At 39.4% G+C, this 72089-nt stretch overlaps 1 protein-coding gene across 1 annotated transcript; it reads right to left on the bottom strand.

Moving 5' to 3' along the window:
* Positions 1–17150: 17150 nt before the first annotated feature.
* On the bottom strand, positions 17151–40347 carry TMEM47 (transmembrane protein 47). The gene is made up of 3 exons (XM_061453363.1): positions 39952–40347; positions 26074–26214; positions 17151–18408 (listed from the first exon to the last, which is right to left on the bottom strand). The coding sequence occupies exons 1-3, from the start codon at positions 40175–40177 to the stop codon at positions 18230–18232; spliced, it is 546 nt and encodes a 181-aa protein (XP_061309347.1). The 5' UTR covers positions 40178–40347; the 3' UTR covers positions 17151–18229.
* Positions 40348–72089: the final 31742 nt, after the last annotated feature.

Genomic DNA, 72089 nt, shown 5'->3' on the forward strand with positions numbered 1-72089 from the left:
ACAAGACAGCAGAAAAGCTATGGGATAAAGATTTGAAACAGTGCACAAAGCAGCAAAAGCTATAAAATCCTAGTTAATATACATGAAAAAATAATTAGTATGCATTGAAGCCTTGGGAAGAAAGCAGATGCACAAGAATTTTTACTGTAGATAAATTCAATGTTCCTGCTGCTGAATGTAAGATACAGAAGAAACTTTTTTCTTCTTATTTTTCGTCATGCTTGATGATCTTGCAGCAGTTTGGATGGTAATTGAGTAGTGAACGCATGGAAATTAATGTTTTACCTAGTCCGTTAAATCTCATTTCCAGAATGCGGCTGTATGGAGTAGTATCCCTTTGGTATCCCTGTTTTCTGAAAGACACTATTTCTGTATGTTGAGAAAAGATGCAGATGTAATGATTCTCCACATTTATGATATGAAAAAATTGTGGGAAAGGTGTAGAGAGGTTCTTTATTAAGACCATTAACTAGCTCTGGCAGTCACCATGATTACAAAAAGTAATAATACTACTTTCCTTTGCTTTCCCTGCTTTCCTTGCCTATCCTGCTCCATTGTGCACACTGTTCATTAGCACCCTTTTGAGGGTGGTTCAAGAGCTCATAGTCTTCTAGCCTTTGGAAGAAAAGTGACTAAATCACTCTAGCACCATAAATGTCTTTGGAGAAGACATTTTCCTTTCCCATTCCCAGAAAATTAATGTGCAGACTGCACCAGGAATAGATTTTCTGAGCAGCTGCTGATATCTTGGTATTTGAGCTTACTATAGATATTGGGAGTCAAATACAATCTTTCCCACTTCTCTTGATTGTAACTATTGGACCTATAACTAAAAAAGGGTTAAGCCATACTAGCTTTCTTCTCATCTGGCACTTACAGAACATGCCAAGCAGAAGTAGGATTTGGCTTGTTTCAAGATCTGAAGTGCAAGAAATCCATTGTGTGCAGTAGTAGTGGGAAATTTTAGAAGTAGATACAGATCCAAAAATGCACCACATGACATAAGGAAATATTCAAGAACTACTTAAAGATGACTTTTCTGAGACATAGCATAAAAGGGAAAAAAGGTTTGATCTATTCTTTGTCATAGTTGAAGAGATACTAAAGAGAAAGCCAATTTAGAGCCAGACTCTAGCCTACACTGACAATTGCAATGATTGATTTTATATCATTTGCAAGTCTTTCTGTTTGAACCCCAAATTAAGCCTTGAGGTGAGGGCTTTCATCAACTCTCTTCTTCTGATGAGGCTGTCCAGCATCTAGCACACCAAGAGCTCAACTTTCCCCCTGCATGACTAATGACAGCGTGATGGAAGAAAGGTGCAAGTCAGCAGAGAAAAAGGGCTCCCATGTAGAGAAAAGTGACGAAATGCAGTTCCATGGCAGGCTCTATAAGTCTGACCATATTTCTAATTTCTTAGCAGCTCTGGCAAAGGGAGCAGCATCACAATCTGAATAAAGGGTATTATCCAGTCTTCCTGTGAAAAGCTTTGCCAGTGCCACCCACAGTCCCACTGAAAACCGGCTATGAAACGCAGTCACTCATCTTGCCAAAAGCATCTTTTCTCTGCTGTATTCCAAACCTTCCTTTTCTCTCTCCTTGTCATTAAGTGAACATTACAAGCCCATTCAACACTTCCTATTGTTCCCAGAAGTGCATTTCTATTACTGAGTTATACAGCAAGAGTACAAGTAGCCACATGTTCATCAACCATCTTAATTTACACTCCCTCCAAAAACAGCACATATCTGAAACCTCCTCAGTTCCTAAAACAAATTACACCTCACTCTGACTTATACCAAAATTGAAGCAAAGCTCAGCAGGACTCATCAATTCTCAGCAAAGACTAAGTAGAATAGTCAGAAATTTCTAATGTCTGTTTAAAGGTTTTTTTTTAAATATGCATATGGCTGCTTTTAACCAGCATATTTCATCATGAGTAACTAAAGGCAAACTGCAGTTGTCAAAATCAAAGGACAAGGACTGTCTTTGTGATATATTAATATGTTATGTAAATTTGTCACTAACACACAACATATTATATCTATCTTATCTTTCTGATATTTGAGGACATATAGGAGCTGAACTCCACTGTCATTCTTTGTGCCCCTTCAAGTATCAGGAGAAATGTCCTGCTGCTTTGGGGTTCAAAGAATTTTCCAGTACCTTGAAATGAAAATGAAAGAAGGGGAAAGAGGAAAAGAGCTATTTCATGGTCTTTGTGTATGTATTGCAAAGAAGAGTCTTCAAGTTTGATTCAAGTTACTGCCTGTCAGAATCAGATGCAACTGGAAGTGAAGTTCAGTAGCTCTTCCAAACATTACCTAGTCTGCAGATGCTCTTTGAAGTAAAAGACTATCTTTAAATAACAATTGAGCAAAAAGATATAGAGTGCACATACTTAAAATCAGTGTCTCTGTGAGTCATCATCCATGTACTTTGATATGGGAGGTCTCTATTTTCCGTCAGTTTTAGAGTTACCTTTAGAGTCTTCAAACAAACACTGATGGAGGAGGCTGAAAAGAAGAAATTTGTGCCTGTTGGAGATGTTCCAACCAGACTCAGTACAGGGACAAAGGATATCTCTTCTGATGTTTCTTATCTATTTCCCAGCACCTGGTGCTTGGTCTCCTTTGCTCTTCAACAATACTTCTGAGTGTTGCTACTCCAAAGCACAACCCATTGGGCAATTTGGATTAGCATTTAAGGTTACAGTTATTTTAGGGTTGTCTTTTATTTGTGAAGGGTTGTTCTAAGATGGCGGACAAAATTCCCATTTAGCATCTAACTATTTCTGGCCAAAATTTTTTTTTTAGGCCCATATTCTATAGGCAGCCCAGAAAGTTTGTGTGCAGTTCTGGTGTCCTCAACATAAAAAGGACACGGAACTGTTGGAACAAGTCCAGAGGAGGTCCACGAGGATGATCAGGGGATTGGAGCACCTCCTGTATGAAGATAGGCTGAGAAAGCTGGGGCTGTTCAGCCTGGAGAAGAGAAGGCTGCATGGAGACCTCAGAGCAGCCTTCCAGTATCTGAAGAGGGGCTATAAGGATGTGGGGAGGGACTCTTCATTAGAGACTGTAGTGATAGGACAAGGGGTAATGGGTTCAAACTTAAACAGAGGAACTGAAGGTTAGATACAAGGAAGAAGTTCGTTACTGTGAGGGTGGTGAGACACTGGAACAGGTCGCCCAAGGAAGATGCAAATGCTCCATCCCTGGAAGTGTTCAAGGCCAGGTTGGATGGAGTTTTGGTGTCCATGGTTTAGTGTGTGTTGTTAGCGTAGGAACAGACACATAACCAACAGTATGGTTATATGAGGTGCTTTATTGCAGTGCTGGGAAACCAGGGGCACGCACCCAAATCTGGTTCCAACCTCATCACATCGCGTTTGCAGTTTATACACATTTAGCACAGATTACAACATTAGCTAATGCATATGCATTAAGGATTGCCACATCAGAAATGTTACGGCATCAGACTCTTCTACGCTTGCGCAGCCCCCTCTGGTGGTCGTCTGTGGTCGTTCCGACGAAGTAAGGAGTCTTCCTCAGATGAAGTAAGGAGTCTTCCTCAGATGAAGGAAGAAGTCTTCCTCAGGTTGTCCTCTTCACCTTTTCCTTACTTGGACCTATCCCAACCCTTGTGTGGATGCTAGCATTTTCTTATCAGCTTCTGGTATGCTCTTCTGGCTACCTCATGCATAGGTTCTACTTGGGTATCGTCTCCAGTACATACCTTTCTAAATCCACCCATACACTTTTCACCATATATGGTTATGTTAGGTTTTTGCTATTAAGACTATCATTGCAACAGTGGTTACAGAACAGCCGTGATACAAAATTGCAAAGGTACAACATTTTCTAATATACAAAACCCCGCTATTGATTTATAAATTTCTTAAATATAATAATTTCTACTATTTATATAATTGTTTTTCATTTCTACTATTTATATAATCGTTTTATCATAAAGACTTTGCCCTTTTCCAACATTTCCCTGCCCATGGCAGGGGGGTTGGAACTCGATGATCTTAAGGTCCTTTCCAACACAAACTATTCTGTGATTCTATGATTTTAAGTTAAGGTGGGAGGATACATGCATGCATGTGTCCCTATGGGCACATCTGGACTGCACATAACCTCTCCTATCTGAGATGATCTGATAAATTAAAGATTGTAGCTTTTTCTCTGTGATTAGGTGTGAGAGACTGATCTGAAATCAGACTCCACTGTCCATTGTCTTAAAGATTGCTCTGAGAAGCTGAGATGGAAATCCACCTATCTTTTGTCTCAGAGATGGGTGGGAGGAGTTGAGATAAAACTCCACCATCCATCTCCTGAGGCATGAGTGGGAAAGAGCTGACTCTTCTGTCCATCACCTTCAGGACTGGTGTGACGAATTGCTACCCATTATCCCAAGAATTGCTGCAGACACATGTGAGTGCAGACATGTGCAGTTGAAGAGCTGGCTGCGAGACCAGGGAAACTGGTCTACCAGGAACGTGGAATACATCACATGAAGAACAGAGGTACTCCTCCCAACTCATTATAAAAATGGTAAAAGGTAATCACCAAAGACACATCGCCAGGAAGCCATGCTACGAGGATGACTCCAGAAGGACACCTCCATGAGGACACTCTCTACCGATGACTACTATGGACCCTGAGGGACACCCTCCACAAGACATCACCATGAGGGCAACTCCAACAGACACACTCCACGGTGTACGTTCAAGGGGATGACTCCAGAAGGATGCCTCCAAAAGGACACCCACCTCTGACAATTACTACGGACTCCTGGGACACACTGCTCTGATACCAGCTACAAACCCTGAAGAACTCCCACCACTGATGATGACAGTGGATGCCTGGGACACCACTGGATCCACGGTGGTGACTCTCCCTTTCTCTCTGTCTGCACCCCACGTCCTTGCTTCATTTTCTGCCTTTTTTCCAATCTGTCCTATCCCTACCCCCTTTATTGCAATAATTTCCCTTTTTTACAGTAACTGTCTTTTTGTAATAACCAAACTGTCTGATTATGGTACTTGACCTTGTTTGTGTCTTAATTTCACTCTTGGGATCATGAACTGAAACAGATTCTGGCACTGGGGTTTTTCTCCAATCGGACCCTGACATTAGATTCATAGAAGAAAAGGCTAGGAAGTAGCTAGGTTCATTTGTACATGTGTGTGTGGAGAAATCTCAAAACCAGACAGAGAATATTTTTCACTTTGGTCCAGGACTGTGTAACCAGTTTGCATTGATTATGCAACTTATACTTCACAGATGTAAGCTGCTCTAAACCCCCTGAAATCAAAAGAAATCTTTCAATTGACTTTAGTGGCTTTGAATCAGTTCATGTTCTACAGTACAATTTGTATTTCCCACTCGGATCAATAAAAAGCAAAACAAAATATTCACTATGTAGTGTAATCCATCCCGCTCCAGCTCTGTAGCAGACAAATGAGACGCCCTTTATTGAAGCTCACAGTGAATAAATGAGACTTTCTGCAAGTTTTATATGTTCATCAATGTTCATTACTTCTGAATTGATTTTCTAAGGTCTGAAATATTCTTCCTCATACATTTAATATATGTCCTTACTTTAGTTTCCTTGACTGCAGTTGAAAGTCTCCTGGCTCTGATTTCAGGCTGAAAATTTCCTATTTTTTATGACTATAAGGTGAAATAGTGCTAATTGCATCCTTCACTAAAGGTTGGATAGCTTATTACTCATCAAAAATTTGTAGACCAATGAATGAGTTTACTGAATTGAATATCTCTAGCACTGAAAAATTTCAATTTAATATTGCAGAATATTCACAAAAAAACACCAACTTTGAATTCAACCATACAGCTGCGTTTTAGAAAACCCTTTCTATGAATTATGTGCATTGAATCAGGGAATGAAAATGACAGCACTATGAATCACATAGATAATTTAAATTATCTTGAAATTTAAAAAGCCAACTATTCAGGTTGGCCAACTTGCACTTTTGAGACCAATACATAGCCTCAAGGATTTTTAAATAATTATTTTGAAAGATAAGCTAGTTTCCACATCTTCATCCACTGTACAGTTTGTGGAGGCCACTGATGCAGTAGGGTATCAGTAAGGAAAATTACAGGTTTCCATGGGAAGTATGTAAAACTTTCAGAAAAGTACGTAGTGGCCTGTGGACAGTTAAGACAGGCATGACAGGTCCATAAACATGTGGCTCACACAGCCATTCCTGCCACAAGCTGAAATACCTTCAGGCACCTTACAAACTTCAAATGCAGTTGCTTTCCAAGGATTGTATTTCAGCCACTCATCCAACTGGGAAACAGATTTCACCTGAGAGAACTACTTGCAAACCACCAGGCTCCTCACCCAGATGTACCCTCCCACTCCTGGTCCTCCTTTTGTTTGGCTGTAACAAAGCTCAAACCTTTAAGATACTTGGGATGTGGTTTCACACTGACTCCAGGCTTTGCCTTATCCGAGGTAAGAGCCTTGCTGAAATCTCATGACTGTGGGTTTCATCCTTTCTGGTATTAGCTGTTGCAATCTCCCAGGTGCATAGTGGCATGTATGAGAAAACATGGGCACACAAGAAGATGACTGAACACATGGCTATTGCTCAATGGGAACTGATTCTTTGACAGCAAATGAAGATGTAAGCTGATCATGAGACAAGCAAGGATGACATTATAAGGTTGAGCCAAAGCCACTGGGAGCAGTGCAGAGGCTGGAGGTACTGCTCAGAGAGAATTCAAGCACATGCTGCAGAAACTATTGGGGAAGCCTCCTGTGCCTGTTGGGAGCCAGACTGTGGCTGAATACTCTCTGATTTTTGATTTTTAACACTTTCCAGGGCTTTTGATTCATCTGACCTGGAAAGCAGATATTATTTGGGAGTGGGAACAGCAGCAATGAAGAGAATATCTGTTCTCTTAAGTAAGGGGTTGCAAAACAGAGACTGAGGGTATGAGAATGTGGTGCATTGCCTGCAGTAGTGTAGCTGGTACCAGTTGTTCCCTGCCCACTTGCTGGTGCTCACCTTTGCTCTTGTGTTGCTGAAATGGTCTGGGCTAAGAACACTTATTTCCCAATGGCTTCATGATGTAGCTGATCACTTCAGTGACTCAAATCAATCATGCAATCCTGGAAAAAATACTATATCAGACTGATGAAGGTTGTGGACATGGGTATGGTGAGAAGGAGCCAAAAGTCAGAAGGGAGAACTGCATACCATTAGACCCTTGGAAACAAAATCTGCTTCAAGAAATCAAGGAAGGTCAGGGCCCATTTTGTATATTTTCTCTTTCAGCCTGAATTTTTCTCTCCAGATGGTAACTAACTAATACCAAGTAAATGTCAATAAAGGTAGCTAAAATTCTTTCTGGAGCAGCCAATCCACACGTAAGTCACCCTTTTCATCCAGCTCTGGTCTACTTAGAGAGCAAATCTCACTGCAATCTTAATTATGAAGCTTTGACTGGAAAATCCACAATATAGAGGGACTGGAAATTTTCAGACGCTTGCCTTTGGTGTTGGCTCAGTGCTTAGCACACTGGAGTCCTAGTCTCAGTTGAAATTCCTAGCTATGATGAATATATAAGTAACTATAAAAATATGTCAGTAATAATAGCACCCTTATTCTCATTGACCTCAATCCAAGAATATAAGTCCCAAAGATACCAGAGGAAAATTTAAACACTCTTTTTTAAACAGTGCTGTTTTGTCCTGAAAATAGACTCACAGAGATGCTAAAAATACATTCAGCATGAGGCTGTGGCATAACGGTCAACAGTTTCTAGCACTGTTTTCCAAACAATTTTAGCTATGCTGCTGACTCCTAAAAGGGAAATCAAATTAATTCTAATACTTAATTTTAATTGGAAAGGTTTTTCAATATAAAGTTTGGGATTTTTCTTTTTTTTTAAAAAAAAAAAAAAAAAACAAACAACCCAACAACAAAAAAAAAGCAAATAAACAACAATAAAAACCCAACCCACTGCTGTTTCAGGTTTTGCTGGCAAATAGTGCTGAACTCATTCAGTCTCTTTGCCAGAGTTAAGGTCACAGCAGCTTTAGTTTTACAAAGAACACCATTTTTCTGTTTCTCTGTTAATCTTGGCCTGAAAAGACCACACATTACTCTTCCCAATTGAACAGTTTAGCCTTTGTTCCTTTGTTTGGGTTACACTATTAATCTGCTAGGTCGATAGCAAAAATGTGTGAACTGCTAGTGTGCCAGATGATTGACAGGCAATTAACAGCTTCTAGAGAACTATGCTTTGAATTTTGCAGATATGTGACTGCACTGGGAGGCAGAGGCTGCTGATCTGACTGTTTTGTAAACTTTTGCTGCAATACTAAAAATGGGGTCTTTGAAAGAACAATTGTAACTATTCTCAGAAGCTTCAGCTGCAGAAGACCTACAAAATTGAACCAGAGGTGTGAAGAGCTTTACTGTAAGAGAATAATTAACCTGTATCTATTCAGACCTCTCAGAAAATAAGGTTAGCAAAGAAGCATTAGCTTTAAACTTTACCTGATGAGCAAGAAAATGTCCTCATTAAAATACTAATTTGAGAAAACATCCTTCTCCAATTGTCAGTTTTTGTGGGAAAAAGGAATATCCCACAAATAATGAAACTTTCACGCATGCTATTTTTTGTGAGCCTCTATTTTTCTTCTCCCTGTTCTTAACTTCTTACCAAGATGGCCACCTACTACTCCTGTTAAGCTCTGCTAAAAAAGTAATAGTGTGAAGAGCATCCTAGAATAGTGTCCCTATACTCTCCATTGGTACATACCCTGGTATTTTAAGTTTATACATTGTAAGCACGTATGTGTGTTTGATGGTATTCCGCTTCTCTGCATATAGAATTAGTCTAGGCTATGAAAGTTACATATCCTTCCCTGCCAACATTATATTTTATTTCCTGAGAATGTTAGTAATAGGTGAAATTGTGTGTTGAAACAATAATACAAAGAGAAAAGATGATTATATTTGAAAATCTGTTAATCAGTGGAGGGGTTTTATGTATTAGGAAAGTTTAAGAACAAGCTGAAATTCTTGTATTGTGTATCTTAGTTACTTTATAACTAAGCATTACAATGGTAGCTATAACGATAAGCAACTAACATAGCCATATATGGGAAAGGATATATGGGTGGATTTAGGGGAGTATTGTGAAACTCTACCGAAGCAGAACTCATGAAAGTACCAGGAGTAGTCAAGTGAAAATAAGAGAATGCTGGCGTCCACACAATGGCTGGGACATGTCCAAGGAACAGAAAGGTGAACAGGACAAGCTGAGGAAGACTTCTTACTTCATCCGAGGAAGACTCCTTACTTCACCAGGACGACCACCAGAGGGGGCTGCGCAAGCGCAGAAGAGGCTGATGTCGTAATAGACTGATGGGGCAATTTTTGATGCATATGTATTAGTCGATGTAATCTGTGTTGAATTTGTATTAGTTACGACATTTTTAGTGTATAAATTGTGAACGCGATGTGACGAGGATGAAGCCAGATTTGGGCACGTGCCCCTGGTTTCCCAGCGCTGCAATAAAGCACTTCATATAACCATTCCGGTGGTTATGTGTCAGTTCTTACGCTAACAAGAAGATTCTACCTGTGCAAAAAGCTTCATCGTCTTCAGTGTGTGAGTACAGGTCATTTATTAGACACACATGTGCACTGCCCACTTAGTGACTATTTCGACCTTTGTTAAAGAGGTGGGGACTTGGTCAACCACACCATCATAATAGCCTGTTGCACCTTTATTTATTCAGATCTTATGCACAGCAATCTTTGCTGACTCAAGCAGGGAAAAATCAGTTCACAGCTGAAGCCCCTGAGTAGCAGCAGTGTGCTTGACTGCACACCCCTCCAATTTGGAGAGTTGTTGCCCACAGACTTGCACAGGTGTGAGTATTAACTGCAGAGAAAGAGAATTTGTAAGAAAAATGAAATGGCTCCCTCCCAACCCCCTTCCCACTTCTGCCACAAAGCCTTCTTTTGTGTAGACACAGAACAGTCAAAATCTTAGGGAGTTAGCTTTTGTCCACGAGCCTTGAGAACCACAAGCTGCAAACAGCATCAAATGCGCCTTGCCAGGATGAAAGCATGAGCTGAGTGTAGTCTGGATTTGCACCTTTGGTTCCCAAGAGAACTGGCATTTTAAAACCTGAGACCTAAACCACCATGTTGCCACACTCTTACAGCTTTAAAAAGATCCATAAAAATAAGCATGTTAGAATTACAAGATGTTTGGTACGAAGAGCTATAAAAATAAGCATGCTAGAATTGCAAGATGTTTGGTACGGAGTATAACGGCATTGCACTTCAGTCAGGTACTGGTTGTTTTCAAACAAATGGAGTGTAATCTGTTCACACTTACACTTCTCAGTATCTTTGCCTGTTCCTTTTGCAAGTTGCATGATCTTTTATGTTAAAATGTCCATGTGTTAGAAAATTCAGAATAATTCCGCAGTTTTTCCTTTAATACAACAGTTGCAAAGATTTTCAGATGTTACACTGTGAAAATTATTTTTTCCAGCTAGGAATCCCTATTTCATTACATGAACCCCTTTTGGCTTCCCTTCAACCAAATTTCATTGATGTAATAATTTAAGTTGCTAGCAATTAGGCCTTGGAAATTAGGTATTCTAAACATTTACATTAGAAATTCTTGATATTAGTTTAACAATTACTTTGTTATACAACTTTATAGCAGGCATACTTACTTTGAAAAATGATAACCACTACAAATCCTGAAACATATTTCTTTGCTTGTAGCATCAAGGAAAAAAGTGGGAATACAGAGAAACAAAGGGTGTGTGTAGAAAGGGGTGGGCAGGGGTGTGTGTCACATTTCTCAGTTTGCATTCATTTCACTTTTTCACAGACATTTTCATTACTGAGCTATCTGTTGATAGAGTTGAAATTAGTACCCCTGCCATCCTGTTATTCCAAGATAAGTATAATGTTGAGCCTTGCTTTCCTACTTTCTTACTTCCAAGTGACTCAAATAGTTTAGCTTTCTTATTTCAATTGATGAGAAAAATAGATAAGCAGTTAAAAGGGAAAAAAAGAAACCGAAACCTAAAACAGATGTAGCAGCTAAGAAACTATTTTAAAAGAGTTGAATCTTCACCAGCTGAATACATTTTAAATAACTAATATTGTAAAATTCTCTGAGCAAAAAAACTTGACTTGCTCTCAATGGAAACAATTTAAGACAATGTCTCTGATTCAGCCTCCTACGATAGCTGTTAGAACAGCAACCTGGAGTAAAATACATAGGCCCACAGCAGCTCTGAGTCAGAAAATATTCCTCTTATTTAGGAAGGCATTTATGAATCCATTCATCATGGTTATATATCAAGGTTTGTCTGCTGCTGCAGAAGTTCTGTATCCTACTGTACCATTACTATTTATCACAGTTACTGCTAGTTTCATCTTCATCCAGAGACAGCTGTTTGCATCTAATCTGGAAATGTGGCAGGACTGAGGACCATCCAAAAAAACACCATGTCCTGCCCAACTTAGCTTTGCACAGTGGGCCACATCTCCCTCCAGGACAGGATTTTAGTTAGGGTGCACAGTACAGCACAGCTCAGAAGGTATGTAGTGATCAAAGGCATCTACAAGGGCAAAAGCGTCACAGGAAGCTTACATTCAGTGGGAACGTGTTCAGGGTTTGAGCTCCAGCACCTCTCAGGGAACTGAAACTAAACTCCAGAGATCTTTTGGGAGTCTGGTAGTATTTGTCACCCTTGAAGCTTGGCTCTGGGTCTGTTTCTTCTGAAGACAGGAAGGTCACTTACTTCTCCCAGATGTTTATCACCTTGATGTGGGACCATGGGCTGCCTGTTTGTCACCCACTCATGCTCTTGCTTTCTCCTTGTTAACTTTACCCTGAACTCCAAAACCTTATCCAAGTCAAGTGTGACCGGTAGTCCTCAGAGACGTGCAGTCACCTTTCGGAAGAGGATTAGATGCCATGCAGTGTGCAAAAGGCAAACAGACAGCTCTTCTCCCTGCTGCCCTGTTGTGCAACTGCTTCAGTGTGACATAGCATACATGGTACCACTAGAGTAACCATGACCAGATACATAAAACAGTTCTGCTGCCTGTCCCAAAACTCACACTTTAGGTGTTTCAGCCATATTGCTCTTCAGCGTGTTTGACAGAAAGGTGCCAAATTACTACCTTCCCTCTCACATGGGAGGGTGAGGGGGCTGCAAGGCAGAGGATCTGCAAGGCAGTCAGGAACTGAACCCAACTTAGATACCATTCCCAAAACACAGAAGTCACCATTCATCTATTTCCAAGATGAACCCACCATCAGGGATAACATTCCCCCAGATCTTCTCCACCATGAACACCTGCTGTCTAGCTGTACGCATTTAGATATCCTCTTGCAGTGGCAGGCCTATCAAACCTTATACTTCAATAGTATGATATCATGGCTCTGTAAACACAAAAGAAAATGGGCTGAGAAAGGAAAGCAGAAGTAAAATAGGCAATAGTGGATAGCACACTGTTATTTGAGAGCACAAAAGGTATTGTTGAATATACCTTGTGTGATTTTGCTATTACAATTCAAAACTTAGTTGAATACCTGTATTTCACTCACAATTCATACACTCCTCGTGGAATTATGAGCTTCTATATACCAGTCAAACCAGATGCTCTAAGAGTAGGCAATGGCCCACTGGATTGCAGATCCATATAGTTTTATTGCAGGGGAACTACATACAGACCATGATCTTAATGAGACACTGAACCCATTTTCCACCTGGTTGCATGATCCAGCTTTTCTCCTCACAAATCAAAAAAAGTGCAGTAACTCAAAAAAAAAAAAAAAAAATTGTAAAACTCAGCCTTCCTGGAGGTCCCAATGCTTCTTGTGTCAAATTCCAGACACTAATTTTTTGTTTTTGATACCTGGAAGACTTAAAGCTACTGCCTTTTGGAAAAGCTCAGGAGTACTGCTTTCCATCAAGGGAGTGTCAGGAAATTAATAATATAGAAGAAAAAAATCCTCTGTATCTCCAAAAATGTTGACTTAGGAAGTACTCCTCTAAGGTATAGAAACAAACAAGCATTACAACTCTCTATCTACAGACAAAATACCAAAATATCAACTTAAAAGATCTTGTAAAGTCTTAAAGAGTTTTGCTTTAGCCTTGTTTGCTTGAGTTTGTACACTGGAATGCTCAGCATCACTTGTATACCTCAGACCACTTGTTTCCACCAACTGCTCTGTGGCTTGCTCGTGTTCAAAATGCATTTTGTGGGAACAAACTTGAGCTCGTACACCATCTTCCACACATTTTCTCTTGTTCATAACATGTCCTATTTCCAGCCACACTTCATCTGGTTAGCAGCAGAGCACAGGCCTACTTTTATGGTGGATACCAAACACGTTGTGAAGTGCTCAGGACTGTCAAACTGCTGGGACATCTTTGGTACACTCAGGGGAAGGCCAGTTCCTAGCATTCAGCATGTTTGGATAGACAAGGTTTGAGTAAGGCACCGTCACCCTACACTTTGTTACTTCCCCAAGTAAACCAGTGGGCTCCTCTGACCTTGTGCCAACATGTAGACACACAGAAGACCTAAAATTTGAGCACTGAGTCCAGTTCAAACCCTTGGAGAATATGCCCCCTAAAGCCATACATACGACAACCAGTATTTTAATGCAGATTTCAGGAAGTACACCTTCCGTCACCTCTGGCTTGCCTGCCCACTCCCCAGTGGCTGTGGATTCATAGTTTCCCATGAACTTCCTCCCTCCATTGTACTTGCATTTCACAAGAAAACAAATCTTCAGACACCTCCCCATCCTTCTTTACCCTCCCAAACTTGCTGCCTGCTCTGAATTCCTTTTCCATGTGATTTCCACTCTGCGCACTCCACCCTCGTGCCTGTACTTGCTTGTGATAGTCCACCAATGACAAGGTTTCTGCCCTCCATTCTCCTGGTTTTGGCTGGTAGTCTCTTCTTCACACTGCCGCCTGTTCACAAGAGGTCCTCAGTGATACAGAGGATGACAGTAAATTACAAAAAAGTAGAAAAATCACAGTATCATGTCTTTAGTATTTTAAACATGTTTTTCCATTTTTGCAACAATTTGTTTCAGAGTCAAAAAAAGTACTTGTTTTTTGTTTTATTTTTCCCCAGGGTGAAAAGTAACCAAGCTTTCAGAATTAAAATGGGAAGAAAGTATAAGTTATCAGAAATGTGAAAAAGAAACCTGTATATCATGAATAAATTCCCCCATTGGAACAAGGTGCTCAGTATAGATTCCCATTTCAACATATGGCCTTGTTGTTTAGCACATTAAAAGCAATTTGGTTTTCTGATGTAACAATACTTGCATTTTTATAAAGGCAGTATGGGCTCTGTGACACCCAGACACCTACCTTGTGCTATTTGTTCTATGGACAGGTGAGATGAGGGGCAAGATCCTACCGCACTCCCTCTCTAACCCCCCTCGCTAGCCCTTTGCTGTGTATTTTGACATTACTCCTTTATTATAGTAACTGAGTACAGGACATATTCATTACTCTCAGCAGACTGTTCCTTCTCAGCCTGCCTAACAGACAACTATGTCATTTCAGCTGTGTACATATTCTACTTAGAGCAAAACAGGCATGTTTTGGTTTGTGTAACAGTTGTTTTTTTTTTATTTCAGTTACTTTTTCACATAAAACTATGTAAGCTACAAAAATAGTGAAATGCATAAATGGTATTAAAACCGCAAACTTAAAAGTTTTGATAAAAAAACTCATGTGTCTTTTCCTGCTAACAATGACCATTTAAAACAAACCATATTTTGATGGATTAATTTAATAAACATACCATACACTTCTCAAAAATAAATAACATCAGAAAAACCCATACTATCAACAACATGAAGTGTTTAGTTATCTTTTTTTTTTCCTTTAAAGACAGAAATGGAATTTCTAGGCACAGTTTTAGGCATTATAGAGGACACAGAGGCAATAGGTTAGTGTGCACTGCGCTGTACAAAAATACAGTCTGAATAAATTACATTGCTAGCCATAAGATTAGACTTCACTTACCAGTCAGTTCATTGCATGTTTAATAATATACAGTTACATGCTAATCCATATATATATCATTTATATTTTAAACACATAGGTCTCTCTATATTAGTTTTTAAAATTTACAAAAGCTAAATGAAGTTGTGCAAGAAATCCAGAAGAGGTGCTAGGTACTTATGAGCACCGGATGGTATACTTCAAGCTTAAAAAATACAAATAACTAGCCCTGCTTGCAAGTTTGCTATATATTCATATTTATTTGGAAGAAAAACAATGGATTTGTTGTGAGAGAGTCATCCTGCCAATGAGATAAAGCCAAGAAAAATGAAATAATGGTGCCATGACACAAGCACAACATACAAAATGATTTGTCATACATACAATCCAGACACAGATACGTATCTTTTTTGTGGCTAGGAAAAAAAAAAAAAAAAAAATTAGCATAATGTTTATTTTAGTTCAGTGCTGAGAAACGGAACACTTGCCAAAATCGGCAATGGTAAGGAGAGGGGAGGAATGAAACAGCAGTACGAACTTAAGTTAAAGGTAGGTACCTAAACACATATATTAGATGCCCAGACACAAACAACCTGAGGAGCTTGAGAGGTGGGTCCTAATAGACTGCATTATCTTCAAGAGGAAAAGCAAGTGTTGAGACTGAAAATCAGATCTCTGACTCAAATATGAGTGAAGAACCTTGTCTTTAGGCATTCACATTTGTAAATCTTTTGCCTGAATACCTTTCATATTAACACCACATGCCTTTCAGAGTGCATATCATTAATTTACATATGCCTTAGGCTTGACAGGTGTTTTTACTCAAGCTCTACATAAGGAAAAATGAGTTGATAAATTAGTGGGATACGATATGGAGTCAGCACTGTACCTTCTTATTAGATCAGGTGAAGTGCCGCCCAATGTCAGCAAAAAACACCATCCTTCTAGAAAGAAACAGACATCTCGCAGCAAGTTTCTCTATGCTAACCTAAAATCCACGTCAAACTACAACATTCTCCATGCTGCTAAATAAAAGTAGAATTACACAGCTGTTCAGAAAGATACAGACTTAACTATATACTGAATATCCATCTTAAAGTCAGCCTCAGGAAAAAAAAGAAAAGTTGTCTGGTGCCTGTGAAACACGTGGACCTGATTGTTGACCCCATCCTTTTTTGTTCTCTAGACATTGCCATACAATCCCTTCCAAGTCAAGCTGTTATTTTGCTCTGCTCACCACTGGTCCTAGGAAGACTGCTGATATGGAATACTCTGCCATGGTAATAAATATTTAACAGAGAGACCCAGAGTTTTCTAAACCATCTTTGTACATCAGCAATACTTCCACAACAACCTCCTAAAGGCAGCCCTGTGCTCCCACAGTCTTTGCAGAACCTCTATGCCCTGCAAAGAGCAGAACAAGCATTTAAACTGTAGATGTGGTCTTAACATTGAGTAATTCAGCAGTCTTTTCTGTGGAACCAGCAAAATCATTTGTGTAGAGGTCAATGTGCAACCCCAGCATACCTACTTTTGCAGAGGTCCACATAGAATATATTTCAAATTTCTCCATTAAAAAAAAAAATAGGTATTTCTAGAGATTAGAACTGTATAAAAATATGTTCATAATTAATAAAAATATCTAAATAAAAATAAAAGTGATGCAGACTAAATTCATGTGAAAGTTCTCTATTTTATCTTGGGTTTCATTTCATGAGTACAGCCTCTGGATGTTTTAAGTGGGAAACACACTAAGCAAGGAGTAATCAGATTTACATGGTCATCAGCCATTATAAACTCAGCTTTTAAAACCAAGAGATTACCTCCTGAAGTACTAATGTTTTAACATGGACATGACAGGGTCTCAGTTCTATTCTTGATAATCAGAGACACTCACAACCTAACTAGATTTTTTTTAAAATGGCATTTTTTTTTCCTTGAAACACCCTTAGAAAAGAATTTTTAGTAAGTACTAGATGACACATGGAATAGCAAGTAGTTCCTTTGTCCACCTCTACTTTAACTTGATGTGAACTTTTAAGCATTTCCCATAACACAGAGTCTCTACATATACATAAGACAAACCATTTTATGTTTATTTTGTAACACCAACCAAAATTGAGGGTACCAATCCAAGACTTTCAAGAATGTGCATAAAGTTAGTATTTTAACCATTGCATCACAGCTCATGCTACAACTTTAAGACTAATCATCTCTTTCCCTCTGCATTTATATTTGTATTATATATATTTATACTAACGAGTATCTTTCAAAAATATAATTGAACTCGTTCCATGTGCATTCTTTTCATGACAGCATTTGAAAGTTACACAGGTACTTAGGACAACTACAACTCATTCATACACTTTAGACACCTCAGGGACAGATGAGGTCTTTTTTCTACTCCCCCCTTTCTCCACCTTTCCAGCAAAATACTCAGAGCTGAGACTTCTGATTACACAGTCAGAAACACATGTCTCCAGGTTTGGACTCCCTTCAACAATCTGCTACAGCTGGCATAGTGATCTCAATTACCAATTCATGAAATCCTGTGAGGTTGGTGGCTTGTTTGTTTTGGGTTTGGGATTTTTTTTTATTCTTCTCCCAGAAGACCGCTGAATGCAGATATTAGACAAGTCATTAACCAGTTACATTCATTGCCCTCACCACAGTCACTTGCAACTAATTCCTTAAGAGCTTTGTTGAGCATGTAACAAGGGGCCAACACAGCCTATTGTACAAGACGCCATTGCCTGCTTATCAGACATCTGACTCCTCTATGATACAGGGAAACTTCTAAATGGAGCTTATATCAGCTGCTCTCCTGAAGGCAATAGCAGATGCTGGCATTGCATTCTCATTCCAACTAGTTTTTCCACAATGATAGCTGAAACGTAGATCCTTTTGCTTGTTGTCAGAAAAATGAAGCTTATATATCAGCAGCTTGCAGCATCTGCCTATATAAGATCAGCAATCCTAGTGTTTGCAGTTCTTTTAAATGGTTGTAAAAGCTGGTTACAATGTTCACACCCAAAAGGCAAAGGCTACTGTATCAACTGAGCAGACTGGTGCTCCACAAGAGTTCTAAAAAAACTGTGAGTTAGAAAATATGGGGTAATCCTTTTGTTATTTTTCTTTCATTAAATGATTCTAGTAATAGTCTTCATAGTTCTTAGGGTTCAGGCAATAAAGAATGGCACCCCCAAATGAAAATATAGTTGCACCCCAAGCCAGGCCATAGCCCCAGTTGAACTCATGGTATATTTTCAAGCTGACTGTTTCGATGAACTTGATTGGGTAAAGGACTAAGCTGCACACCTGAAGAACAACTGAAAGAGAAAAAAAAACAAATGTCACAAGAAGCCTTCTATTAGTTTCCATAAAATAAACATTACATAACTGAAACTCATATTTTAAATGCTCTTGGTGCATGTTAAGCTTGTAAGTACTGCTCTGTTTGGTAAAAAATATCACCTTCATTTCATTCACAAAGAACACAGCAGTTTCGACATTCCCTCTTTGATGAAAACATTCAGTATGGTGTTAACAATGACCTGTCAGATATCCACAAAATAAACAATGAAACCAATCTTTCCCCAGTTCTTTTCTGTCTCTTAGTGTTTTAGTTTGCAGTCATTATTCCTTCCATAACAACAAAACTAAGATCATTTGTTCTATAGCTATAAGTAAGTCAAAATGAGAATCAAGAATAAATGACTATTGAGAAATATAGCTCAGAATAAAATAATTTACTTAGCCTAGAAATAATTCATTGTAGCAGGCAATGCATATTATACATATTTGTGCTCAGTAGAGACTTACTGAATTACATATTTCACATGCATTACTGCATACTGTAATCAGAATTAATGCTATTGTTAGAACACCAAGGGATCTATACAGTTTGATCAGTCACGAGACTTCCTACTGGCAAAACATTGCCTTGTATAATGAACTTGGAAGTGCTTCTTCTTAGAAGAGCTTTGTGAGGAAAAAATAAAAGAAAAAAAGCTAATAAAACAGATCAAATGCAAGGCAGTAAAAAGCTTAAAAATAGTTATTTCTACAGCACTGTTTCTGAGAGTGCCAGATCTCATGCAGCCTGATCCACACATCTGCACTGGAATTCAGGAAACCTGTTAAATGCTGTGCTACCAAAAAAAACCAAGAAACAACCCACAAAAAAACAAAAAAAACCCCAACCAACACTCAAACCACTAAACCCACCCCCATACAGTAATCTGCAAAGGAAAATACACAGATGAATCCCCCAAATTTTCACAAGATTTTAGTTTCATCGGCACACATTCCCTTTTAAATTCAGGCACACTCAACAGAAAATTGGGACAACAGTTTCTATGGTAAGCAGGGGAAAATTATACTTGAAGACAAGAACAAGCCACATGATGTAGCAAATCCTCATGCCCCTAATTCTGCTTCCCACAAGACTAAATATCACAGGAACATACAAAACATCCTTTTTGCCCCTCAAATACACAATATGGCCTTATGACAGCGCTTCCCTCCAACATGTAACGCTAGCAATTTTTCAAGACTCCAGTCCGTGACTGCCTCTTGCAAACTACCCCAGCCCACCGATTACAAGCAGGCTGGGCACATCCACACAGTTAAGCACATGCATAAGCATTTGCAAGCCTGAGAGAGATACACTCTGATGAAAGTTCAACGGTATACAGTGTAATGCCATCATAGCTACTTTTTTTTTTTTTTAACATTGGCAAGGTCATTCTGTACAGTTAATTAGGTATTGTAAGAAGAACAAACACTGTTTAGAGAATTGTTTCAAAGCCAGCGCCAACACAAAAGGCCAGTAGATAACAGAGACGAAGACTACTCTGGACTACAGAAGTCCTGAAATCACACTGAGAAAATACAGGAAAACGAAATAATTTTATTCTCCTCCTGCTTGAACATTCCACACACTCAAAATCTGTCATTGCCATTTTGTTCCCACACGTACACTTTAGTGTTGTCAAACTGGCACCTTTCATTAGCCCTGAAGACTAACGCTTACCTATCCTCTGGATAGGACTGGTACAGGGAGATGGTTTCCAGTGTTCATTGCACATTTTGCCATAACACTATAAAACATTCATTGGAAACTCCCCCCTGTCCTTAGCTTACAGACTAGTCTTGGGACTCTTACCTGAGACTGACAATCTGAATAATGGTAATGGATTTTTTGATGTGGATACAAAAATCCACAGGATTTTTTTAATCCTGAAGTTATTGAAGTGTTATTCTGTGTTATTCCATTTCAATATAATTTTTTTCTCCCAGCTTACAATACACTGTGCAACACTGGAAAAATTTTGACAGGTTATAACTAGAGGAAGCACCCACTCTTATGAAAAGATTATGTATTCCACTTTTGCATAAAGAGAACATCATTATACTTCAAACCACCCGAACATATGTTCAGCTTTCAGGCACATCCTTAAGACCATTCAAAGTCAAAAAGGATTTCCTAAGATGAATAAAAACTGACAGGTTTTTCAGTGGCTTCCTTAACATGCAACAACTCTGCTGAATCAATACAGACGCTTCTCTGTGTGTGTCTGTGTCAAGGGACAACCAAGGAAGCTCTCCACCTTCCCTCAATCTAAAATATGAAGTACACTGAATTTTAATCTACAGACTGGACTTGTGGCAACAAAAACAAAAAAGTGATTATCTTGTAATACAAAAGTTGCCAAAGCAGCAACACCCATGACAGGTATTTTAGACATTTTTATAGTGAGGGTTCTTGCTTTTGTGCTACTGTCCAGCTACACTATTGTAAAACTCAAAGCGCTGGCAGCAACTGGCCAGTGGAGACAGCCACGCTGCACAACACTTTTATCACTCTGCACTATTTTTGCCTCCTGTCACTGTTTCTCCCTTTAGAATGAGTGGGAAGAAAACTGCGTAGGCTAGAAACAAGTTAGTGAAGTTATGAAAAATGACCAGTATGGCCCCAAAAGACGTTAAAAACAATGCTCACAACTACTGATCTGTTTCTGATGAATTTAAAGACACTCCACGTTATGTTGACCTGCTTATGGGAAGTGTGCCGAATACCTTTCTTCAGAAGTACTAGTCTTTTCACATAGAAAAAAAGGCTGCAAAAGAAATCTTAAAAAAAATCCACTTCAAAATGCTATTCGAAAAACACCAGTCATCTCAAACCAGACTATTTCCTTCAAGCTTAGATCAATTTTCATGACTAGCATTATGATGCTTACAAGACAACTGCACAGGAACAGAAATACTAGTTTTATTCCATTTACATTAAATGCATGTAATTATATATACTTACCATATTAAACAACCAGAAATCATAACAAATGCTTTAAAACTAGCAACATTTAATTTCAGTCATCTTGGGTTTTTTCTTCAAATGTTTGACTAAAACAGTTTTGCTGCCAAAAAGAAACTTATGCTGTGCCCTTTCTAACTGGTCTGTATTTGCGAAAATGGTGGCGCTCCTAGTATTTCTGCTCCCTATGCGATTCCTCCTGTTCATTCATATGGGTAAGGCACTTCATTAATAACCAATGAGTGTTGAAGTTTCAAAGATAAACACACATGCAACTGCTCTCTAAGAAGTTGTTTGTATTTAATACAACCTGTGCAATTAATTGGGAAGCAGCATGAAGAGAAAGGAGGTCAGTGCTGATTTTTAAAATACTGCTAGCTCAAGCACAGGCTATTCCACTACACAGATGACCAGGCATTTCAGCAGGAGGCAACAAAGAGCTTCTCAATGAAGGACAGATGATGACAGGAGTATAAAAATACTGTTTTGATACTTAGATACAAACTCAGGAAGGCTGAAGCCCATCTGGAGCTCACATTAAGCCAGGAAACGGAAAAAGGGTAATAAGGAAGAATTTCCACAGGTGCATTAGTTGCAAAATGAAGTTCAGCAAACATATTTATACAATGATAGACAGGAAAGCCAGTCTAGCAACAGATAATGCATTGAGACACCTTCTCCAAGATCTCTAAGTGAAAGTGACAAGGTTTGGGAGGGTGTCAGCAGATCAGCAGTGCAAGAACTACTTAGGAGTAGCATCCGTATCGATGGGAACAGATGGGATCAAGCCAAGGGTAATGAAAGAGCTGGCTAACGTCATCATGAGCCCTCTATCATCTACGAAAAATCACAGTGATCAGGAAATATGCAGATGACTGGGAAATGGTTAATGTTGTGACCATCTTTGCAAAGGCTAGAAGTGAAAAATCCACAGAATTATAAGATGGTCAACCTCAACTCAATCCCTGGAGTCATTATGGTGTACATCATCTTGGAGTCCACCTCCAAGCAGATGCAAAACAAAGTGGCCATCACAAGGGAACATGGCTTCACCAACCAAAGGACAAGGGTCCAGAGGGCTGCCAAGATAACCAGAATCCTGTAGCACACTATTCTTGTGAAGACGATGAGAGAGCTAGGTTTATTTAGACTCATGAAGAGGCAGATAGAGAGTAATTTCAAACCAGCCTACAGCTACCTGAAAATGTAGCTGCAACAATGATAGAAAAAAACTCAACCAAACAACACTCTTTGTAGTGACCAAAGGTAATGGCACCTGAAATAATGGCAACCCAAGATAATGGCAATGGACGCAAATCTGAGTTTCAGACATTCAGGATGGACATTAAGAAATGTATCATAAGGTGGGTAACATGGCATAGGACAACATGCTTGGAGAAGTTGTGGAATCTTCACCCTTGGAGCTCTTCCAGAGTGGTCCAGACAAAGCTGCAGCTGATTGACCCAATGTTAGTGACTGTCCTGCCTCAACAAGAAGGTTGGCACTCATGACCTACAAATTCTCTTTCCTATCAATATTTCTTTGATGCTATGACACTTTTTGCCACCCTGTAGCCACTTGTACTACAGTCCGACTTTTTCAGACCATTCCATCAATTTCTCAGAATCAAATTCTGTCCTCTAATGTATCTGCATTTTTTTCTACTTACATTGTAAAATTTGACAAGTAGACTTTTATTCTATCTTCCGCATCACTATCAAAACAGAACTCAGGAAGCAATCCAGCCAGACTGTGCTCTAACTCTCTGTCAGAAGAAAAAGATACATCCTCTAAATATTCTCCAAATATTAATTGTTGTCCTTTTTTAACTGTCTCACCTACAATACTTTCACTTAGACACTGCTTCCCTAGTTTACATGTAAAAAACATCCTGGGAAATGTCTCAAAACTTACTAACTTCAACAGGTTATTCTTACAAACATTGTTAAAACTGTTAAAATATAGACCCAGAAGGCAAAAAAAAATATCTTTTCAATACCTTTTTTTGTTTGCTTTTACGGACTTTCAACAACTAAACTTCCCCTTTCTATCCTTAAATTAAGACTTGGTTGGCACTCTTTTGTTTGGTAACTGTATCGTGAGACTCCTCCACTGTCAAGTTATGAACTTGTACTTCGCAGATGCTTTCAGGGCCAGTTTGGTTCATAATCACCAAGATACTCCAGCAAGTACATAAGCTAGTGACCTCTACTAGGCAAAAAAAAGCTGGGAAGAGCTGTATAAGGTGGCTCCACGCAAGTGTCCCGCAACTGCTGCTCTGTATGCTCCGTATTTTTCCATTAGCTGAGTTATTCCTGTTCTCTCTTCATTACACAGAGCTGACAGTGTGTATTTTAAACACATTCATGTCTGTTGAGCTCTTGATAGCTTATTCTCAGTATCTAGGTTGAATTTCTTTTTTGTCCCTTTGCTTTCTCATCTCTTCCACTCCAGTCAATCTTTTTCCTCACCTACAGAGTCGCTAACTGAAACCTGAAGCTGAGACGGAAAAAAAAGTTAAAAAAATCAAAGCTAGAAGAAAAAATGCCTGAAGCCAACTGTTTGGATTCTAAAGTGCCTGGAAAATACTTTTATATTTTGTCTCTTCTCCTATACAGTGATGTTTTCTACCTGAAACCCACAAAGACCATTAAATGTCTCTGGGCAATTCATCCCGTGTCCTTCTTCCAGAGGCAGCTGGCAGACTCCTAACTAGAGTCATACAGAACACTTGGTCTTCTAAGTGGACCCACAGGTCAGGGCAGGGTATATCCTCAAAGATCTTCTGTGAAATCCAGGTGAAGGTTTGAATCCATGGACAGTTGCACAAACTCTACTGTGCTGCAATCTTAACCTTCCTCTCTTCAGTAGGGGATTCTCTTCATGACTCTTTGAAGATACATCAGTCCATATTCACATCTAAATATAGCTGACATCAAAGATAAAATCTGTAGGAAATGACAGTAACAATTTCAGTGTCAAATCCCAAAAGGATTCTCCTCACATCTTCCAGATAACAAAGTAGAATGGAGCAGGCTGTCTTGGCCTCATCATCTCTCTTCTTATATGCTTCGGGTCATAGCTATTTAAAACATGTATGCACACAACACATGCGCACAGGCAAAGGAAAGAGGTGAACACCATTCATAAGCTAAAGCAGCAATGTATTTTCCTTTATGATGCAAGTAAGCATTAATCCCCTCTACCCCCAACCTTTTGTAGTAAAGACTAGAACTAATTTTGTGTAGAGGAGAAGAGATTAACCTTTAACATAAACAGTGGGATCTGGGGAATTTTTTTCTTGGGGAGAGTTTTTCTTTTTTTTTTTTTTAGTACAAACTTAACCATATACTAAATGAGAAACATGGCAAGAGAGGCAGTGTATGGCTGAATAATTGCTAAGTTACTACACAGTATTATGAGAAATGAATTCAAAAGCCAAACAAAAAAAACACTACAGAAATTCAACAGTCCCACTCCCTTCAAAGTTAACTGGCCAATGTGCTTTGTAAACTCAGAATTAATACTAAATTTTAAAATAATGGCACTAGCTCCTTTATTCCTTCCACCAAGCAAGCAAAGTGACACATAGAACAAAAAGATACTATTTCCACTCAGGAAATCTGATCCTAGGTTACATTCTTTTCCTAAAAGCAAATGAAATATAACTTATCTAGAGCAAATAAAAGTCCATGTTGAAGCACTGTGGCTCAGCCAAGGTAACGTTATCAGCAGGGGGCAGCAGGAGCCTTCCTCGAAGCTTCGTTTCATTCCCGAATACCCTGCAAAATCTGCTCTCTTATCTTTCTGTATTTTTGCAAGTGGCTTTTTATAATACATCCAAAAGACTAGGTTCTGTCATCCTCTTCATTATGGGCTAACAGAAGGGGCTTAAACTTCTGGCTCCAATGCAGATATGAGTGGCAGGATGAAGGCAAACTATGCTTGGAGAATCTCAGGAGAAAGAAAACATCCGTGCTGACCAAGCCCCAAAACACCAGCATGTATAAAAGGAGATGATTTGATATTGTAATTACACCTCACTGGAACAGTCTTACAGACAGTTCACATTTATAGGTCTCCCTTAAGATTTTGTGATAGTTTATATAAACTGTTCCATTTTCATGTTTTTTAAAATGAATCAGGGACTACACTATGACAGCCTGTTAAATTAATAACTAAGGAAGCAAGCTGACACAGTGAAATTAATTCCTCATTGCACAGGGGCATACATAAACACTTTACAACATAACCCTATTTATTTTCACACATAGGGCTTCAAGAGCTCACATCTGGGAATTAGTTTTCCCATTTTAAAATTATAAAAGGAAGAACATTAAAATAATAGAAATGGCTTTGTGTGAAGAATAAAAATGGGGCCATCAAGAAGCACAAAGTCACAGATTAAAAATGGTACTTTGAGATTTATCCTTTATATCCCCTGCTGCATGTACTTCACAAAGTAATAAATATAACACAAATAAATAATTTCTTATGAACTAATATCAGTGCAACTGCAAAATGATTAATTCTGTGCAGAACTGGTATCCTGAAAAACCTCACTGGAGTTAACAAAAATAAACCAAATGCCTCTGAATTTGTATGCAGAACAAGGCCATGGCTTCCTTCATCAAAGCGAAGCTGCTCTCATCACGTTGCCAGTAATCTGCTTACCTGCAGCAAAGAGCATGACTGCAACTGGTCTGTAGAACCGCCTCCGAGATCCCACGCAGATAGAGATCAACCCAACCAGGAAAGCTATGAGAATAATGGCAGCACCACCCAGCAGCAAAGCAAGAGTAGCTATCTGCCAGTCTAGGGGGAAAAAAAACAGAGAGAGGAAAACAATAATAATGCAGTTTCAGTAAAACAAGTCCATAGGTCAGACAGAAACAGAATATGAGGAACACAAAAGGCTGCATCAAGGCTCGAATAAACAAACAACTGTGCTTCAGATTTCTTTTCTCCTAATTAGTGAAACACCTTTATACAATAGATGCAACTCAGGAGCAGAATGCTACAACCTCCCCCACTTTTTCTAAGGCTTCTTTAGGATTTTGGCTCCAGTAAGACTGAATAATTTGGTTCCCTGGTTTTTGTCCAATTTAGAATGAGAAATTGAAGCCGGGTCACAATTAGCTGGCCCCCAGTCTGCAGTAACCTTCTCACATAGAACAGTAAAAGTCAAACCTCTACTTGAGCTGATTAGGATGGCATAGGAAGGCTCATTATACACACTTGGTACTTGGGAAGCCACATAATATGACTAACAAGACTAAGGTGTAGGAAGATGTTTAGTTAACAAACATTAGATGTAGTGAGTTAAATCTGAACTCCATTTTAAAACATCAGTTATCCTTAAGTGCCAGTTTTTCTTTTCTTTCCCCAAAATCAGCTTCTGAATTTGGCCCAGTGTATTTTCTAATTATTTTGATACATAATGAATGCAGTTATAAACAACACCCTTGCAGTCTTACATCACATAAATGAAAAATCCATTTGCAAGCTGATGATCTAACTCAAGAAATTCCGTAGGATTTTAGAAAGGCATGGGCTTTGTGCTGCCTCTCTGCTGAAGGCTAAGTAAGATCTTTTCTCCCTCCAATAACAGTCATCAAGAAAAACAATCAGATCACTCCTATTTATTAGTACAAGGAAGATGATCTAAGATCTGCTTTTGGGAAAAGGACCTATGGATCCAATGCATCTCGCATTACTTTGAACATACTAGCACTCATACAATATTCAGGATAAAATGTCCAAATGCATGACAACAGTTCCAAGAAGAGATTAATTACTTCCAAAATAAATTTAGAGATATTGAGGTTACTAAAAGAAGAACGACAAAAATCCACATCCTCTTTCGGAAAAGGGCAAAAGTCAGTATTTTAAAAAACAGTACATCCAGTTTCAAGCAGGATCTAATCTGCTGAAGATACCAACAGTGCAGCTGTCGGGCTTGGGAATGGAAGGCTGGCAGCTATTATCACCAAAGAGCCTTCATATACTATATGAAAAAGGATGGAGATTAAAGAAGAAAGTGAACAGAAAAGCTATAAAAGCATTGCTCAAAAAGATAGTTAATTTAAAGGCGGCTTTGTGCAAGTACATGTTTATTTTCATTCTTTTTAGACATCCAGACGTTGTTTACTAATACTTACAAAAGTACTCAACCATCCAAGCTATTTTACTCCAAAAATCCAAAGCTGGGAACAATCTCTTGTTCTTCTACCATCACCAATGTAATCTCTAACACCAGTCTGCTGTGTCCCCTAACTGCTTTACTATTATTGATATAAAAATGTGATTTTAGTTATGGATAGGAGTGTTATGAAAAGTGGTTTTTAATGTTGACATGATCCTTCAGAAACACCAAGTGGTTAGTGCACTGATGATTTAGAAAGTATTCTTCCAATATCTGAGTGCATTACAGATATAAAATGCAGAAATAAATGAACAGAATGGACTGCTCTGGAACAATAAGAGAGGCATCCTTGAACTAGAAAATTACATAGATACAAAGACTAGACTCATAAATCCATATTGGCCCAGAAGTTAAAAGCCGTACCAAATTGATGAAACGAATTAAAATGCCAGACAGGAAAACTCAGAAACTAAGATTTTTGGAAGCCATTATAAATAATAAAATATTAAATGTTATCTTCACATTGATCAGACGCCAAAGTCTAAGACAAACAGAAGGTGTGCAGCACCGGAGTAGCAGCTAAATGGAAAAAAGCTGAGTATCCTACTGCTTTCCAAAACCACCACATTGGTAAGACCACCAAAAAATGAAAATAACTAAGGTAAAAATGATATAAGCACGAGGTCAGAATATAGTTTTGCTTTCAGGACACACATCTATGGGTTTTGGAAAGGTTAAAAAATAAACAAACTACCTCACTATAGTACTGATGTGGGAGGGAAAAGGACAAATGAGTGTTGGGAGACACCTACACTCCCAACTAAAAAAGAACCGACTTAAACAAAATTAATTTCTTGAGTAAGAGAACCTACTCAGTGATGTTGACAGTAGGACAAAACCAAGGCTCTTAATGTTCCTCACTACTAGCTGAGGATCAGGTATTGAATGCTGTGCTCTGAGCTGCAATGTCTGGAACTGCCTCTCTATTTTGGCTCCAGCCTCCATTCACAGGAGCATACAATACTACCAGCCTTTGCCTTGAGCTGCAGCCAAGAGGGATTCTGGTTAAAGAATATCACGACGGTAAGATGCTAGTGCACAAAGCATACTGGACTGAATTTTCCCTTATTGCCTACCATGGAAACTGCATGTATAAGTCTCCTTGTCATCTTACAAAAACCTTAACTTTCAATTCTGGAAGTCATTTGATCTGGTGACTAAAGCTTATGTTGGACTAAGGAAGCAGTATCTTCTGCATGAGCCTTCTACTTAACAGCAATTTTTTGAGGAAAAACTCCAGGCCAGTAGACTTTATATGAAAGAAAGGAAACATCAAAAGACAACTGAATCAGTAACCCTGAAAAGAAAAACACTCTGTTAGATACCTACCTAGCAGCCTTCCAGTATCTGAAGAGGGGCTATAGGGATGCTGGAGAGGGACTATTCATTACGGACAGTAGTAACAGGACAAGAGGCAATGGGTTCAAACTTAAACAGGGGAAGTTTAGATTGGATATAAGGAAGAAGTTCTTTACTGTAAGGGTGGTGAGGCACTGGAATGGGTTGCCCAGGGTAGCTGTGAATGCTCCATCCCTGGCAGTGTTCAAGGCCAGGTTGGACAGAGTATTGGGTGACATGGTTTAGTGTGAGGCCATGGTAGGGGGGTTGGAATTAGATGATCTTAAGGTCCTTTCCAACCCTAACTATTCTATAATTCTAACAATATAACCACACAGAGCAAGTGCAGTTTTCCACAGTAAAAATCTATAATGTTCCTCCGACTACCCAGGAATGACTTATAACACACAGCATCAAAACTGGTACAGCAGATTGCTCTGTTACATTATGTTACTGGTACACAGAACATAAACATCATAAACCTACTTTAGAGTATCCATAATACACTTGCACCATTTCTAGGCATGCACCAATCTTGCAAGTAAGATACTATACTCAGTTCAGGAGGCTCAGCAGTTTGGTGAGACTGCTTGTTCTCACAGAGATAGAAACATGCATAAACATGAGCAAAACAGGACCTTATAAACAATAATTATTAGTTTCCTGGATTCAAAACATAATTTGGGTACACTTTAGGGATGCATGTCAGTACTTTTCACTGTACATTGCTACAGTTTATTTACACTACACATCCACTAAAAAAAACGTTAAATAGCACTTCTTGTGTTAAGAACTCCCACCATATAAAGTTTTAGATTTTAAAAATCACTGTCATTTCATCTACACGCAAATTAAGTTGCTATGTTGATTTATAACTGTAGAGTCAACAGAAAGCATAACTTTAGTTTTTTTCAGCGTTCTGTCATTCCAGCAATATGTTAAGAATTACACTGATGATGCCACCTATCCCATCCAAACAACTCGAATGCATTTTTGACAATTGTTAAGCAACTTGAGACAGATTTCTTAAGGAAAGTCTCACTTATTGTATAATATTTCTAGGTCTGAAAATCCAAACATGTTTTTGTACCACACAAGAAGCATCACCATGTCTATAACCATGGGAAATATATACTGCTATTCTGACAGTGATGATAGTGTCATTGTAACAATCTGCCTGTTAGTTTAGGGATGTGGATTTCAATATTTGGAAATAAATATAAACATGAACCTAGGTACTTAACACATTTTCAAATCATATATGGTGTAAAATTTATTAGAATTACCATCTTTGGTGAAAAAAGCAGACCACAAACCATGATGATATTGTTTCTTTTCAGTTAATTTCTCATAGATAAGTAAGTCAGTGCCTTTTTGTAAGGACAGCTTGGTCTGATTGCTCTTTGGAAATTCTGCCTGTTTCTTAATGATATGGAAGCATAGGGTTAATTGCACATTGAAACGTGTGACCCTCCTCCCTTCTTCGCCCCAAATGAAATGACCTAAGGCTTTAAGCTGTATATTCATTTTTAATTAAGACCAGCTCTATCTGCTCTCTTAGGCAAAATACTTCTGTACTAGGATAAAATCAGGAAAAGCCATAACAGAAGGAGAAAACATCCCAAAGTTCTGAAATGTTTATTTTAATAACTAGTTTTTTTTTAACACAAGAAAGAGTAATGCAAAAGTCTAGCATTGTCATAGAATTCATGTTTTCAGTGAGTTCCCCCCAAAATTACCTATTTCGTATATGTGGTACTCTACAGTAAAAGAAATAATGGACATTAAAAAATACTGGAGAATATGTGAAACATTTGTGTATAGGGACCTTTCAGGTAATGCAAGTGAACGGAATTAATCTCTTGGGAAACTAATCAAGTATTCCTTTGTTTCATAAAATGATTCTCCACGAAGTCCTCTCCTCATAGAGGCTGAAGTGAGAAAATGCATGCAGCTGTTACATGATGAAGGCAATGACTAAGCTTCTTCTAGCACAAAACAAAACCTTGGTAAGTAACAAAACACAATACACTCTTAGTTAAGTTTTTCTGATTCATTGCAAAGCCTCCACTTATCATGTACCTGCCCTCAGCCAATAAATATTCTTAGAAATTATAGCATTTAAATTCAAGAATAATGAATTTGAAAGAACGTGTCAAGTACAGCATAGAAAGTTGAGGCACCCACGCATAAGAAATTAAATATAACCCACTGAATGTCATAACAATCAACTAAGATAAATAAGATAGCTAGAGATACTCCTAATTGCTTCATATTCAAAACTATTACTAAGTTTATAAACACCCATCAACTTAGTCATCAAATAGTCAACAAAAGTTTAGAAAGTGCGTGATTACATAAAACCACAAAAGTAGCATCTAGTTTCTGAAAGCACATTTGTCATACAATCAGTAAGTTATCCTCTTTCTTCAGCACGATCAGATGCACAGACTTCTGCGGAAAACTAAGCTCTACTGAACTCAGTGAATATACTGAGGTAAAGCGAGGACTGCAGTAGCCATTAAGTTCTCATATACCACTACACAGAAAAGTCAGTCCTTTGGAACCTCATCTGAGCCAAAATGATGGGTTTTAAGGAGCTGCACAGATGGATTCTGCTCTGGACAATGGAGATATAGGCTAAAGCTGTGAAGCCCAGTGTCCCTAAATTACTCAGTGCATACTCCTCCACTCCTGTACAGCTAGCATGACAAGAGCCTTTGAGACTCCGTAGCATGTGCTTCTGCACACGGCAGCAAGAAGTGCTTTCTGGCAGAATCCGTACCAAACATCCAGTAAGTTGCTCTAGCCAGTTTTCTACAGTGAGCCCTTATACAAAAATAACACTAAATATTGCCTGCATGTTGTCAGTTTGAATAGTATGCTTATTACCACTAGCTGCCGCACAGACATACATTTTTGGATAGAGAATAGGATTTTTCTAAAGTGGATCCTCAAGTCACTCAGACACTTAAAAAGCACTGCCAGAGCTATGGGAACCAGCCAGCTGTGGCTGAATGCATAATTTCCTTAAGACAGAACTCACTCTACCCCAAAGCATTCTTCTGAAAGCCATGAATTTGAACACACAAAATAACTACATGAGGTCACAGATAGGTTAAAAAGAAGCTGTTCATGGAAGACACAAAACTATTTTCTGCTTCTTCACCAGATTTATGTACTGAGCTAGTCCCTAAGAAATCACTCTTCATCCACACACAGCAGCACATGGGACAAAGCCCTTATAACCCAGGTCTTGAACAAAGCAAGTGGGCTTAAGAGCGAGGCTGTTTCATAGCTCAAATTCACCAGAATTTTGACAACTCCCAGACAGAAATTTGAGCACTTTATGCTGGGTACCAAAATCCCTAATTCCCTGCTGTGGATTATTCAGAGGCTCCATATAAGGCATCAGTCACTTTCCACTTACTGTACAAGACACTTTGCAGGATGATTTAGTGATCCTGACAACGCATGGACAGTTACTTACAGCCAGTCAAAGAAAAGGTGAACAAGCACAGAGATGTGTCCAAGAAACAGCTAACGGGTGCAAACCCAGGTACACCCGTGTGTTGCCAAGATGCAGAATGCTAATGACCACAGCTGACTAATGAAGGAGGAAAGGCACACAGCTCCTCCTTGGAAGCAACATACTGGAGCTAGAGGACTTCTCAGAAACTGCAAGGTCTTTGCTTCCCAGCTCCAGACTCAAACCTCTGCTCCCATTTCCCAGAATAATTTCTTAACTGCTAGGATAGACTGAAACTGCTCTCCTTTTCAGCCTACTAGACTCAAGATGGAAAAACAGAGGCATGAGATCTATGAGATCTGTGAAAAAATAGGTACAAGGGAATCCAAATCTGAGTCTTGAAGCACCCCTTACATAACTGGTCCGTTCTAACTTCATGGGGCTGTTCATGCACTGACACACAAAAAAAGCTGAGCGCTACTGTAAGTCAGTCCAAACTCAGGGCTCTCTCACCTTTGTGGGAAAAAACAGCCAGCTATAGAGTCCCTCTTGCTTGGGTTCCTCCTATGGCTTTCCTTTTCTCCACAGAAAGAAAACCTCCACCAGAGGAGAAGAGGCTGGATCTGTTCCAGGGAAGGTAACACCCTGATGGCAGGATGCTCTGGGCAGTTAAGTGCTCTACTACCTAACCTCCTCAGCCTGGGAAGGGGGTGCTTGCTAAGTCAGGGGAATAATTAGGCAGTCTCTGCTCACCTTTCAATGGCAAGAGGACCTCTCCTGCTTCCCACCCAAAGATGCCACTGAGCATGCAGGACATAGCTTAGCTCCCAGAGAAGTGAACAGCACAGAAAGCAGAAATGCTCTCAGTTTCTCAGGGTGGTCTCTGCAAAAAAACTACACATCACCTGCTTGATGTCTCTTTTATAGCTGCCATGTTCATCAGACTATGTGTGGCCCTGAGACTGCTGGACTCAAACTTCCTGTGTACTTTGACACTGCAGCAAGTTTATCTCCCATCTGTACAGAAGATCCGACTGAACAAAAGCAATAAAAATATGGTAAGCAAAGGAGATGGATTTTGCAAGACAAGAAGACAGTCTAATGCCTGGGGGAGTGTTACAGATGTATGAGCAACCTGAAACATAGCAGGTGCTTACTCATCTGCCCACTGACATGCATCCCTCCTGAAGATTAAACCTTAGATGCCTTATTTATATAAAATTTATACACTTGGAGGGAAAATGGGGCACGTTGTATACCTACTCTTCGAGCCATGGCCTGCCTTTATTTCTAAAATCATGTAGTAAAAAGTCCTTTAAATGCAATTCATCCTCAAATAAAGAGTTAATTGGTACCATTATATAAATCTTTATTATTTAAAAGCAGCATGCCTTGCACATCATTTTGCCAACAGAGGACTTCAAGACAAGCACAGTATTACAGAGAACCATGTAATCTATAATTCATTCACAGAATAGTACAGCATGTACTCAGGCATTTCTTCCATTGGATACACAGCATTCTTCTAAGATTAGCTCACTACTATGCCATTTTAATTATTGGATATTCATTCATTCAATTAAAAAAAATTCACATATCTACAACTCCAAGAACCTCACAAAAACCTGGAAATCTCAGAATTATGTCACCTTTTTTGACCTCTTCTATATATATTACTACATTTTAGTAATCTGAAGAAGTACACTTCAGGTTGGAGCAGGAATGCGATTATTTCCTACAGTTACTGATGTTCTTCAAGCAAATTGGCAATCTTTTGCAATTTTCATACCTCATACGATTGTTCCTTGCAAAAAATAATTAGCATTTAAAATAGTGCCAGGAGTACTTCCCATCAAATCTATGGCCTTTATATTACAGAATTGGAACAAGTAAAAACACATGAAGCAATTGAAGCAATATAACTGTATACACTTTATCCCGTCTCCTGCTTTCTACCTTGAATCTTATGTGGTCATCTTTGGCCATAAATCAGTAGCAGAGACAAGGTTACTCTCTACGTGATTCTAAATATAAAATCTCATCAAATATTTAAACCACTATCTTATTGCTAACACAAGGAACATCTTTTAACTTACTGGTGCAAAACTTCTTTATATAATACACAAGACTTAAAGCAACAGGATACATTACTGATTTTAAAATTGCAATGAACACAGCAGTTACAATAACCCATTAAAGCTAGAAGTCTTTTTTCTGTTGTTTGTTTTTATGGGGTTAGGTTTGTTTTTTTTCAGTATTATCACTGATGACGTGTGGTGCTCTTGACCTGACCAAATAAACACATACAAACTTCATGTATTACACTCAAATGTGCTGTAACCATGTCTCTTAGCTAATTGGAGAACAGTGGATGAAATGGTAGCCTCCATCACACTGCAAAGTCCAGACTACTAAACAGGACTTCCAGATCTGCTGCTCCCACAGCGCTTGGGAAGTCTGAGGCTAAAATAACTGCTCCATTTGTAAAAGAGGGAGCACATCTAAACACATTTTATCTAGGGCTACTGTGAGGGGTAGTCAACAAATTCAAGGCATTCTGAATACACTGAAGGAATCAGGTAGACATTGGGCATAAACAGAGTATCAGTCATCACAGAATCACAAAGTAATTTAGGTTGGGAAGAACCTCCAGAGGTCTTTCTAGTCCAGTTCCCCATGAAAAGCCAGGCCAGTCTCCAAGTCACACTCAACTTCAAAGTTAGATCATCTTTCTCAGGGTCTTAGATACCGAGTTTGAAGTCATATGGCTTTTGATTTCATATCCACCTTCAGATGAAGCATCGGGGATGATTATTAAAGAGAGTAATATGCAAAATGACAGACTACAGCTTTCAAAACCAGAAGGAATGTTTTATTAATTTCTCCTTACATTGCATGAACCACTTTCTTCAGACTTAGTGAAATTACGTTGTTATTTTATAGCGAACTATCAGGCTTGCTGAGCCTTTTACAAATATGTGTCAACATCAACGCTGAGCAATGGTCCAGATTTTCTAATGAGGAAGCTGCTTTTGAGCTAGCAATTTTCCCCTGGAACAACTTAAATTCAAACCAAGCAGATACCATCCAAGACTACTGAGCCATGTCAATTCACATATCTGCATCTAATGTATAATTAAGGTTAAACCCCTTCGAGTGCTACTGAATGAACAGCCTCTGATGCCTTTTTTTTTTTTTAAGAACAAATTATAACACAATTATACGTGTAAAACCAGACACAAGTTGTTCTACTGCACTATGTTGTAAGTTCAGCTTAGTGGTTTGCTAACCACTAAGTTTAAACATGTCCAGACACCCTGATGCATGTATTTCCTTAAGAATGTTTTGTTTTTCAAACATTGATGGACAGTTCGTAGAGAGTATAATAATCTTAAAAAAACCCTGAATGTTCCATAAACAGATATACAGGTTGTTAAGTTACAAAGTCACATATCCCTGTCCAGCAGAATGAATACAACTAATTGGAATGAAAACCATTCAAACTTATGTAAGCTATTTTCACAATAAACTGAAATGCTGCAAAGGAGTCATTATTTTCTATGAACAGCAAATATGTGTACTAAAGACAAAATACACAATGTTTGCCTATAAATCATATTCTATGGAATAATTTATGTCTTTCACATCATATTTGGTGAGGCACTGGAATGGGTTGCCCAGGGAGGTTGTGAATGCTCCATCCCTGGCAGTGTTCAAGGGCAGGTTGGACAAGGCCTTGGGTGATATGATTTAGTGTAAGATGTCCCTGCCCACGGCAGGGGGGGTTGAAACTAGATGACCTTAAGGTCCTTTCCAACCCTAACGATTCTATGATTCTATATTTGTATATCTTTGCTTATGAGGCTATAACATTATGTGAACTATAATGGCTGCAGTCTATTGCACAAATTCAAATTTACTGCAATTAATTCTGCAGCGAGATGACAACTGTGTCCACAGGTACAGATGCACCAGACAGTTGTACATAAGATGCACTTAATTTTAGGCAGATGCTGTGATAGAAATAAATATTCATACATAATTCTTAACTCTTAATAAATCCATAAGTGAACCATCACAAATTAGACATAATCCACTTCAAATAAGGTCAAAAAAAAAAGTATTTCCTTCAAAGACACCAAAGGAACACTCCAAACCCTGTAAGTTTCAGTTTTTTCAGCTCCTCCTTATGTTGCTATTAGTGAGAATATTTTAATTTCATCAAGGGAAGAGAGACAAGGGATATGCAAGAATACCTTTCTGAAATTACAGGAAAGAATTGAACAGATGATTTACCTACACCCTAAAGACCCAAAAATAACAAAAGCAAATTAAGATAAAATATTTTATAATATTCAGATTTCTAAAAAATTAACTATTTTACATACTTGAACCACCACTATTATGAAGTACTTGCACAACTTTACCAGTAGTATATGAGAGCAAGGGATTGCTTGCAAGCTATAAAAAAGGCTCTCAAAACAGTGAATGAATGAATGAATGAATGCACACACACATACTCCAAGCACTAGCAACACTCAAGGAAAAAACAAGGTATTATTTCCTGCTATAGCAGCCAATGTAATCATGGTCTGTACAGCTCCTTCTCTCCATCACTACATTGCCCTTTAGATAGCAGTCAGGGGTCCTAAATCTAATTACAATAAAAGTTTTTAATTAAACCTTGAACATGCTTTAACAGCTTCTAGTGTGAGCTTGCCCTTGATGGTGCCACTTGAGGTGCTCTCCTTCAAGGGATGATGAAGTAAATCTCTTTAAAACCAAGGGTGAAGATGCCTTTTTCCTGTGTGTACTACTGCTTTTCACAGCTAGCTAGCTACAAAGCTCTTTGCAGAGGTATCAAGCTAAAGAGCTTTCCCTGTGGGAGCTCTCCACTACCTCCAAAATATACTGCTTGCTAGATTCTCAATGTAGGAGGAAAGTGCACTTAAAATATTAAGGCAAGCACAAAAATGGCCTTAAAAGATGAGCACAGTCCAACTTGGTGAACTTACTGGGAGCCCTCCTACTGACTTTAATGGATATTTTAACACACTAGCAAAAGGCAAAGCGAGAACAGTACAGTTTCTCATGTTCCAGGTCTCCTCAGAGTGCAGCACTGTGTGCCAAACATAAGGAAAGTGAAAGGTTTATTCCAGTCACCTCAAATAAAACAACAATTCGCTTCTTTCCCAGTAGCTTGTGAAACCTGGCCTGATCAGACTGGAAAGTATCTGAGGAAAATGAGTAAAGCTCATACAAGGAACTTGAATAAAACTGGACAGGCAGGAATTTTTGTACAGGACAAAAGAAGCACCAGGAGTGAACACATTTTCAACACATGACATGTAACAAAACTACATTTCATTCGTATCCATCCTCACCCATTCATCTTCCAGCTTCCCATAAAAGACAGGTGACCAATAAAGCAACAAAAGAGATTAGTGTCCTTTTATGCTGTTCCATAAGCTGTTCCACTGTCTTAATGTCTCACTTGTGTGTGTGTGTACATATGCATGTGTGGCAGGCAGACGGATTGATGGGGGAACCCAATAAAGTGTGTGCAAAACTGGGAAGGGGGGCAGGATTTGAAGCAGGTTCTCATTCAAGCCATCTGAAAAGTCTTTCTTCAATCAAGGGGATACTATTTCAGAAGACACGGAGAAGGGACAAAGGATTCACGTTGCTAAGGAGACATGCAGAAGCTGACATTCCTACATAAATTTCCACTTATACTGGGGAAGGAAAAGAAAGCTCTGTGAAGTTTGTCTAGATACCCTGGTAACTGATTGAAAATGACATTTCTTTACAATTTCTTTTGGCATTATGTGATTTGGAACAAAACCCCAAACAAATTCAAACCCTCAAATATTACTCCACACAATGACAGGAGGGAAAAAAAAAAAACAAAACAAGAGCACAGCAGCAAAGGAACCTGTGCAATTCCTACTCAAGCAGAGATCGGTTATTTCCCAGAACCTACACAAAGATTTCAGAGAAGCGAGGAAAAAGGAAAGTATCCAGAATACACAGTAAGCCCCTTGCTTCCCCGCTCCCCCCCCCCCCCCCCCCCAACATCTTGTCCCTGTATGATTTACCCACCGGAGAGCACAGTGATCCAAATGGATGAGTTAGCAACGCCAGCGTGCGTGTAGGGAGGACGTGGATGGGGATGAAAAGGGGAAGGGGGTGGAGAGGAAGAGGCTGGTTTCATTGGTCTTTGTTTCTACTGGGACTCCAAAGTTACTATCAGGCATAAAGTAAATAAAACAACCCATGTAAACCAAAACAATCATGGCACTACAAAACAATTTACTGAAAAATATTCAACAGGCAGCTTGTTTATATCATTCACAACCGTTTTTTTAAGTACGCCGAGCAACAGTGAAATGACATTTAAAAAAAAAAAAAGAAAAAAAAAAGGACAGAATAATCGATGACCAAAATCCTAGAAAGCTTAAGAACAAATGAGCAATAAGAAATCAAAACGGGTAGTGTGACAAACAGGCAAAGAGTATGAAAGGCCAGGGAAAAGATCAGTACCTGCCAGAAAAGACACACACAAGCACAACCCAGGGGGATGGATGTAGGGAGCCAGACTCCAGGCGTGCTCGCTCTGGACAAAATAACAATCGTGTTTGCCTCAGGAAGCCCCAACTTTCCAAGATTAGTGATTTCGGGGTACGGGGGATTATAAAATACTTGATCTCCCTTCTCATATAGCTTCTCACTGTATGGGTACAACTACAACACGGAAAGACAATCAAAACTAGCGCAAACTCGAGCTCTTTCCTGAGGGGGACAGGGCAAAGGGCAGACACGGCACCAGCCAACCCTGCCGCTCACAGCATCCAACCTCACGCCTCCCCTTCACCGCTGCCCATCCCGCGGGCGGAGGGACGAGCCGAGGACGGAGCCGCGGTTCCCCCAGCTCCCGCCGCTCACAGGGACTGCCGCAGCCCGCGCCCCAACTTGCGAGCATGGAGGTGTGGAATCGGGGCCGCGCAGCCCGGGGCGGGGAGGGGGGAAGCACCGGTACCGGGAGTAGGATCGGAATGGACGAAGCAGGTCGGGATGGGGAAGGCTGCAGAGGTCGGGAGGACAAAGGTGCCAGGGACCTTCCCCAGCGGCTGTCAGTGCAGGGAGTAGGGCGGGGAGCAGGGGCGGCAGCGGACGACGCGGGAAGTCCGGCGGGGCAGCAGGAAGGTGGCGGAGCAGGGCCGCGGGCACTGCTCTGGTCCAGTGGAGGGTGGAAGGGAGCGGTCAGTCTGGCCCCCTGAAGGGGCTGGGACCCAGTCCCGGGGGTACAAGGGTGACGGAGATGGCTCGGGGTATGCTGGAGGGGCCGCCAGGGCACGGGGGGTGTGGGGGGTATCGGCCTCAGTGCTCTGGGTGTAGACCAGGAGGAGCAGGAGGCCACCGAGGTAAGAGGGCGGACGGAGGGACGGGGCAGGAGATGGGATGCGCGGTCGTGATGCCGCCGGCGGAGGGGAGAGGAGCGCGGGGATGCCGGGGCAGATCCGGGGCAGCCGTATCTCACCGCTGTGCAGCGTCGACTCGCAGAGCCAGCTGTCCAAGTTGCCGGGCTTGCGGCAGGACTCCCAGAGGGACAGGTAGTATTGGTGATCCGCCGTCACCCAGGCGGGGCTCAGCACGGCTCCCAGGTCCAGGCACAGCGCCAGGAAGATGCACACTAGCCCAACGAGCTTCAGCGGGGTCAGCACCGAGACGCGCACCTCCTCCATGCCGCTGCCGGACGAAGCCATAGGGCCCGTGGGGAACACGGACGAGGAGGAGAAGGAGGACGCGCTGCCGCCAGCCCCGAGGGGAGCAAGAGCGAAAGCCCAGCTCCGCGCCGAAGGGGTGGGAGGAGAGAAAAGCAGTGAAACCAGCGCTGTCTAACGGCGAGGACAGGCCTTCGCAGGCACCGGGCAACGTCGCTCGCTGCCTCCCTCCTTCCTTCGCCGCGATCCCTCCTCGGTGTATCAGGTGCAGAGCTCCCCCTAGCCCCTCTGGCACCGCCCGCTCCAGCCCGGCCCGGCCCGGCCCGACGCGCTCCTCCCCGTTCCCGCCCCTATCGGGCGGCGACCGCGGCGGGGCCCGGCCCGAGCTCCGCCGGGAAAGGGTTGGGGGAGTCGTCACGCCGCGTGCGGGGGTCGGGAGAGGGGCCGGAGCTAGAAACGGTGTCGGGTGCGAGTCCGCGTCCGCTCCGCAGGGGCAAAGTTTGGGGAACTTGCTGCCCCGCCCCGCCGCCCCCGAGCGGCAGCCCCCGGTCGCACCGTACGGATCGGGGCACCCCGGTCTTCCCAGTGGACCTGGGATAGCGCGGATGGCCCGGCGTCACGAGTGGAAGCGGAGAGTGTCCCGCAGGGCCGGGCCGGGCTGTAGCGGAAGGGCAGCGGGGCCGAGCAATCCGGTTCCCACCCGCTGCCGTCGTAACGCGGCGTTACTGGGAGAAACGAGAAAGCGGGAGAAACGGAAGGCCGCCTCGGATGCGGGATTAGCGGTGCCTGACCTTGGTTCCTTTTCTGAAGTGACCTTTAAATCACAAGTTGTTACTGGGAGGTTTAACAAATAATTCAGCGTTTCACTGTTGGTGCGCTGGACGGGCTTGCAGTTCCCGCTTCCTTCTCCTGTCAGTGGTGCTTCTGCTCTGATCCCAAAATAAAGATCCCAAAATAATAACTACTTTGCCTGAGTTTCATTTCATTTCTGTTTGTTTTGCTTAATTATCATTACGGTGCTGAGAATGTCAAGAGTAAATGTTTTGGTTAGTCATTAAACACGGGTAGTAGTCTGATTTGCTGTTTTAAAGTAGGTCTTCATAAGATAGAAACACAAACACGAAGGTAGAGTATAATGTCCATTAAGGGTTATTAAAAAGGAAGAGGAGGAAGATTCAACCAACAGATTTTAAAGCGAATGCTTCTGCTTTGAGGGAGAAATATGGGATGAGAAAAATCAAGTGGGGAAACCCATCATTTAGGGAAGAAACAGAAAAAAAAAAAATCCCTTCCATAAGTGCTAATTATTCTATTGCTACTAATATTACTTAGTTTCTCCACCCTTCCCTTCCCCAAAGCATCAGTTTTCTTTCTAAGATCATCATCTTACTGTAGGAGTGTTCTCATTAATTGCAAAAGGCACAGGATTAAATTCTAAATTTACGCAACTTTGTCCCAAGTTGCTTTTCACTCTATTCATAGTCCTTTAAATCTGAAATGGAAAAAAAGAATATTACTTACACTGAAAGCTCCTCGAAGCACAAACAGCTTTGCTCTTACAGCTGTTCATAGGAGTTAGTGTATGAGGTCTACCCGTTTTCCCAGTGCTATTATGTTAGAGAACGCTTAGATGTATTGCCACAATTTCTCCTTTTCTTAAGTATTTAGGTGTTTCCTGTGTTAAAAACACAATCACAGCTCAGTACCCTGATACCATAGTAAGTGTATCAGAGTGCATATACAGTGATGCTAGCAGAAGCCAGATGCATTTCTAAGGGTTCTTAGCCACAGGTGAATCACCCAACACTGGTCTATCATTAATCCCAAATAAGAAATGCATTTGTCTAAGCTGTTACTGTTAGAACTTGGAAGGAAATTAGATGTTTGGGTTTGGGGGTTTGTGGGGTTTCATTTTATCTTTTTTTTTAATGTCTGGTATTACTTCAGTAAGTATGTACCAGACATTAATATGCTAGCTACCTTGTTTTTTTGAGTCATGTTTTTATTGCCCTTCAATTGTAAAATGTTAGTTATTGAAAGAACAGAGTAAATACAATTAAAACAAATGAGAAAGGATTTTAAAATTGATAAAGAGCATATATGTGTCATGCTAAGCACACTATCTCAAAACTGTTTAAAATGCAGAATCATGGTTCTGTTTTAGTACTTCATGAAAAGGAGAAAATGTCAACATTTTACTAGTATATATGAAAACTTGGGATATTATATGTAGAAATAGCACTGGCGCCTACAGTTAATGTTGCCAGTACTTTCTGTACAAAACTCAATTTGTTTTTGCTTTATTAAACCTTTGCTGTTTGGGCTGGAGTTGCCACTGCAAGATACCTGCCTCAGGTTGATTTTTTTTTTTTTTTTTTAAGTTCCAGCTAAAGTTCAGTCATACTGAGTCTGAAAAACAAATATTTTCACTGTCTACAAAAACCACACACTTCAGGGTTCTCAGTGGGAAGCACAAATTTGATATGCAGTGTACAGCCGTCCTCAAGACTCAAACCCAGCCACAACCTACATACCCTACTACACTTTGCTATGCTTGGGATAGGTGTGTTTGCATCTCAAATTCTCCGAAGATTTCATCTGTAGTGAGCATGCTACATCCATTTACAGCTCCTGTGTCTGGATGAACAGTGTATTGTCAAATGGATGCTTGGCCATACTCCAGTCTCCATCTTCCAGCCACCCGCTGTTCCTGAAGGACCTTGGAGAGACCACTCTGGGCCTGAAAAGGAACACGAGATGTCCACCCTCCTCAGAGATGTTCTGCTCAAGGACCACAGGAGAAACAGCCCATATTGGCAGGTCCACTTGGTCCTAAAGCACCATCAGACATCATGGGTTTCAGGGGTTAGGAAAGCAGCCTGGATTGCCTCATGGAGGGCGAGGAGGGCTGGAAAGAAGGAGGCAGAGACAGCATAAATGTACAAACAAAGATGAAGTGAATAGAAGCAAAACGAGAAAAGACAGCAAGGAAAAACTGAAATAGCAAAGTTCATAATAAAGTAACAAGCACCGTTGCCTCGGGAATTTGTCTTTGACTTAAGGAGTACTGTGACCATCTTTTTTCCGATAGCAAATGGATATGAAATCAACTGGAAAAGTCTCTGCCCTGACTCTCTGGGGGGTCAGTCTGTGGAAGGAACAGATACTGAAACTATTAGTTCAAGTGATAAGGATCTCCTTTGTGTCACTATGAAGACATAACCTTTGCTGATGACATAAATTGCGGGTCAGTGTAATTTCACACAATGTGCATTTCCAATGTACAAAGCACTCATTTTTGAAATGTCTGAATGACTTGCTTGAATTCAGGTTTGGAGCTCATGTTGACAAAGGAAATGAGTCACAAAGATGTTTTGATGTGTAAGATATTATAAGCTTGTTAAATATTCCCAAATATCAGGTCAAAGCATCCAGATTTCTCTTACCATCAGTGGGCAGTTTTGATGAACCTTGATCAATCTGTACATGAAATCCCTCTTAGGAAACAAGGAAAAAAAAAAAACAAACCAGCACAAAGCCCCCAAAACATCCACATCTGACAGAGATATTAATCACTCTTCATTAGAATCCATATGCTAAAGTTACAAAGACCATAGAAGTATTCCAAGAGAATTAATATTGTTGTATTCAATAAAAAGTCAGTATGGAGGTAAAATGGAATAAGTAAATAGTAAAGCTTCTAAAAAGTACTGAGTGCCTGCTTCATTTCCTTGGAGAGGCAGGAATCCTCTGGAAACAAAGCTCATGCTCATGTATTAAATTAGTATGTCACCATTAACATTATTCAGTACATATGTAGAAACAGCTGAATTAAATCACTCTAAATCTTGTCATTTGCAAACTTCTAAGTGCTACTTTGAAACAATATCTTTTAAAATATATTATTCTCCTTATAGCTTAAAATAGAACAATTCTAAATTAAAAAAAAAACAAACAACCAACTAATAAGTAGTATATTTCTGAGATACTTAAGGAAGTTATAAAAGCTAACATTGTACCTTTCTAAAATGACACCCCATTTCTCAACAGAAATGTGACAGAGGTATTTTTTCTTAGGACATTATTACAGCATCAGTGTTTGCCTTTACTTTGTTGTGTTTTTTTTTTTCCTTCAGTTTGTGTTTTGAATATTATAACTTTCCCCTCTCCCCGCTTTCTCTCTGACTTCTCTGTTTTTCCTTTGGCACTCTCTCTCTTGTTCATTGTACCACTATATCCATGGGCTGAAAGAGGAAATTAGTCTGGAAGGTGAACTTTAATGGTCATCTAGCCCAGCCTCCTGCTCAGAACCAGGCCTAATTGGATCAGGTTGCTCAGGGTTGTGTCCACTTGCGGTTTGAACATTTCCAGGGGTGGAAATCCCACTGTCTCTTTGGGTGTGCCATGGCATTTGAATGCCCTTCTGGTAAAAAAAGCTTCTAATATGTAATCAGAATTCAGTGTGTTCCAACTTTTCCCTATCACTGCATTCCCATCACCATGCACCTCTGTGAATGGCACCACCATTTTTGTGTCTCTGGTAAGGAAATGGTAAGATCTCCTTGAGCCTTTACCTCTCTGAGCTCAATTTAACCCATCTCTTTCAGCTTCTTCCCACACATCAAGTGCTCTTGGCTGTCTTCATTGCCATGTGCAGGACTCACATCTTTCCTGCACTGGGGAAGCAAAATTCTGGGCAGAGCACTCTAGAAAGTGTCTCCCAAGTGCTGAGCAGTGGTGGTGGATTGCCCTCTCAGACCTGCTGCTCACATTTTTGCTCAGGTAACCCAGGATGCTGTTGGCCCACTTTGCTGCAGGGGAAAGCTGCTGGCTCTTGTTCAGCTTGCTGCCTACTTTGACCACCAGGTTGTTTCGTGCAGAGCTGCTTCCTAGCAGGTCATACCCCAGCCTATACTGGTACATGGGATAATCCCACCCCAAGGTGCATTCTTGAACTGTGTGAGTTTCCTGCCAGACCATTGTTTCAGCCTGACCAGGTCATTCAGAACCACAGTCCTGCCCTCATTGGCCAGTCCCCCCTCCAGCTCAGCGTTCTCTGAAGATTTGCATAGTGCTCCTCATGCTTTCATAAGTCACAGCTCCAACAACTGTATACCTAGTCAAGGGTCCTTCTAGGATGGAGAGATTGACCCAAATGATAGACACTGCATAAGGGGAACTGAGGGAGACAAGCCTTTTCCCCCTTCAGTCGCAAACAGGACGCTTACAGGAGAGCCGTAACAAGCAGTCAAAACTCAAATGTACCCAGTGGGCTGCTTTCTCTGTTGTCAGTTCTTTGCAGTGTCAGTAGGAAGAACTGTATAGCAGAGGTCCTAGAGGAGGTTCCAGCCCTGCAATCTTTATACAAGTATCCATGCAAGCAAGATGTTGATTTCTGTAGGACTTCTTCCATTGTGCATAGTATCTTTGGATCAGACCCTGAGATAATAGCAGTAGTACTGAGGCAGCAGTTCACTTCTCTTTCCTTGAAGTGGGATAGGGTCTGAATTATGCATGGGCTGAGGTCACTGCTGCTAGCATGCTTGGTTTTAAATTAGATTCTAAAGCCAAATAGCACCCGAACTGGGAAGTACATCACCACCACCTAAAAGCTACTGCATTTTCCTTAACCACAGTGAGCCTGTCACTACGCAGCAGAAGAAAACATTTAGTTTCTCAGTAGTGGTTTAGTACTGGCTGTGCCACAAAATGCACAGTAACTTAGAAAAAAATGAAGCAGGTACCAAAAAAAAAGCATGGGAAAAGTTTATCTTAGTAGGAAGAGAAAATAGTGTTATTACCATGCAAGAAAACAAAATGTTATTTCATTTAAAGACTGTGATGAAGCTGAATGTGACTTATTAAAAGAAAACAAAAAAGGTAAGTGTAAACTACTCTTTGCAACAGGTGGTAGATACAGCAAGAGAAAATGTATGATTAAGCCAGTGACACACAGAAAATTCAATGTGACTGATGTACCCAGAACTAAGGAGATGAGCAACATCACTGCAAATTTTAATATCCTTTTCTTTTGCAGAGGCTGGGATTGTAAAAATGTTATCTCCTGACATATCATCACCTCCTATGGTCAAATGAGCTACTGCAAAACCTCCCAGACATCATATCTGAGAAAGTGTATTTGTTCTGCTTGTTGATACCTTTTGGAATTTCTTTCACAATATTTTGAATCTTTCCCCAAATTGTTATCATTTGTACATCTGACTGAGTGCATTTCCTCAGTCATATATTGTAACACTTCTCATATGCCCTTGAGCATCAACAGAAACACATTTTTCATTGGCTGGATTGATGTTGCTGGTTTTTTCATTGTATTTGTAATGTGACATTCCATTTTGTTTTGTTTTCTGTTTTCTGTTTTTTGTTTGTTTTGTTTTTTGTCCTGGCACTTCACTTAAAATGGCAAAGTATTTAGAGAGCAAGCTTTATTCGGCTGTATTTAAAGAGAATGCCTCTAACTGCAATGGTAGATCTAATCTCATTGAAATTAATGACAAAAATCAGCATTTGAAAAAAGGGATATATATATAGGAACTTACAAAACGCAGCAAGGAATCATTGTTTGCACTATATCTATGCACCTTGATTACTTTGGTCAATGCGGAGGTCACCTAGAAAGCCATTCCTACCCAGCATCCATACTATGGATCTAGCTCTGCTGCTAGTGGGAAGGACAGCCAAGGCTGGAAGTTTTGCTGCTATTCCAGGTGTGAGACAGATCCCAGGTCTTTGCTCTTTCAGGCTTTTTCCTTCCTGTGGTCCATTTGGCACCACAAATACCAGGCACAAAATGTCCCCCAAAGGCAATTCTGTTCCCTCTTCCTAAATTCCAGCCCTTTGGCTGCTTATATTTCCTCTTTTTCTGTGTTGCCCTTAAGTAGAAATGCAGATGAGGAAGGGCAGCTAACCCTTGTTGAGAATCCTGGAGGCTAATTCTAAATCTCCCCCATCTCCCCCTTTTTCCCTCCCTCCCCCCCCCCCCCTTAGTAGTCTAGCAAGGGCATTGTTTTATTATTATATGGGAGAAGTACAGTTGTGCTCTTTGCACTGCCTTCAAGCAAATTTTTCTGATCTTTCTCCTGAATGAGGGAAAGGACAGTCTCTTGGCTGTTGTTTAGGATACCTGAGCTGTTTGGGTTTTTGTTAATACCCTGAGACTCTGTAACACATATTTTAGACCCATCCTGTGTCTTGTGGTCTCCTCTTAGATCTGATTAACTTCATGCATGTTTAACATTTAAGAAAAACAAAATTGAGACCTAGAAATTCCCTTTCCTTCTGCACCCTCCTCCACATTGTGTATTTATCACTTGTTTTTAGCCAAGAAGCAGTGTTCCAGTTGTTTTCTTGTTCATATTAAGACTGCCAGTAAAAGATTTGCGTTTGGTTTCACTCAGTCATATAAGAAATAGTAAAGATAAAAGTAAAGGGAAGCTTGCAGTAAGAAACACAGCTGAGAAAGGCTTGCAGTGAGCAGTTTTAAGAACTTAAATTCTTAAGAAAATCAAATACAAAGCTTTAGCAAATAGGGCTTTTTTTTTAAGACTGAGAAAACAGTGATTGTTAATTAGGACACTAAGCTATTTTTAAGAGTTTTGCTCATCAAAAGCCTTCATTTTCATAAAGAAACAACACACACAAAATAAAGTTTCAAAATAAAACCATAAAAATGGATTTGAGACAAAGTTTGAGTGAAAAAAAAAACAACCCAAACCCAGAAACTACACCCAACCAAAACCAACCAAAAAAGTCTTACATGGAAGATGACTGCTGCATTTTCTTTTAATGTGGGCTTCTCTCCAATGGCTGATTAGGTAAATTGCTCAGTCCCCTAGCCTACTTAATTCTGCAATGAAAATTCACCGGTCACATCACTGAAAACACAGTGAGTCACTTTTCTGATGTCTGTTTACTACAGTCCTGTGTTTTTTCCTTCACTGGATGTCTCTGCTTCAAGAAATATGAAGAATGAAGGAGGCTGTCATGGTCTATTGAAAGATGTCAAGGCACTTTTGATGTCTTCAAGATCCTTGTTCATTTGGAGTAAAGCATCAGTTATGAAACGTGGGACCAAAGAGCTGGTGAAGAAACTGAAATTAGTAGAAACAATAGTACAATATGACTTACAAAAAAATGATTTATAATTCAAAAGACAAAAATAGCTCACACCAATGTCCAGTGTATTAAATCTACCTTCACTGGAGCACAAAGCACTCATGAGAGAAAAGACATATGTCAAATACAGTATACAATAGATTGAAGAAAAATCACTTTGACTAACATGAAATTTAAACCCAGACCGAGATTCTTTGCATATCCCAAACTCTTATTGGTTTGAGTAGATGAATACGTTAGGAATGCAGACTAGGTGCAGAACAAGCAGTGGTAATAAATATCCCATACCTTTTTTGCAGTATTATTTCATTCCTCTTTCTTCCCTTCACAGCCCCATCAAACATCTGGATTTTGGCATCGCTTTTTAAAAATCAATAAATAAAAAAAAATCAAGATGCTTTTCGATTTTCAGGAGTGCAGGGGTGTGCTGAGATTTTCCCTTTTCTTTTACCACTTGCAGAAACATTATATAATCCCCACAACCTTATATTCATCTGACCACAGACCACAGTGGGCTGACAGCCAGCTGCTGGCACCAGTGCTGCTGGTTTTGTCCTGCTGCTGGAGTCTTGGCTGTAAGCAGAGGCATACTAAGAACAGATGTCTGTGGTATGCTGCTCATTTTGAGATGAATCCTTACAGACCTATGCATCCCTCCATCTCCAAAATGTGGGTTAGAAATTGCCTTTCTGTTTTGAGTAGGATTCAGCTGTTTAAAGAGTCCCATTAGGGGAAAGGATGAAGGAACCAATTCACAAATGGATGCAGCCTGAATGTACAAGTAGCATTAGCAACCAAGGCAGCCATGTGCTGGGTGATTGCCTTTGCATGAAGGGAACTGCAGGTTGGGAGTGTAGGTCTGGGGTCTGAGAAGAACATATTCCTTAACTGTGTTGCATCTTATGTCTGGCTCTGTAAAAGTAGCATTTGGGATCTGGAAACTGACTGGAAATAGTGACACTATACAGAAACCAAATTAATTCTCAGAAGTGTGAAAGAAGGATGTGAGACAGGAGTTGGTTGGAAATGTTTGTTTTTCCTTTTAGCCTACATCAACTCTTATCCCCCAACTCTGCCTCCCCCCTTGAAATAGTGTGCCTGACAGGGTAGTTCTCTACGTGAATGCCAATGATTTTACAGCAGTGTTGGGTCAGCCTCTCTCATCTATAGCAATTCACTTTACATTGCAAAGTGCAATGACGTAAAGATATCCTGATGCAAAAGAAAACAATGTCTAGCCTCTTTTGTGATTTACAGCACCAATTCCTACTCTGGAAGGAGTATTCACAGACTCTAGGTTAGACATGTCTTTAGTGCCCTGGCAGACAGAGGCAGCTGTTTCCCTCTTTGCATTCCATCTGGCAGAGAACAGGGCTGGAAACAGCCTCACAGGCTGCCAGAAGAAAGTTAGCAGAGAGCTGGAACTTTGAAACACTGTAGAATTTGGCCTGACTATTACCAATAAAAATAGAAATTATTTTCAAAGTATTTACCCAGAATTCTCCACTCTGCTATTTTAAGTGAGTTGCTCAATTTTGTTGTCTACAACCAACCAAAGTTTTAAATTTATGGGGTTTTGGGGTTTCTGGGTGTGGGGTGTTTCTTTTGGGGTTTGTTTTTTTTTTTTTCTTCTTTTAAGTTTCAGCTTTATGGAAATTGTGTGACATCTTTGAGGGTTGGGATAAGATCCAAACTGTCTGTGCCACAATTATTTTCAAACCTTGCTGAATTGTATGACAACTTTAGCTTAACACCAGTATTTTTCTTCAACACATAAGCATAAGATGGTGCTGTGTATGAACAAGTATCCATGGGCATGATAAACTAGCATCTCCGTATTCACTTGGAGTGACTCCATGTCTCTGGCTTTAAAACTATGCAAATTCAAATTTGCCATACTGAATTTGTCTCCTCTTCCCACTTCAAGAAAGAAGAAAGAAGAACATGAATTTCAAAATGTAGTATCAAAATGTGCTGGTTTTTTTTTTCCAAATTATTTTCTTAATTAAAATGAATGAATTATGTGGCATAGTATTTCCCAATGGGAGGAGGACACAAAGGTCTGCTCTGAGAATTAGAAATAGCCATGCAAATTGGAGACAATAACTTCTGTCAAATATTTAGCAGCCTTTCTATCGCAAAGCACTTTAAAATGATTACTCTGACTTCTACTGCATTTGCTTATTTCTTGTATTAATAAGCCATATGCATTTGGTCTTGCTTTTGGAGGCTGTTATATTTGCATTTGGGAATTTAAAATACAATGTAATGTAATGTGTAGCAGGAGTTTAATAAGGTTTTCTGAAAGCTGCTGGATCAGGCTGACCTTTCATACTTAGGAGGCTGGGAACTCTGCCTTTTCTTTGCTTCAGAACTATGTTTTTTTCTTCAGAAAGAGAGTACAGAGAAATTAAAAGAAAATACAGCAACCTTCCAAACCCTGTATACTTACAGCTTTGAGGAAAGCTGATGAAAAGTTGGGGAAGTAATACGAAGAAATGAAATGGGAAGTTAAGAAGGCTGGAATGGAAGCTGAAGAAGAGTGGACATTAAATGTCAAGGATCCTGAACAGAAATAAAAAACAACAAAAAACCAACCAAACAAAAAACAACCACCAGGAATACCTACAAGATGATGAAAAAAAAAAAAGAATAATTGCGTTCCAGGAGCAAGGTTGAACTTCTAAACTGAAACTGCAGAAATGTCAGTGCAATGCAGTGAGACTTGTAAACTTGTGACCACATTAAGAGTAATATGTTGTGGAAACTCAGATGTACTCATATATTACTGAATTCAAGAGTCTGGATACCTGATAGGTATCCAAACTTATCCTGCAAAGCATCTAAGTTGTCAGAGCAAAGTCTAATACTAGTGAAAGCTATAACTCTATTCAAAACATTACCTCCCCACCCCATGCTGCCAAACGTAAAAAGGCAGCACTACACTGTATATGCTAGCGTCAGAGGAGACACCACATCCAATAACACCGATACTGTAAATATGAGAATGACAAAACTGAGAGAAGCAATGGCACTCAGCTCATACCATGACAATGAAGAGCCGTAAAGTTGTAGAGCAAAGAATATGGTAGGTGGAAAGACAGAAAACTGCAAAAGATATGGGAAGACACTAAGGAAAACACTAACCTACAGTTTAAATAATATATATCTTGACCAAAAGAGAGAGAATTAATGAGATGGAATATGCAATAATGCATTTGGATCACCTAGAAACCCACTGCACAGTCTTGAATAAAACACTGTTACTGGGGGATTATTCCATATTTCTTGATGTGTTATCAGCAATAAAGAAGGATGACAAAATGGAGTCTGCATTTAGGTAAAGGTGGTTAAATTTGATTTTAAATATAAAATTGCAATCTGAATAGTTGTTGTCACTATTAAAAATACTAGCACACAAAGAAGAAAATACGCAAACCCCCATTGTGACTGTTTACTAGCCCATTAACACATTTAATTTATTTTTTTGGGTCAAGCTTTGAGAATACTAGGCAATGTGGCATTGTCTACATCATTATTAGACATATAAATTCTCCACATATCCACCAAAGAATCTAAAAGGCAGTATAAAGTAAACTGTCCATGGGATGTATCTGCAAATTTTTCAAGGCTCTGAAAGAGGAGGTACAATGCAGAGGTGATGCTACCAGCACTGTCTTTGCTTTAAACTTCATTAATGTTTACAATAAAGGTGCTTAGAATAGCAGTTTAGCACTAAGAAATTAAAAATCTTTTAAACGTTTAATAAAAAAAGAAAATTATTATTTTAATACATTTACATACCCTAGGGCTTAAAAGAAAAGAAGGTAAAAATGTATGTGGGATTAAAATGAAATTATAAAATTTAAGGGTCTTTAGATCCTTGGAAGATAATTTACTATTGATAGACATTGACAGAGTGAGGGTCAGGAAGGAAGCCATTTAAAAAATGGGAAGTTTCTTTCTCAGGGGAACAACAGCTGTGGACTGTTTCCAGTAACTTCTTATGAGAATAAGGCCAAGAAATAAGGACCAACGTTTTACCAGAAGACATATCTCACTGTTTGAAGCAGTTAAAAAAAAGACAAAAAGGGCACAGAACAGTAGGAAGTGAGGAATATTAGTATTAGCATTCTGTATGTTGCATATGCTGAATTTCTGGAAGGCACTTTTAGGCTCCCTTTCTATATGCTGAAGAAATCAATGTCATGAATACTTGATTTCCTTTTGGAAGGGCTATGAAGGCTGAACAACATTTTTAGCCATCTTATATCTCAAGCTCATGTAGTTTCTGAGAATAGCCACGTAGATGATGATGAATTGATAGATTCCAAAATACTGTAATTGAAACAATATACACTTTGTACAACCAGAGAAGATGATAAAGCAGCAGAAACATTTTATTAGGATTATTTTATATTTTATTAACAACTTGATTGATTGTGAGTTCTTGTATTTCATAAATGAGACTGCTACATTATCCATATTCTGCTATATCACATATCATTATTTCACTATCACAGAAATACAGCAACAGTATCCGATGCTGATTTGTTGGCCCAAAGTCTTCCCACAGCACATCATGATGCACTGTTCCTAAGAGTTGGATGTTGACTCTGGTCTAAAAAGAGACTTGCTAAAATCCTCAGTAATTAGGTATTTCTTCTACTGACTGTATACTCTTAGAAGCTCATGTTTGTTATTTACTGCTACCTACATACTGAATAATTACACTCAGTAAATTGTTTCCTGCTATGCCTTTCTCAGATGGTTGGATAAGATTAGTCACAGCAGAAGGTACCTTCATCCTTTTAAAATATGAATAATATGAATAGAATAATATGAATAGCATTGATCGCCGCTGTTCCCTTCAATTTACTTTGTTGTGGTGCAGAATCAAACATTTAATTTAAACACTGGTAAAAATGAATGTCTGCACTTCAGCAGGGAGGTTCCAATGAAGCAACATGTATTCAGCAGCAGGACCTGCTGAAGGGTCCTGTTTAGCTACATGTCAAACATTTTGGTAATTGCGTTCATAGGCAATGAGGTTTTTTATAACTCTATTAACCTTGATACAGATCAGGATAAATAAATCAGAAAATATGGGCCTGTATATAAATGGAAAAACTTTTCTCAATTGACTATAAATTCTATAATTTTGTGTACTAATATGGAACTCCTAAAAGAAGTATAGTTAGATGTCTTAGCCACTTTGAAATGCCTAAGTTCACTTTGAAATGAAAGTAAACTTTAGTTGTAGTATTGTCATTGGGTTGCTACTCTCCCTTCTCATTTCAAAGGTGTTGGATGAAATGCATATCCTGTGGGGCATGCTGAGAGGGACTTCAGTGCCTTAAATGTATCACTGTTAATGTATCTTCTTGTGAACACCTTGGTACTCTAGTCCTATTCAGGTAAGTTTAGACGCATGAAGTACAACTATTAGCAAGAATCCTGGTATTGCTATCTTCTATCAGACTTTGTTTGTCAGCCAGACTTCTTTTATAATAGTTGATCTAATAGTTTTAGACTTGAGCGTTGTGCATAGATTGCTACTGAATAGTCACAATAAAGAAATAATAGATTACAGTGCTGAGCTATGATAGTTGGCATAGAAAAACTGAATTGTCATTTTGGTTAATCATCAGACTCTGAAACAGTTATGTCTTTCAGACCAGAGTCCTTTTTAAAATGTTTTTCCCCATGTTAGAACTCAGTGAGTCAGAGATAAACTAAAACCTACTTGGAATAAAGGTAAAGGAGGTTGCAACATTGGCTCATCAGCATTTTTTTTTTTAATAGCAGTAATTTTGTGCAGATAAGAGGATGTGCATATGTTCTTATATACCAGTGGTAGTTAGATATACTACCGATGGTAGGCTTATTAATGTATCTTTTCAAGATTTGTAACGCTCTATATCTTTTAGCAGCTTCACACACCTGCCATTTAATTAAAACCAACTGCTTACCAGAAGAATATTTCATTCTTTGGTCTCCGAGTGTTAATGATCTCTTCAGACATTTACATTCTCTAAAGCCAAGGCTGCACAATGATATATCCATCTTCTGCACTGTGCAGTTGGTTTGGTTTTTGTTTAGGTTGACTGGACACCTGACATCTGCAGCTCATCAGGGCACTTTTGTCCAGGTGGCATCAAACCACCCTGAAATTATATGGTTATTGCTTTTGGAAGTGAATTCATTCTTAATTTCCAGCTAGGTCTGAGCTTGAGAGGTTTCTGGTTATCTCACTTTGAAATCATTTGGTCAGGTGTCAAATGCTCATTCATACAGTTGAAGAGGCTTAAAAATATTATTTATTTAAATGCTTTCTTGTGGATCCTTACAGTTAGACTCAGCGTAATTAGGGGGCTAAGTCTGCTCAAGCTAATTTTAATGACAAAACCCCAATTAACATCACTGGAAGGAATACCAAGTCCTGGTTTCTTTGCTAGTGTCTATGTATACACACACAGGAACTGCTTCATTCATCACTGACACTCAGCTGTCGCTGTCTGTCTAGAACAGGCATCATCGCCAGTAAAATGTCATTTTATTATTAGCCTTTCAGAGCAATGCCCAGACTTCTTGCTTAATTTATGGTTGCTGCTTTATTTCCAATGTTATAATGTCCTTAAGTGTACATCTTCCAGACTGAGATATGCTGCTGTTTCTGGGGAAAAAAAATAAAAAAATAAAAAATTAATCTAATCTGGGAAAAAAGGATGCTGTTTTCTTTCAATGGATAAGAATAAATACAAATAAAGTAACTGTGTCTGATTATATGAATCATAGCACTGGCAGACAAGGGTTTTATTTAGTTCCCTGTAGAATTAGGATAAAGGTGGTCAAAGGATTTGCAACTTCTATGTGCTGGCGTTCTCTTTAAAGTGTGGAAGAAATAATTCACCATCTCTCAGGGCAGCTTTACAATTACGAGTTTATTCTTGTGTTGAAGAGAAAGAGGGAAAATGGCCCAATAATACTGCTGGGTGAAGATATGTGCACCTAGCTGTACAGACCTTCATTATTCATAGGAAGAGGTGCAGATGCTCGTTATTGAGCTGGTGGCTGTGGCTGCAGCCTCAGGTAAGGCTCAGGGTGTCAAACGTGTGGAGGAGGCATAAGTCCACTTTGCCCTTGTTAGAGAAGGCTTTTTGTTGGAGAGGCAATGCAGAACATCCTACAACAGAGGGGCAAGGAGATGTGTCCATCACGTGTAAACGCCAGCGCAGGGCTTTTAGGCAAGCAGACGCACCAGCTCCAGGGAAGCGGCTCTTGGGGAAGCATCTAGCAGCACACAGGTTGCAGGGTCAAACACCTTACAGCAGCAGACAGGATTTTCACTCCTTGGAAAGGAAGATTTGCAAGATCTGCTTTAAAAATCCATCTGTGAATAAAATAAAGGAGTGTTTCTCTGTAGTCACTTATCTCAATTCTTATGTTGCAAGTTTTACTCTTTTTTTTTTTTCTAATTTGAACCTTGCTGTGTAATAATTATCCTTCACCTGAAAATCTAAAAGGAGTTTTTAAGCTCTCAACCTTAGCTCCACAGGTTTAAGTTTTATCACTTACTGTTCTGACATCTATTTCAAATGTGTCTTTTTCCTTTTAAACTTTCATTTGAAACCAAAGGAGACACTGTCAACTTAATTTTCTCCTCCACTAAAGGAAGAGTAACACATTCAAGATTAACTACATGTGAGGTCAGGCAGAACAGCCAACATTCGCGTGACTTTGGTCACCAGATTGTCTCTAGGAAAATGTTATGACTTATCGGCACATTTTAGTCCCAACTATAATGTTTAGAGAATATAGTGTGATATAAGCCTGGGACTAAAAAGGAGAACCAAGTAGAATATAAACAACCACACTGGCTGCTGACATCAGACAATGCTCATAATCACTCATTGAGATGGGAATTTGAAATGTTCTCCAGCAGAAAACCTTCATTTCCTGCCTATCATTTCAAAGGTGTCTTGCAAATGTTTGAACCTGCATCACAATGAAAAACAGTCATAAAAGATACTCAGTGTTTCCTTATTTGATGGTTTGTTTGTGTTTGGGTTTTTTTCTTTTCTATTTACAACACTGTCGTGGTTTAAACCCAGTCAGGTAACTTGTTCACTCACTCCCAGTGAGTGGTGCCGAGCTGACAACAATCGAGGTCCGTGTCCCCCCCCCCACCGGGGTTCTCCCCCACTCCCAGAGGAACGGGGAGGAGGATCGAAAAAAAAGAGTGCAACTCCCACGGGTTGATACAAGAACAGTCCAGCAACCAATGGTACAACAGAAATCACCACCGCTACTATCAACTACAACAATGATAAGGGAAAATAACAAGGGAAGAGAATACGATACCACCAGCCAAGAGAACGAGTTCCACCTGGAAACCCGTGTCCTTCCGGGTAACTCCCAGTCACCCCCCACCCCGGGCATGACGTGCTGTGGTATGGAATACCTCCCTGGCTAGCCCGGGTCAGGCGCCCCGTCTCTGCTTCCTCCCGGCTTCCCCTCCTCCCTGGCAGAGCATGAGCCTCACAGAGTCCTTGGTCAGGGTAAACATCACTTAACAACAACTGAAAACATCGACTTCACCAACACTGTTCTCAGGCTGGAAGTCAAAACACAGCACTGCACCAGCTACCACAAAGGAAAAAAAAAACATGACTGCTACTGCTGAACCCAGGACAAACACACACTCCAAAAGCATGGTTCAGGATTTGAACTAAATGTTGTTTATACGTTTTCTAATTTCTGCTTCTGTGAATTGTAACAGCTACAGGTAGTATTCAAATGGATTTGAAGGCTTATCGTGTGCTAATAAATCTTATTCAGTAGTATGTTCTTCTGTGAAAATACATAGTTGAGGTTTCCACTATATATGACACTAAATTGTCATTATTTAATTGTCTTTGGAACTATTTACTAGTTGCTTACATCTGAAGAGAAAGCTAAAGGAACAACTGCTTGCTTTTTTTTCAGAAATGAAATCAGAATTAATGGTTTAAAATTAAAAGATTAGAATTAGGTAAAAGGATATATTTCTCAGCAGAAAAGAAATTAGATAATGGAAAAATGCTTTCTACTTTTCCTCTGGTGAACCCAAGTCACCTTCCTTAATGATGTTCAAAAATAAGCAGATGCATATCTTGTTGGCTTACTGTCCAGGAACATCATGCTCCACACAGGAGGTCGTACTGCATGATCTGAGAGATCTCCAGATGAATAATCAAAGTTTTAACAAGTAACAGAAATCATTACAGATCAGTGAGTTTTCTTCATATTGTTCAACTGGAATACAGAGATTTGCCACAAATACGACAAAAAATAATCTCGGCATCTCTCATTTGGTTAAGTAAAAACCTTTGCAGCTGTTCTATGTGAGCTCACCACTTTGACCCAAATTCCTGACATAAATCAAGAGGTCCAAACTGTGTTATAGATATAATACTAGTGGTACAGAGCCGATTTAGAAATTAAATATGGCCTGACATACAAAGCCTCACCATGCTGAATGCTGCCTACACTGTTTCTAATCGTGAGAGTTTGCAAAAAAAGTCTGCAAAGAGGTAACAGTTGAAATGTAATATACTGGGAATTCCTGTTATTCACATCTCCTTTATTGTAAAAAAGTGATATGAAATATTTGCTAATATCTCATTTAGACATGCAAAAATTGAAGTATTGGAGACCCAAGAAATTTTCCTATTCCTTTTGTTAACTTAGCCTCTACATTAGTGGCTTAGAGACTCCCTGTCAGAAAGAATGCTAAAATTACACAGGTTAATAATATTTCCTTACTACCACATGTTTATGTGTTACAGTGATATAACAGAGTTACATTTCTGAAAGCTTAAATGTCTGCTTTCCTGAAGCTTTTGTATCATAAATTTAACAGCCTGGTACCATGGTTAGAAAAATAATTGTGTGTACTAGCCTGGTTACTTATTCTTTTCTTGTATTTGTAAGCAGGAATTCAGTCTTGGACTCATCTGCGAACATACAGTTTTTGTATTCAGATCAGGGGAATTCTTTTTAAACAGGGAATATGTGTTTATGTAAGAGAAAGTCCAGGAATATTTGAAAAAGTAGGAACTTCCCCCCCTTCCTCCCCCCCCCCCAGTATTTTTTAAGGTACCAATTATGTGATTTTGCATGACAACATAATTTTCTCATGTTCATTCATTGTATGTGGTCTGTTATAACTCCATGGACTCTTACAACATAAGTGCACAGAAAAATGAGAGATATAGAAAAAGCTAAGTTTTAACTGAAAACAAGATTACATATTTAGCAAGTCAATAAAAATTCTGAAGCTTTCCTCATTTTTTTATTTTTAAACGCAAGATTGTCTTTCTGTTTTATCTACCTTTGTGACTTGCACGAAGAGTAGGAGATATGTGTATATTTTCTTATGCACATCTGTGGACAGGTTATGCCCCGTTTGAAGACTGAGAAGGTTCACTGAAACTTCAAAAGGCTGTCATTACTCCTGCTTCACTATGTAAAAAATTTTTTTTGTCTAAAAGGTTGTATTTACTGTAGGAACTGAGTAGCCAAGCTGGCAGTGAAAATCAAGGCTGACAAATCAGTCAGGAAAATCAGTTCAGGGAAAATTGGGAAATTATTTCATCTTAGCCACCGAAGGACAACAGGCTAGCTGCTAGCCCTGATGGGAGATGGGACCTGCTGCCACTGCCTGTGAAACTCACCCGTCTCCTAATTCCTGTGTCCCCTACACAGGCTTCACATCCAGCCTTTCCTTTTGCAGCACAGCCACAGCTACTTACTGAAGGAAGGCTGCTACTACAGGCCATGGTCTGGGGGTAGAAGCCTCCTTGCTTTTTTCCAGATCAGCAAGAGGTTAAGAAGTAATTAAAAACAATGACACCCCCCCCACCCCCCGTCTATGCGTCCTGTATACGTACCTCCAGTTTGCTTGCCTTTGTGTTTGTACAGCATAGGAAACTGAACCAAGAAGCAGAATTAATGATGTTCAGTTGCTCATTAAACCTGAGGTTTTGTTAATGCATGTATAAGATTTTTTTACACAAATATATTATTTATGTGGCTGTAAGAGTGAGCTATATTGTTTGATCTATACTATACAGATTGCCTTGCAATACATAGAGTTGCAGACAATTCTTCAGCAATACTAAATCTGCACTTGAACGTGGTTGCTTCGGCTTTCTTTTCAACCTGAGGAAGATTTTAGGATAGGAATTACATATGATTTCTTCAGCTGGGGTAGAAGTTCACCTAAGGTCAGCACTAGAGGACAGCCAAATAGTGCAGCCTTTAAAGCCCAAAGCTTAAAACAGAGTATCTCAAAAAGCAAGCATTCCAAATAAATAAAGAAAACTCCTAACAATCTAAACAGATGTGCTAGTTTTGGATAGTGTAGAGTTAATTTTCTTCACAGTAGCAGGAAGCTATGTTTTGGATTTGTGCTGGAAACAGCTTTGATAACACAGGGGTGTTTTTGTTATTGCTGAGCAGTGCTTACATAGAGCGAAGGCCTTTTCTGCTCCTCACACCACCCCACCAGCAAGTAGGCTGGGGGTACACCAAAAGTTGGGAGGGGGCACCGCCAAGACAACTGGAGACTAGAATCTCAGGTAAAGGAACTGCAGGGAAAAACAACATCTAAAATAAATCCATCCAGGAAAAATACTGTTCCAGTGTCTGTGAGACAGAGTAGAAAGGCTGATTGTACTTTTGACCCTGATGAAGGGACTTCAATTCTGCACTTACAAAAATCATGTAATGAACTCTGACCAGGAATAGAGGGGTCCTGCCTTCTTCCAGGCAGAGGAAAGGGACAGTTGGTTTAACTGGACTGGTGGATTTGATGGCCTTGCACATCAGCCCCACAGGATTAAAAAAAGTACTATAGCAGCATATGAAGGAATTCAAGCCACTTCAGAAGTAGTTTGTACTGAAACACAGCTTCTTTTGGTGCCTTGATTATCTGTGCTCAGCTGGATGTTCAAAGGGAGGGTCCCCTCCATTTGTCACGCAGCTGATGCTACATGGACCAAGTTGGTTGCCCTGATAATGGAACAGGCTCAAATGACCACCTGGGAATCCTGAAAGTGATCATGGACCGGCCAGAAGGGCAAAACTTTGGAGTATCACCAGAGGAGGTGACTCACTCTGAAGAAGCTCCACTGTATAATAAATTAACAGAAAATGAAAAGCAGTATGTTTTCTTTATAGATTGATCCTGTCGTATTGTGGGAAAACATCAAAGGTGGAAAGCTGCTGTGTGGAGTCCTACGCAAGAAGTCACAGAATATACTGAAGGATAAAGTGAATTAAGCCAGTTTGCAGAGGTGAAACCTCTCCAGTAGGCTTTAGACATTGCTGAATGAGAAAAATGGTCAGTACTTTATGCTGACTCATGTATGATGGCAGATGCTCTGTGGAGGTGTCTACAGCAATGGAATCAGGCCAACTGGCATCACAGAAGTAAACCTATCTGGGCTGCTGAATTACAGCAAGATACTGCTTGTCAGGTAGAGAATCTGGCTGTCAAAGTATGTCACATACATACATGCCCAAGAGTCATGCTGCTGAAGAGCATTGAGTAGGTGGAACCAGCGAGTAGGTGGACCAGGCTGATAGAATTAAAGTGGCTCAGATGAATCTGGACTGGGAACGTAAGGGTGAGTTATGTATAGCTCAGTGGTCCCATGACACGCCAGGACATTTAAGAAGGGATGCAACATAAAAATGGACCCCCTTGATCAGGGGTGGACTTGATTATTGATGCTATTGCACAGATTATCCGTAAATGTCAAAAGTGCACCATAACCAAACAAACTAAGTGGCTACAGCCTTTTTGGTATAGAGGATGATGGCTGAACTATCAATATGGAGAGGTGTAGCAGATTGACTATATCACACTCTCATGAACCCACCATGGCAAGCAGCTTGTGCTTACAATGTGCTTACATGATGGAAGTGACTTCTGGGTCGCTGGAAACATCCTGTATCCCATGCCACTGCCTGGAGTACTATCTTGGGCCTTGCGAAGCAAGTCTTATGGTGACATGACGTCCCTGAAAGAATTAAATTAGACAATAGGACTCATTTCCAAAACAACCTCATAGACACCCTGACTAAGGACCATGGAATTGAGTGGGTATATCACATCCCCTATTATCACCAAGCTCCAGGAAAATTCAGCCATACAATGGACTGTTAATGACTACACTGAGAGCAATGGGTGCTGGGATCATCAAGCACTGGGATTCACATTTCGCAGAAGTTTGCAGTAGAGGATCTGACAGTCAACCTGGCCCTGCACAATCAAAACCAGTGCACACTGTGGAAGGAGATAAAATCCCTACAGTAAATATAAGGAAATTGTTGGAAAAAACAGTCCGGGTTATTCCTTCCTCAGAAAAGGGCAAACCTATTTGTGGGATTTTTTTTCTCAAGGACATGGGTGCAATCCATAGGTAATGCAGAAAGATAGGAGATTCCAATGTGTACCTCAAGTTGATTTAATCCTGTGTCAAAATATTCCATCATTTGAGTGACATGTTACACAAATTACTGTAGTAGAAGCCCCTTGTTGCTAGCCAGTCTATGATGGAGGGGAGGAGTTCATTGAAATGTTTAACCCTATAACCTGACCCAAAGAAACAGGTGTGGAAACTGAAATGGAAATACCTTTAAATTGTTGTAACCCACAATTTCAATTGCATGTTATAGGAATTACTATAGCAGGAGCCCCTTGAAACAACAGAGAGCAAGACTTATGAGAGTCAGTACAAGTGCAGCAGTGACCTGACCTGAGGTGGCTTTGGTGTTCAATAACTCCAAACACAGAGCACCTCTGCTGTCTTGAGAGAGCACCACCACTGGTGGAGCCGAAAGTCTAAATTAACTCAGTGGAAATTTTATGGACGTTTGTGCACAATTACAGACATTTGACAGACATTTCACAGGAGTGGCCCATAAACTAAGGGAATTATATCTGTGTATTGTATCAAAGGATGGGAAGGTGTTTACAGTTAATGAGGACGTATTGGATAGTTTGGCACCTGAGCATGATGGAAGTAGTATGGAATAAGGGATGGAGAACTGTACCTCAGTCAAAACCAGCACAAAAGTATTCCTGTGATAAAGTGTGTTAAGCTAGCTGTACTTTTAAAGAAAAATGAATATATCAACAAATGTATAGACAAACATATAGACAAATGTAGAGACATCCCTCTCTCTAAATTGCAGAGATATCAATTTGATAGGTGGACCACTCAGTGGATAAAGAACTGGCTGGATGGCCGCATGATTCTTTACTGTGAGGGTGGTAAGGCACTAGAATGGGTTGCCCAAGGCTGTTGCAAATGCTCCATCCTTGGCAGTGTTCAAGTCTAGGTTGAACAGAGGCTTGAGTGACGTGGTTTAGTGTGAGGTGTCTGTGCCCGTGGCAGGGGGGTTGGAACTAGATGATCATAAGGTCCTTTCCAACCCTAACTATTCTATGATTCTATGATTCTACATTACTTTCTGCTAAGGATATCTAAGAATTTTTTATTTTTCTTTGCCCACATTATGCTGGGTCAGGTATGATAAGATCAAACAAAGATATTATTCATAAATATATGTGGAAGATAAATTTCTGAATCGAAATCTTTACCTCAATATTTTGAATATAGTCAACACTTTCAGATTTTTTTCATACGCATTTGTACACACAGATACATGTGTGCACATGCGCATGCACACAATTAGTACCCATAAATATTTAAGATCAGATATGCTATTGCCATATAACAACACTTTGCAAGCCATGTTTACAGAATTACATCTACAATATAACCTGCAGCAGGACTTCTAATCAAGTAAGGAAAGAAACCATCTAAAAATTGGTGATGAAAATTGCTTAGAGTGACTGATTGTGCTAATCAGTCTTTGCCAAGTAAATCACCACTGTAAGTCAATAATTATAGAATCTTTCCCTGTAACTGAGTAAGAAGAGGAATAAAAATAAACTCTAACAGCAAATCTGTCCTCTTCAGTAAACACAGCAGTTTGCTTTGCTTCCAGCATGTTGGAAAGAAATGTTGATAATGTCCCCGAGTTGTCTTAGCTTTCAGAAATATAATTCTTGTACTTGAGCCAACAGTGGTAAGGTTGTCCATTAAAACTAATGTATTCAATGATCCTCACAAGCCATCTACAAACAGGTTGCAGTCTTACTAATTTCTTCATGGTTCACAAAACTTTGTCAGCTTTTATAAAAATGTGGCCACTTATGGCTTTTTACAGTTTAAAAGAAAATATTTTTCCTTTCTATACTGTTCACAGAATTCTCAGATTAAAGCGACTGTAGGAGGCCAGTTCCAATAGTAAACAAAGACTTTAATAAAATTACTATTATGGAGATTATAATGAATAAATATGTGTAGATAAATTGTTGATGTGGTAAGCTCAGCAGAGCAAATTCACAGGCTTCAGCCACAAAAGCGTCCCAAGAAAAAGAATTATCTGGATTATCATTTAAAGCATAGGACATAAAATGCATCTTACACTGTACTGGTTTATACAGTGTAAGAACCTGCACAGACCAGACCAGAACCTCATGTGGGCAAGACAGAAGCACTAAGATCTGCAACGAGGCAATAGTCTGAAGAAGATCCACCCATGCTTTCTGTGGGGGGTCCTGTTAGACTTAGTCTTTCATTTAGTATGGACAAAAGTCCGTGACTCAGGTGGCTCAGAAAGCCTCACAGAGCCCCATCCAAATCCATATAGAAGAAGTCCCAAACTGGGTTGTGGCACTTACGTACCAGGAATGAAAGTGGAAACAAGTTCATACATGCCATGTCAATGATCCAGTCTGCTACTGTGCTTTGATTGCTCTGCAAGCTTCTTGCAGACTCTTAATGTCAACGTAAGGCTGACTTTCAACATCTTAATCAAGTTAGGGTGCAACCAGCTAAGTCTTTGGCCATAATCTATTGAGGTAGTTGCAGTTTTGTGGGAAAAGTAAGCTAAAAAACCTACATCAGAGCATGCAAAAGCAGGAAATTCGTAATTTCAGCTGAAATATTTAGCTTAGAAATGAACTTCCAGGCTAATGATGACATTCAGGGTGCACTGCAGGATCTTCTTTTAGAGCAGCTTTCTCACCATCATTAAATTAATGGGGGATGGAGAAGAGCGAAAATGCTGTTTTTACCCAATGCAAAACCTCCTAAATTAGGAAGAGTCTCCCAGTAAGGAACCTATCATGCATATCTAGTGTATATGTATAACCAAAGGATATTTAGATACTGCAGTGCTGAGTACCACAAAAACTCTAGGAAAAAAAAGCTCAGAAAAACCTGCAGGGTGTATTTGCCCAACTTTATGTAAGTATCCCTACCAGATATTGTTATAGCTCTGACTTCATTGTGTATTCATCCATTGCAATTAAGTGACAAAACTTCCAAAACTTATTTTCTTAAACTGGCTTCAAAGGTTGCTACCACCCATAACATTAAAATGCAGATAACATTTTTCTGGATGAATAGCTCAGAGTGCACTTTTGTATCGCTCCATTAGCCCACTTCACTTATCTATCATTCCTGAAGATGACAGTAAGGTCATTTGTCTTATTCCCAGCTTCAGAACAAATGCTTCTCTGGCATTTTTGGACCTTTTCTGTCTCCTCTTGTAATTTGTAGCTCCTGAATTCCACTGTGAAGATACCACGTTGCTATGTGAGGGGAAATTTCAAGTAGTCATGAGCGATGCTTTCCAGAAGTGAGCTATTTGTGGTGAAAATCTTGAAGAAGGTGGTCCCTTTGAGCCATTTGAACATTATGAAATGTATTGAACATGAAAGGATGTAGCACATATCTGATTCTTTTGGATGAAAGTGCTGTTTTAATAGGTGGGTGCAAAAATGTGTGCCAGCTTATTTCTAAGAAAACAGCTCTGCTCTTTCAAGTTTTCACTTGTGAAGGTGAGAAAAATAAGGTACTTTTTTTTTTTTTTTGTACTGGAGTTTAAAAGCCTGTACTTTCCCTTCAAAAAGTAGCAGTATTTCAAATTTCTGTTCAACTTAGGATATGAGCAGTGATGCTATTTCCCCTTTGTCCTTGTGGAACAAGCCAAACATCATGTTTAAAAGCAATACCGGTGCTGACGAGACTTCTTTTTTTGCATACTGCATTCTCAAATGTCATTGGATACAAGCTCCTGATTACTGCTTTTGGATGACAGCACTGACACTTTCTTGGAGGCATCCATTCTGCTTTTGAGTTTCTGTTGCTGTTCACTGTCTTTTGTCAAAGATGCTGCTGAAAACTGGGTCTGCAGAAGAGAAATTCTGCCAGCAATTTATTGCTAGTTTACAGCTCAGATTTTATTTTCCTCAATGGGCCTTTTTTTTTTCTCCTTCAGCTAGCCTTTGACAGTGCCTTAAAGGCCAAATTTCATCCTTCAAAGCCAACACAATTTACATTTTTAGAAATCAAAATGCACAGTCTCTGAAGGCACTTTTCTCAGTGTATACAATAATGAGTGGTACATTTCCACCTGTGACAACCAATTACATACCCTTGTAAATTATCCAGCTCATTCTGATGATATTGGCAACTAAGTCAGAAAGAACATTAAGCCAGGCATCATCAGATGCATTAAAATTAAAATTGTTAATGCGCCACAGATGGTTGATGTTGACTTCTTGTTATTATTTACCTATGAAAAAAGTACAAGAGCTTTAAGAGTCTGTTTGACACAAGACAGAGATGAAAGAAATGCATAGCTAAACCTGGGTCTTCCAAACTTAACTTTACATGCTTCTCCACGTGCTTCAACTTTAATTACGAGTCCCTAGTATTTTATTCTATCTTGTGTCATATCCTTATTTGACTACATAAGATATAGTCTCAGGTAGGTTTTGCGCTCCCCATGTGCAGATCCTCTAGGGCCATCAGGCAACATTCATTGCAAGCAGTAAAACAATCACTGCAGAGAAGCCTGAAACATTTACTTTCTCAAGGGCTGAACAAAACCTGGAGTACCCTTAATGGGATCAAGAGACAAGGACCTGTCACTCTTACGGCTGCTGAGAACAGAAATCATCCAGGAACTAAAACAATCTTCTAGATTTTATATCATGCATCAGATTCAATAAGATACAATATTTTGCTTCATGGAAGGCAACTGTATTGCAACTGAGTTCTTTGGTCTGCGTCAGGGAATTTACTTCAGCCTTGGTCTTCCCTGAACTCAGATTGCATTCTGTTTTCTCAACACAAGTACATAATTCCCGGTAAAAATTTCCCCATTCTGCCGTTTTGTGTTCCATTTTCCATTAGTAGACTGACAGATTAAAAGAATTTGAATGCTGCAGATGTGGGAATCAATAAGTATTCCAGCTCTATTTCAGATCACAAGTAAGTACCTAATTTTATAATATCTGTTTTTGAATATATGGAATATGAAATAATTTGCAAATTGAAAAGATAAGCAAGATCTGAAATCTCTTAATCTTTTCTATTCAAATTAAGAATCCAGTTAGACTCCCATCATCCTAATTAAAAGCAGAAGCAAGAGGTTTCCAAAATCAGTGGTTTACTAGAATTTTCTGTTTAAGTGAACAAGGAATTATAACTAACAATTTCTGTAGATAGACACCAGTGCTGTGAAATGAAAAGAGCTGGATACCTGACAACTCTAATTCCTGCCGAGCTAGAAGCTTTTGCACAATACTGTCTCAACATGACCATTCCTAGACTTGACAGTTTAACAGAAAATCTAGTCCACACCCCGTATCATGTTTATGTCAAGCAATTTCAGCTGAAAAAAGTGGCTGCCATATGACCTCCTGGTCCCCACCTCCATACAACAGCAAAGCTTCTTCAAACAGGCATGGTGCATTTGCAAGGTGGCGGTGGTGTTATAAGAATATACAAGTTCCCACACAGTAGCCTAGGAGCAGGGGGCATGTTCCTTATGGTAGCACTATGGGCCAGTCCCAGTGTACAGAGTGTGGTCGGAGGCTTGGCTCTGGTGCTGGCCCACAGGAACCTGTGGGCAGCTTAGTCTTCATGTCAGGAAGGAACATGGTGCCAAGAAGTGGACTTGCAGACTTTTCTTCTTCTGTGAAGCTGAGCAGAGGCAGAGATCATAGAACAGCACAGTCACAATTCAGTCTCAACTTTTTACCTGCAAAGAACCATTTCTTGAGGGCATAATATTGTTAGCTTCCAACCCACAAGGCAGTTCAAAGGGGAGATGCTGCCCAGAAGGCCAACAGTACAGTGTTGTGCCATAAAGCAGCCTCCAGTCATATTTTAAGTTTCCCATACATTCTATTGCATGAGTAAGCTAAACAAGAAAATAAAGTTTTAAAAAATACTCAAAACATCCTCAACAATGAAAACTAAGACTTCAATTAAAAAATGTAGAATGCAGAGGGGTTGTGTTTGTTTTTTTTTTGTTTGTTTGATTGTTTGATTTTTTTTTAACAAGCCTAAATCTTTGTACTAAATCAGATCCTAAATGCTAAAACTGTTATGGAGAACATACAAATAGACCTCAGCACAAGGAAAAACCCATTGAAGTAATGATAGGTATAAAGTTCTACTGAAGTAAATTAGTGGAGAATATGGACTTTTCATTACTGCACCAGAGCTGAATTTCAGTTTATAAGGAAGCTGATATTTTTTCTTTATACGAAGAAAATAATAGATTTTAAAAGTATAATCAATATGGAAAGTATGCTATGCTGGCAAGAAACTAATGTGATGTTGACCTAACCAGAGCTTGCTTTTATAGGTTTAGACATCTCAATATGACTTCTGCTTAGTGCATTTTACTCTTTCGAAATCCATAGATTCTGTTGTGCTGTCTCTCTTGTCTTTCTCATTGTGCTTTTACCCTGCAGTCTAAAAGGAATCAAAACATCCATCCACCAACAATTTATCCTGTTTCTACATAGATATATTTGTATTCTAATGAAAATAAGGAGAATTGTATGATATTTTTACAGCTTCCAAAAGAAAAAAACCTCAAGAGATACATGACATGTTAATATGTGATAATAACAATTTAATTTCTTTTGCAATGAATGTCTGGTTTTGCTGGTCTTAACTGTTATGTGTCTCTTGCAGGTCACTGAAATACTAAACACTGATGTAAGCCTTTTTGCCTTTAAACCTTTTGGATACTTAGACAGCTTAATATCTTATTTGCATTTTTAATTCAAGAGCTTATAGAAATGGTATTATTGGTAGTAAGTACAAAAAGTAATCAATAGCTCCACTAAGTTCATCCAACCACCCCTTTTGAGATGTCATAATAAATTGTTCTACAACCACTATGAAGTTATTTAGAGCTTAGATTTCACCTACCTTGAAGCTGTGATTTGAGTTCTCTTCTAAATCCACCGAATTATCTCTGGAAAGTTGCCAAAAATAGTGCCAAAAGTAGAAAACTGCAGTTTACAATGGTCAAAATATCATACTTGATAGACAGAGCCTAAAAGCTTACAGATTGTTTGCTTTCATAGATCTTTCAGTGATATATCCTACAAGGGTTATACATCTTGTGCATATCATGCATTTAGGTAAAAATAAAACAAACAACCCCCTGCCCCCCAAAAAACCTAACCAGTTTTCCCCCCAGACAACACACATATGAATTTCAATTTTGTAAATGCTAAGAATTGTATGGCTGCTGTTGCGATTTTCAGCCTCCTAAGAAAAAGAACAGTCTTCTCTATGAATAACGCCTTTTTTAAACCTATAGGTTTTTACAGGTACTGATTAAAAGCAAATGAGCTTAGAGGTCTGACCCTAGCACCTCAGACTGAAGTATAGAAATCAAATTTTTGCAAATGTTCTTTATTACTAGCACATATATATTAAAATGAAACAGCAAATAGGGAGAGAAACAAAATTATTCTGGAACAATTCAAACCTCTGTGGAAATGATTGGGATGCAGAACAAGAGATGACACCACAGTATAAATAGTTTTGGGGTTACAGGATTAAAATATACTGACTTTTACTCTTTATACCAAGATGAACAATAAGACATTAGCTACAACCATCAATAACTAACATGACCATTTCACTAAACTTGTATGCTAAATGTGTTGAAAGGCAATATATTTATTAAAAAGAAGGTTAAAAAAAAAAAAAAAGATAGAGGTGGAGCCGGTAAATAGTTCTGCAGAGCAGATATTGGTGCATTAGAATATGACAGCCACAGCCTGCAGTGACTTACACTTGAAATATGCATTTATAATAATGTGTGTACCTCATCATCATTTTTAGTGTTCATATCGCCTTCAGCAGGGTAGGAATAACTTTCTTAAGGCTTCTTAGTAATATCAGAATTGAATACAACCCCAAATTATTCACATCTAATGCACACAATAAATTGGCCAGTATTCTACTTGCTTTAGGGGAAAACATGAAGGCCTGGTTCTAATTTTTTGAGTTAGGGTACGTAAAAATAATCCATTGCCACCTCTCATTTAAGAACCAAAGCTATTTTAAATTCCTTATTTCAACCAAAGCTTTTAAACGTGTGTTTAATTTTCAGTGCATGTACTTGCAGTAGGGAGTAAACACATGCTTAAATAAGTTGATGAAATCTAGCCTGCATGTGATCCAATTGCAAAACTACTCACCAGTTAATCTTAAAAAAAAAAAAAAAAAGGTGGTTTATTATTCATATATTCCCCCATTCCAAAAGCATCTGAAAATATGCAAGTAATGTTCACTTTAATGTCAATTATTACTAATAACACAAGAAAGAAGCAAACAAAAACTAATCCCCCACCTCAAGGTAGTTTCTCAGTTAACTACTAGAAGCAAAAGCTAATGTTCTATAAACTAGGTGTTATCCCATGTAATGGCTGGCTTCATGCAGGTTATTGCTATTATAAACCATACTCAACTGTTTAGAAAATCAATAGCATGTTTTAAAAACCCCAAATGAAACAAGCCAACTGTGGTATGTCTGGAACAGCTCCTTGGCGAATTTGGTGTCTGCTGACACTTAATGATTGATTTTACCATACACAAAAGGTGGGACTTGCTCTACTTTCTGCACAGTTGGAAGTTAACTACTTTTAGTACGAACTTTTAGGTTTTCCTGCTATCAAAATACCATTAGAAATACTTTGAGGTCATATTTTTTTCAGAGTAGCTAAATCAGTTTGGAGTCACTCAATTTAGGATAATTGCAGAAAATTACACTGTTTGGCACGTGTGACATTTTTTCCATGACAGAAATCTGTTCAAAGTCAATACAAATGGAGAAAAATGTCAGCAGCAATCTAACAGTTAATCAGAATTCCGTGTACATATTTAATGCAACATTTAGGAAGAGTGCAGAGCTGAGTGAGTTACTAATTATCCAGGGGTTTGGGGGATTTGCATTTTCTTTCCTTGCACTGCTTCAGTAATTTTGCTTCTAAGTTAGGTTAAATTGTAGTCTAAAAGCTATTGCATCTCCTGCCTTACTGGTTAAAAAATTTATGAGAACTGCATTTCACCACCTATCAGTGTGCCTTTTCATCTAGCCAGAAGACAGAAACCTTGGTACATGGGAACTTGTCTCTCTTCCCTCTGCCTTTTTAACAACACAGAAAACACACTATAGGCATTAGTGTGAAGCACATGCAGTTGGCTTTTGTAGACATGGTGAAATCTTGGGAATTCTAAAAATATTAAGCCTTCAGTCAACAGGTAAAAGTAATTTATTCTCCTGATTCCTAAATCATAAATACTCCATTAATGGGGGACAGTGGTAGCACAGTACATATACCTTTACTGGGTCTATTATTTATGACTGCTCTTTATATGGGTTGACTCAGAGCTGTCAGTTATGGAAATGAATACTGGATATATGGTAACAGCTTGACAATACTAGCTATGTTCTGTCAGAGTACATTGACTCCCTCATCTTTAAAAGAAAATAATGCAAGTCCTGTTACTAGATGAGTAACCATGAGGTATTCACAGTTAGGTGAAACTAGAAACATTTTTTTCCTCCAGTTAACCTATTAATGAACTCATGGATATATAACTATCTTCAAACACAAATAGAACTAATTAAAAAAGAAACACACTTTATGCTTATATGTTACAATAAGATGATCTGTAGGTATATTTCTGTATTTCTACATATAGTAAATGTGCCCATGTGTATAAAAAAGCACTATTGGCATGGTATAGTTTACCTGTGTTTCATAAACAAGTTTTTATTTCTTTGTTTGATAAAAGATGACAGTGAAATTGGTCTGATTCATCTGGAATTGCAATCTTCTAAAAACAGCAGTCTCTGAGACACATACTCCCTCATTCAAGAAGATTCGCATGGGAGCTTGTGACTGCAGTTGATCAGAGGCAGGCATCTAAACATGTAAAGGCAAACAATATCTTGTGTGTTTCTGAATGTTCTGGACTGAAACATCTCACTCTGCATGAGGGATGCTTTCAGTATGGATACTGCTGTAAGTAGAAAAGACATGGATACTGCAAAAAGAGGGAGAGAGGAGACTCTACCTGGGGCTCAAAACCTCTGAATTTGCACCCAAAGAAGTGGTCAGTTTTCATCGTAGAACCAACAGCTGTGATGCAGCCTGCTCATTTCTCATCATGTGCACCTTGAGGAGTTGCTTGCAGATGATATGGAAGCATTTAGGCTTATTGCAAATAGAGATTACAGGAGGAATCAGAGTACTCAACCATTGCTTAGGCAAAGGAGAATGAACAGAAGTGGGATGACACCCAACCCAAAAGTTTTATGATGCTGTTGTGTACAGAGAAGGGACAATGGGACACTGAATATG

Source organism: Pezoporus flaviventris, unplaced genomic scaffold (genome assembly GCF_033815535.1).
Source record: "Pezoporus flaviventris isolate CSIRO_AGI_PZ_B2104156 unplaced genomic scaffold, CSIRO_AGI_Pfla_v1 ptg000015l, whole genome shotgun sequence".
Taxonomy (NCBI): domain Eukaryota; kingdom Metazoa; phylum Chordata; class Aves; order Psittaciformes; family Psittacidae; genus Pezoporus; species Pezoporus flaviventris.

Excerpts from the sequence above, each read along its gene's own strand:
- TMEM47 (XM_061453363.1), bottom strand. The coding sequence starts at position 40,177 with ATGGCTTCGTCCGGCAGCGGCATGGAGGAGGTGCGCGTCTCGGTGCTG. Across the intron at positions 26,215-39,951 it reads CGAGTCGACGCTGCACAGCG|ACTGGCAGATAGCTACTCTT; the intron begins GTGAGATACGGC and ends TTTTCCCCCTAG. Across the intron at positions 18,409-26,073 it reads AGTCATGCTCTTTGCTGCAG|TTGTTCTTCAGGTGTGCAGC; the intron begins GTAAGCAGATTA and ends TTTCTCTTTCAG.